At 39.0% G+C, this 72,089-nt stretch overlaps 2 protein-coding genes and 1 long non-coding RNA gene across 4 annotated transcripts; 1 reads left to right on the plus strand and 2 right to left on the minus strand.

The window, feature by feature from the left end:
• Nucleotides 1-15,683: 15,683 nt before the first annotated feature.
• On the plus strand, nucleotides 15,684-19,689 carry LOC107768681 (uncharacterized). The gene is made up of 2 exons (XM_016587824.2): nucleotides 15,684-18,816; nucleotides 19,088-19,689. Exons 1-2 carry the CDS (start codon nucleotides 15,993-15,995, stop codon nucleotides 19,534-19,536), a joined length of 3,273 nt encoding a protein of 1,090 aa, XP_016443310.1. The 5' UTR covers nucleotides 15,684-15,992; the 3' UTR covers nucleotides 19,537-19,689.
• A 2,530-nt stretch (nucleotides 19,690-22,219) lies between these two features.
• LOC142170720 (uncharacterized) lies at nucleotides 22,220-30,951 on the minus strand. The gene is made up of 4 exons (XR_012700127.1): nucleotides 25,931-30,951; nucleotides 24,939-25,096; nucleotides 24,207-24,297; nucleotides 22,220-22,503 (listed from the first exon to the last, which is right to left on the minus strand). It is a non-coding gene; the product is annotated as an uncharacterized LOC142170720 (long non-coding RNA).
• A 5,734-nt stretch (nucleotides 30,952-36,685) lies between these two features.
• On the minus strand, nucleotides 36,686-55,341 carry LOC107768657 (peroxiredoxin Q, chloroplastic). 2 transcript variants are annotated; one of them, XM_075233004.1, is made up of 10 exons: nucleotides 55,056-55,330; nucleotides 54,896-54,961; nucleotides 48,371-48,416; nucleotides 39,171-39,251; nucleotides 38,991-39,044; nucleotides 38,841-38,909; nucleotides 37,905-37,967; nucleotides 37,461-37,543; nucleotides 37,307-37,372; nucleotides 36,686-37,146 (listed from the first exon to the last, which is right to left on the minus strand). In XM_075233004.1, exons 2-10 carry the CDS (start codon nucleotides 54,922-54,924, stop codon nucleotides 37,104-37,106), a joined length of 534 nt encoding a protein of 177 aa, XP_075089105.1. In that variant the 5' UTR covers nucleotides 54,925-54,961; nucleotides 55,056-55,330; the 3' UTR covers nucleotides 36,686-37,103. The 2 variants fall into 2 exon arrangements, with proteins under 2 accessions (XP_075089105.1, XP_016443279.1); XM_016587793.2 differs by lacking the exon at nucleotides 48,371-48,416 and having other exon boundaries at nucleotides 55,056-55,341.
• Between the last annotated feature and the right edge of the window lie 16,748 nt (nucleotides 55,342-72,089).

Genomic DNA, 72,089 nt, shown 5'->3' on the forward strand with positions numbered 1-72,089 from the left:
ATCCCTTTCTCATTTTCATCGCATTCTTCCTTTTTCATTCCATAATTACTAGAACTACATAATTCTGTCTTAATGCCATATCACTTCATATTCTCCCTTTTAGGGGAGTACTAAGAGTTGGAGCCACGACGATCTACCTATAGATGTTTTACCTTTTCACTTTTGGCATCTTTTTACATCATCGATGACCCTTACTCGCCTTGTGGTAATCCTTCTATACCAAGGATAACAAATTTCCTTACTCGCGAGGGTGATACTTAGTGTAACTGGCACATATAGTCCCTTAAGCTTAACATTGCTCATATTGCTTGCTTTAGGGAAGCATCTTCCTGAATAACCATTCTCTGAATTTCTCATGAATCTTCTTCTGTGGTCCATTCTACTATCGCATGAATGCAATATGATGTTCTCATGATGCTGACCATTATCAAATCACTCAGTCCCTAATTCATGTTTAGTTTATCTTTTTCACCAGTCCATACTGATTTCTATTACTTTGGGTCTAACTTTTTCTTCTGGTAATCATGTTAGCATCGCAAACTTATTTCTCTAAATGAGGATATGACTTTAGGGCATATACTCCTTTGTTCTCTCAAGGCCTGTCACCTCTCGTCTTTTCCTTCACTTGACTATAGACTCTGTAATACTGTCATCTTTTTTATCTACCGTTGTCATCCATGTATCACATTTTACTCATAATGCTTCATTAACTCTTTTTTATTTCCCTGCTAACATTTCTGCCTATCACTTTATTCTGAAAACTTTAATAAGACGTTCTTTTGCTTTTTGCTCCCCTTGCTCCATCCACTGGCTCTTCAGATTGCTTAATGTTCTCGCTCTACTAGGGATGGGAGCCACACTTAGGTAATATTTATCCCTTCAAGGCTTCCAGTGCCTATCTTTGTAGTACTCATATCTAGCTATACTATTTTAGAGTACACCATTTGGATGTCTCACAAGGAGATCTATTAGAACTTTTGCAATATCCTTCAGAAATGTCAACTAATACAAGCAATCATTCACCGTTTTGGGTTACTCTAACCCCAGCCAGATCCTGATATCCCGTTCTTTTCTTAAACTACACCAGTTAGCTCCCACAGGGCATAACTGAGATCGGTGTGGCCAATTGTACATACCTCTATCACCGTTGAAGGTAACTCAAAATGCTTATATTTCTATGCTTGAATTGTAAATATTATTAATCTACATTAACTGGGTATGTCGTACCCTTCTTCACCTTACTTCTTTTACTTACTGAAACTTGTGTCTACCTTCCAATTCTCTTATTCCTTTTTTACCGCAAGAGTGGATAAATATTCTTGCCTTAAAGCTACTTATCTAGAACCTTACACCTTTTAGTATACGCATGATCTGCTGAAGACCATACATTTACTCATCATAAGCATCATGAAAAATTGAGTTCCTCTGACTCAACTCTTCCACAGCTATATCTCTTACCAACCGTCTTTCTAGATGTAGGCATCGTCGTATTATGAATAAGATAGAGTTTAGGAAATTGAGTTCTTACAACTGAGCTCTACCACACGATCTAGAGTAAGAAGAAAGAGTGACAGTCCTAAATGCCCTGTAGCCTCCTGCTTATAAGTGTGGTGCATAACACACCCATAAACAAGACTCTACTAGACACGGCTTGTAGACTCCCTAGGACAGAACTGCTCAGATACCACATTTGTTACGACCCAAATCGATGGGCCGCGACGGGCACCTGGTACCTTACTTAACCGAGTACCAACATAACGTATATTTCTTATTACATCATCATATACACGTGACATCATGGGCTAACCAGAATAGACATAGGAGAATACTCAATATATGACGACCCAACCTGATATATAAAAAAATTATACATGTGACATACGGCCTATATGGCCAACATGATCATTTGTAAACTCAAAACATAGGCCAGCAAGGCCATAAATGCATTTGTATACATGACATCTATCTACAAGCCTCTAAGAGTACATACTTATGATAAAGGTTAGGATAGGACCCCGCCATACCAAATAATACGAGTCTAAATCGTACTGACCAAACAAGCAACTCCGGAGCAAATGGAGCGCACCAACATCTTTCGCTGAGCTGATAGCCTACTTGGAGGACTCTCAACCTGTCTATCGGAATCTGCGGGTATGAAATGCAGCATCCCCAAGTAAAAGGGACATTAGTACGAATAATGTACCGAGTATGTAAGGCACATAAATAAGTACATAAAAGACATGAAAGAAATATAGAGTAAATGACTCAACCTGTAAGTCTGGACAACTCTGTAAAACATGAAATACTTATAGTGTCATGCATATGCATATGAATGTCATGCCGTGCATAAGTACATGTGTTCATAATATCATCAAGCCTCTGAGGGCATCCTATCATATCATCTCAGCCACTGTGGGCAAAATCATCAACGTATACCAGTTGATCAGGTGGTGGTGCGTATATAACGCCATAACCTTTTCCCATATCCCATATACATATAATATACGTGTATATAACGCATTTATAAATGAATGCAATGCATGAGAAATACGTCAATAAAATTTCTCAAAACATCATAAGACCATTATACCTCTAATTAATATCATGAAATGAACTTTATCAACTTACGCATTTTCTGAGGCCCATGAACAAACGATAAAATAATAAGACATATGGGAATTCAAGAACATAGGCACCTCTAATACTTCTATGAATAGAGTCATTTATGGAAGTTGTGCATTTACCCATTTCGTTTGTGTCGTATGGATCATGCCAAAAGGAAAAAAGGGATAGCCTTAACATATATGAGTTGATTCTCTTGACAATCCCTCTAACATACGTCAATTACGACAATACGTAACGGCAAGATCGGAGTAGGAAAAAATTTGTATAATATTCTTGAGAAAGAGTGCATCGTACTCCGTTATAATTGTAAAATCTCACTTTGATTTGAATTATTGAAGGTCTGTTGTTTCTTATATGATATATGCAAATGCATATTAAATGACCCAAATAAAGTGATGAGATTCTTTAAGAGCCATAAGACTCTTTAAGTTATAGATAATAACGTGAGTCATAAGACTCTTAAGTTATAGATTTTTTATACATGGATGTTGGGCCCACTTTATGTGGTGGATTAACCACATATCCTTTATCTTTGCCACATAATCTACAAGATTTAAGAGTCATAGGTCTTGGGTGGCTTGCTGCCACGTTAAGGATCTTATCCAATAATTAACAACCAATTATCTTAATTAATTGTTAATCTCCCACTAAAATCAATAATTATATAATTATCCACATAATTAAGAATTATCTCAAATTACTTATAATACTACTCACTTTAAACACACCTTATACGCCTTGTTATCATGGCCATATGGTACCTTGTATGGTACTAGTTCATATATACCGGGTATTTTAGCTCATGCCGTATTTTATCCCAAAATGTCAAACTTCGACGAAATTTATTTTCTTCGATTTTCTTACCTTCTCAACTTCATGAATTTACTCATCACTTGTTTGAAATAGCATAATGCTTATAATCTCAAAATAATCTCATTCCCGAGCTTATATAATTTTACTTATGGCGTACTTTGGCGTACGAAAACATGGGGTGTAACATTAGCGAAAAGGGTTGATGAATACATATAAATTTCGTATTAACTTCATAATATCTTTTTGAGTTTTTTTTTTTTGGAACATTAGGTCATGAAATTCGGCTTCATTGTACTGCCTTGCTGAATCTTCACATCTTTTCCCATTTATTACTAAATGGCATGTAATATACTAGTAAGTAAGAAGTAGAATCGAGCCCAAACGATATTTTTTTATTGAAATCAGTCAAGTAATTCTATTACAGTTAATGGAACTGAATTACAACAATCGAATTAAATGTTTATTGAGTTTGTTGATCAACTGCAATGATGAATGATACCTGAAAGAGAAACTAAGAATTTAGAAAGAAGAAGAAGAAGAATGGCAGAAATGAGAGATGAAGAGAGAGAGAGAGAGAGAGAGAGAGAGAGGAGAAAGAATGAGAATTCGGTTAGGAAAATACTGGCTCAAAACTACTTAGTGGACTGGCCTAACTAACTATTTAGTTGGGATGTTCTTTAATCTCAGCCATCCGATCAACCTATCTCCCTTATAATCTCTATCGTCCCTTTTATTATATCAACTACAATTATTAATCTCCACCTATACTTATCCAACGCTGCTCCTCTTGCCACGTCTCCTTTATTACTTATACTCTTCCTTCCTAATTCATAACCTTATTTCCCTTTCCTGTTCTTTCCTAATTCATACCCTATTTCCAATTTTAGTCGTCGAACAAACTCCAAACCTTACAATACCTCCCTGATCGACACTGACCTTGTCCTCAAGGTCAAGATTGAGCGATAAAGTCAGGAAATTGGCTCTTGATATAGCCCCAGTCTTCCCACGTTGCCTCATCTAGCCCCAAATTAGCCCACTGTACCAAAACCTTCACTTGAACTGAAACCTTGACGATATAACGGTCCAAAATTACAATGAGTTGTACCAGAACTCGACTAATGTCATCACAGCTAGGAGGTTGCTGTTGAGGTACAATAGAAGTTCCCACTCTCTTTTTCATTTAAGAGGCATAAAGACCAGATGGGTTTGGGAGCTTGACAGTAACTCCAAATGGTAAGCCACTAACCCAATCTTTTATAGCACTTTGTATGGCCCATAGTATTTGGCACTCAACTTAAGATTTATCCACACTGCTACTGATGACTATCTATAGGGCTGTAATTTCAAATAAACTAAGTCTCCCACCTCCAAAACTCTGTCAGACCTGTTCCTATCTGCGTAGAATTTCATCCTAGCTTGGGCCTGGACTAAGTTTTCCTTAAGATTCATTAACATCTGTTGCCTCTAAGCCAAGTAAGAATCCACAGGTTGTGTAGAATGAGGTAGTGATCCTAGTGGAACCTGTGGGGGTAGAAATCCATATAGTGCCTGGAATGGCGTAGATTTGAGTGAGCTGTGGTAGTTGGTGTTGTACCATCATTCTGCTAAGGGCAGCCACTTGAACCACTTCCTATGACATGTAAAAACCATAGACCTCAGATAAGTTTTCAAACATCTATTAAGGCATTTAGCTTGACCATCTGACTGAGGGTGATAAGTTGTAGTTATATTAAGCTTGGTTCCCATTGACTTGAAGAGCTGCTGCCAGAATTGGCTGGTGAATACTGAATCCCTATCAGTCACAATTGACTTAGGAAGCCCATGTAGCCTATAGATGTCCTGTAAGAATAACTCAGCTACTTCCTTAGCTGAAAAGGGTGCTTTAATGTCAGGAAGTGTCCATATTTGGCCAGTCTATTAATGACTACCAATGCCACATTTTTGTGCTCTAAAGAAGGTAAACCTTCTATGAAATCCATGGAGATATCCTGCCATGGCATTTCTGGGATGGGAAGAGGCTGTAATAATCGTGGAAGGTGTACATTTTTATTTTTTACTCTTTGACATGTATCACACTCAGCCACCCATTTTGTAAGGCCCCATGAAATTTTACCTAAAACCCGAAATTTTATGGTGCCAAGTTAGATTTATGTGTTGTAATAGTGGAAATTCTTTGCGACGAGCTTCGTACTTTTTGGATCGAACAATACGCTACAGAGTTAAAGGAAAGTGTTTTGCAAAAATGTGTATTTTTGCGGCCCATTATGCGGCCGCATAATCACTCTGCGGGCTGCATTTTAGCCGCAGAGTGAGGTAGTCTTTTTGGCCAATTTTGAGGTCTATTTTCGCGGCCAATTATGCGATCGCATAACCATTCTTGTACTTTTGTGAAGGGAGGTTCTGTGGTGCATTATGCGACTGCAGAACAGGTCTGCAGACCGCATATTGGCCGCAAACTGAGGCAAAAAATTTAGGTCCCTGAGGGCCACTTTTCGCGGTCATTTTGCGGGCTGCATAGCCATTATGCAGTCGCATATGCGACCCCAGATCTGTGTCGGGGCTCCAAATTTCTGAATTTTAAACCTGATCCCATGTCGTTAAAACATATACTAAGTCTCATTTTGAGCCTATTTTTGATGTTTTAGAGTGAGAGAGTGATCCCCAACTAATTTCTTCTCAATTCTTGCTTGAGACCTTGAAGATTGTCAAGTAAAATTCACTAAGTCCTCACCTTAAAGGTAAGAATCTATGCCTTATCTCTTAATTTCGAAATTTCTACTAAAATGGGTAATTAGCAAGATGGTTCATGGGCTTGAGGGTTGTTTGTTTTGCATGCATGGGTGGTGAAAGAATGTAGGAAGATTATGGGCTAAAAATAATAAAAGGTGGGTTGTGGAATGATGGAATCTTACACAAAAAGAGTCTTAAAATATAATGCACGCATAGTGTTTGATAGAATGCTTTAGTGAGCTAGAATTATACATCATTCTCCTAATTTTGGGTTCAATTCTGCTATATCGCAAAAATAGATTGAAGTTGCTAGTTCCAGAAATATCTTAAAGTTTTAAGAGATCAATTGAGGTATGTATGGCTAAACCCTCTTCTTCTTAGAATCGAACCCATGGTGTTGGGGCAATTTGTGTAAGTCCCTAATTTGACAATACTAAAATTGACTACCCTAATGTGTTGTGTTGAAAGATTTGTGTTTAATATTTTCTCGTAATTGTTCTTCATGTTATCATGCCATTTAAGGATGTGTTAAAATGTGAAATATGTGTTAAGAAAGGTTAAGAATTCATGTCAAGAATCGAATAAGGATTGGTATGCCAATTTGTATGAAAGGCCTCTATGTGCTTATGATTTTTCCAAGTCTTCCCTTTATCTGTACAAATGCCTTACATGATAGGTTTTATTGTTGTTGATAATAGTGTTATTGAATGTATAAAAAGGGAAACTTGAATTGTAAAACACAGCCAAGTGCCAAGAATGACTTAATGAATGAGGCCACTTGTGCCAATGTATTGAAAGATGGGAAAGAAATATGAAGTAAGATGATAGAAAGAAAGGATGATGTCTCAAGTGAGATAGCCTAGCCGATCGGGCCATGATCGGACGCCATGCCGCACACATGGTGGTAACTGTGCTGAAAATGATTGATTGAAATTGTGGATATGGGTGATGTCTCAAATAAGATGATATAGCCGATTGGGTCGAGATCAGACTCTATATAGGAACACGATGGTATTATGGATTGTGGCACATGGCACTAAAGATTACCAACCTAATAAAATGGAAATTGACTTGAGAACTTATGTAATCCTTACTTGATGTTTTGGTATTTGTTTGAAGCTCTTATTCTACATCATGACTGATTCCTCTTTGTTTCATTGTTCAATCTATTAAGATTGATGTTTAGCTTTACATACTAGTACTATTCGACAGTACTAATGTCCCTTTTGCCGGGGGCGCTAAATCTTTAAATGGATGTAAGTGGTTCCATAGTAGACAGTGTTGATCGCAGCTAGTGGTGCATCATCATCATCTTCCCAGCAGACTCAGTGAGCCCCATTTCATCTCGGGGTCATGTCATGTACTGTATCTTTTGTTTATATTTTTACCATGTTTTGAGGTATAGCCGGGGCCTTGTTGCCAACATTTTCATAAATGTCTTTTGTATCTTTAGAGGCTTCGTAGATATTTATATGGGTTGTATATGGGCGTTGGAAGGGTCAGTGGATTATGTTGTGTTTTGAACCCTTGTTCCTTCAAATTGTAAATGTATGAAATTTTGAAAACCTACCAATGATGTAACAAATGAATCGATTTGGAAATGTTTACAAAAAAAACCTTCCTATTGTGTAATTAATAATAACTTGTTTTCTTGATCATAATTAGTTGGGTAGAATGTGTCTAATAGGCTTTCTCAATCGGGTTCACTCGGTTAAGCATCGGTTGTGCCTCCCGAGGTTGGGGTTTGACACATTTAGAGATGTCAATCTTCATGTTAGGCCAGTAAAAGCCCATCTTGATCCTCTTATAAGTTCCCAATTGCCCAGAATGTCCCCCAAGAGGAGACTGATGAAGGGCTTCAAAGATCTTAGATCTTAGACCAGCTTTCCTCCCTATCCATACCTTTTGGTCATGTCTGATAATGCCCTGCTGAAGGGTGTAACCAAATTTGCCTGAAGGATCTGTAATTAGCTCAAGCAACAATTGTTGAGCCACAGGATCATGTTAATAACTCAAAATTACTTCTTGCATCCATGTGGGTTCAAAAGTAGTATGGCACATAATATGGGTTCTTCCTCTTCTCTTCTTGAAAGAGCATCGGCAACTCTGTTTTCAGTACCTTTCTTCTCTTGGACTTCATAATTCAATCCAAGGAGTTTGGTGAGGCCTTTTTGCTGAAGAGCAGTGGTAATTTTATGCTCCAGTAAGTACTTGAGACTTTGGTGATCTGTCCTAATTATAAAGTGACCCCCCCCCCTCCATCAAATAATGTCTCCATGTATCCACTGTTGTTAGTACAGCTAGATACTTCTTTTCATAGGTTGACCTATTATTCTAAGATAATGCCTTGATTAAATATGCTAAGGGTCTACCTTCTTGTAGTAAGACTGATCCCATCCTTGTGGAGCAAGCATTAGTCTCTACAATGAATGGTTTGGTGAAATTAGCTAGGGCCAAAACTGAGGCTGATGACATGGCTAACTTAAGTTGCTGAAAGGCTATCTCTGCTTCCTCTAACCACCGGAAGAAGTTCTTCTTAAGGAGATTGGTTAGGGGTCTGCTGATAACCCCCATAAGATCTGACAAACCTCCTATAATAACCTATGAGCCCTAGGAAACCCCTTAAGTGTTTGATAGTTTTTGGTCTAGGCCAGTTAACCATAGCCCTAATTTTTTATGGGTCAGTAGCCAGCCCCTCCCCTGAAATTATGTGACCCAAATATTTCACCTTATTCTGTCCAAATAAACACTTATATAGCTTAGCATAAAGTTGCTCCTTCCTCAAATTTTCTCACACTTTTTGAGGTATAATATGTGAATGTGGTTGTTGGGGCTGTATACTAGAATGTCATCAAAGAAAACCAGTGCAGATTTTTTGAGGAAGGGTTGAAAAATGTGGTTCATGAGACTCTGAAAGGTTGTATGGGCATTAATCAAGCCAAAAAGCATGACTCTAAACTCATAATATCCCAAATGTGTCCTAAAAGCAGTTTTGTATATGTCTTTATCACCCATTTTGATTTGGTGATATCCATCTCTAAGGTCAATTTTAGTATAAATATAAGAACCACTTAATTCATCCATTAAGTCATCTACCAAGGGAATGGAAAATTTATCCTTCACTGTCAGTTTATTAAGTTCCCTATAATCTATACAAAATCTCCAACTATCATCTTTTTTCTTAATTAATAATACTGGAGAAGAGAATGGGCAGTGACATGGTTGTATTATGCCACTAGTCAATATTTCATTAACTTGTTTTTTAATTTCATTCTTCTAAAAATAGTTATACATGTATGGTCTCGGGCTGACTGGGTTTGCATTACTTTTCAGGGTAATGTGATGATCGTGGCCTCTTTTTGGTGGTAAGGATTTGGGCTCAACAAAGACATCTTTGAAGTCCGCAAGTACTTTAGCTTTCTGCAGGTATTTCTTCTGTCATTGGAATTTACTGGGCTGAGAGTGTGAAGATATGTGCCCAAATAGCGTGCCCTTTCTTCAACAGTTGTCTTACTCCAATTGTTGTCATACTTTTTAATTCTCCCTCACTGTAGATGCCCTTAAGCTCCACTCTCTTCCCTTTATGTGTCACCTGAACCTTGTACTCAATGAAATCTAAGAGTACAGGGTTATGTCCCTTCATTCCAATCAGTACAGGGTTATGTCCCTTCATCCAGTCACCACCCAATATCATATCATTTCCCCCCAATCTAACAAGCCTCACAGCATCCTCAAACTCCACCCCTTGTATCTTCTATTTGAATCTAGGACAAGAATGTAGGCTTGTAATATGGTTCCCATTTGCTACAGTCACTCTCATAGGGACTGCCTCAATGATTTGGCACCCCATTCTCTTAGCAGTCTCCAGATCCAAGAAGCTATGGGTGCTCCCTGAATCTAACAAAATAGTAATCTTATTCATTTTTGCTTCTCCTCTCAACTTGATGGTATTTGGGTGCCTGAAAGTGCATTCAGACTAATTTTTTTATCCATAATTTCTTCATCTGGCATCTCCTCCACTTCCCTAACATCACTTTTTATCCCTTTATTCTGCTCCAATTCAGGTAGATCAACTGAAGCAGACATAACATTCAGCTGTTTAGTTTTGTATTGATGCCCAATATGATATTTTTCACCACACTTATAACATATCCCTTGAGCTTTTCTCAATTCAAAGAGTTTGTTACCCTGGCCTCCCACTGAAGAGTTAGCTCCCTTAATCATTATCCCATTAGTCTAATTAGAACCTGTAATATTACTTCTTCCCCGCTGACTTCTCTCCTTTTTATTATGTACTTAGATTAGCCTCTCTTGATGTAGAGCCTTATCCACATCCTGACTTAGGGTAAAAGGATTAAGCATCTTAATCGTGTGCCTTATTTCTTCCTTGAGACTTTCTACAAAGAATTCTAAGAAGAAATCTTTTGGAATGGTGGGGTTCCTTATCAAAACTCAGGCCTTCAATTCTTCAAACTTTTCCAAATATTCATCTATTGTTCCTTTTTGTTCAACTTTTTAAAATTCTCCAATTAAGTTGAATTTACTATTACTAGCTCCTTCAAATCTTTTACAAATTTTTTAGTAAACTTATGCCATTTGATTACACCTTTACTAACATGATATGAGAAAAACCATGCCTCGGCTTTACCTGTTAAGTGTAGGACAGCTACTTCCAACTTCTCATCAGGGTCAAGGATTCAATTGTAGTGAAAGTATCTCTCCCCTTTCCTCAGCCACGAACAAGGATCAACTCCATCAAAAAATGGGAACTCAAACCGGCAATGGTGATTGCTCCTTTGGAATCTAGATTACTTGAATTGGTCACCCATGTGTACCCTGCTTCCAGAAGCATCTAATTGACGACTCGACGCACTTCCCAGAATTCACTCTTGATTGAGACTCAATTTCTCCATTAGAAGATCTATCTTCTTGGCCAAATCTTCTAATCTAGCATCATTAGTCTCCATGTAATTCTGGAGTTGCATGTCTAATTTCTTAATTGATTCTTATGTAACTTTCAATCTTGTTTCTATAATCGTTATTGGGTCAGGAATTGCTCTGATAACAAGTTATAATATACTAGTAAGTAAGAAGTAGAATCGAGCCCAAACGGGTTATTTTTTATTGAAATTAGTCAAGTAATTCTATTACAGTCAATAGAACTAAATTACAACAATCGAATTAAATGCCTATTGAGCTTGTTGATCAGCTGCAATGGTGAATGATACCTGAAAGAGAGATTAAGAATTTAGAAAGAAGAATGGCAGAAATGAGAGATGAAGAGAGACAGAGAGAGAGAAGAGAAAGAGTGAGAATTCGGTTAGGAAAATACCGGCTCGAAACCGCTTAGTCGACTAGCCCAACTAACTATTTAGTTGGGATGTTCTTTAATCTTAGCCGTCCGATCAACCCAGCTCCCTGGTAATCTCCGCCGTCCCTTTTATTATATCAACTACAATTATTAATCTCCACATGTACTTATCCAACGCTGCTCCTCTTGCCACGTGTCCTTTATTACTTATACTCTTCCTTCCTAATTCATAACCCTATTTCCCTTTCCCGTTCTTTCCTAATTCATACCCTATTTCCAATTTCAGCTGCCGACCAAACTCCAAACCTTACATGGCCCTAGCCCATTATGAATTCAGATGTAAGAAATCCGGTTTTAATTTGCGTCTCTTTGTTCCATATAAGGAGGAGGATTTAGATACATCTCTTCTGAAGTCGTGTAAGGCATTGTGTTTGTTAATTTGCTTTGTGAAGACCCTGATCTTTTGAAAAAGGCGAGGAATTAATTAATGTTCAAGTCTAACCTCAATTAATGTCTTCAGTATCCGATCTCTCATTTGAAAAGATTGAAAAATCATTACGAATATCATGATTTTTAACTTTCCATATGTAGGAAAGACAGAAAAGTATAGCTATATCAATGACATCAAAGGAATATATAAAATGAACGGAATTTTGAGATATGGGGATATCGTGAAATAGAGTCACTTTAAGCTTTCCTCCGAGATTATTGAGCTAGACATTGTTGCACTCTTAAGTGGTATAGTGGGAATCAATTATAAGGTACATAGTATGTTGCATGCATGCATATATGTTGATAAAATTCAGGTTGAGCAGTGTATACTGTCCTGGGGTACTCCAAGACAAGTGACTTATGAGGGGATCCAATTCACACGCAATAGCCGAAACGTGAAGCTTGAATGGTAATTCTTTCTTGGTAGTTTGCTTGTATTATCATCCGCCAAAGGTCCCTCTCCCTCATATTAAAATTTTGTTTTACCAAAACTACATATAAATATAAATATCTATGTACAATCGTATAATTACATAATATGCTAACACGCTCTACAAACTCTTCAGTTTTTTTTAGTTATAAATAAGGGAAGGGATGGGAATTGCAAAGTGAGAAAATGAACCCCACCAACAAATTAAAAATTTAGGTAGCTAGTCAACCAATTGAGCTACGAAAATTTCCCTCACAAATTCTTAATTATACAACAAAACATACTATATGAATTATAGTAAAAGAAAGGTTGCCAATGTTCAGGACACGCAATAAGGTTGCCAATCAAGGTGTAACGCATGTACACTCTTTTAGGGTCGGGTAAGGAAAACCAAAGGAAAAAGTACATGGGACAAATTCATATAAACCGAGTACTTATATTCTCCATCCGCCACTGCCAATATGGATGATTAGGGTACAAAGCTGTACTTAATGGTTGCTTTACACCTGAACAATTCTTAAGTAAGTCAGAATTTTGCCGTTTGAATTATTGATTGCACGAATTCCCCTTCTAAACATGAAAATATCTTTTGAATACTCTTATATTTTAAGATTTGCACAAAAATGTTATTGGAGTCAAATGGGAAATAACAAGGATGGTTAACAAAATAAGTTGTAGTATAAAGGACATCTTGTCGTTTACGTGCTCTTCTTACACGGGGAGTTGTTCACATTAAATTTGTATAAATATAACACAAGTATTAAAATATAACTAATTCTGGGTCCATAAAATACCGGTAAATGGCAACCAGATAGTCAATTAGTAGTGTAAAAGTTTATAGAGAACTTATTTCTACTAATAAAAATAATTAAGTCATCCCTCCAGAAATTCATTTGAAATTCCCCGCATTGATTGCTTTCCTTACTGTCTTTTGGAGGGAAACATCTAGGGAGAAATTCAAAAATAGCTAAATTTATAAGTGGTAATTGAAAATAGTCACAATTTCAAAAGTAATCAAAATTTAACCACTTTTCATGTAAAAGATAAATTTGAACAAAAACGCTATTTAAAATCCAGAAAAGAAATTCCAGCATAATATGCTGGAGTTTGAATTTTTTACATGTGAACTTCCAGCATAATATGGTAGCAGTTCATAATATGCTGGAGTTCCAACATAATATGCTGGAAGTTTATACACAGATGCTCCAATCTCCAGTATATTATGCTGGAACTTTCCGTGTTCCGTGTGCTGGAGTTCCAACATAATATGCTGGAAGTCCATACACAGGTGATCCAAAATCTTCAGTATGCTGGAATTTTTCGTGTTGCATCATAGTGCTATTTTTTAATGATTTTACAAATACTGACTATTTTTCAATTATCAGTCCAAAAACTGACTAGCTCGTGTTATTTTGACAAACATCTAAGGTTCCTCGAACAATATGATATCCGGTGCCAAACAATAGAATCTCGTTTAGAGCATCACGATACGTCGTCGTAGGATAGATTTTTTTCCATATCGTGGGGATGCGAAATGCGAAAAGCGAAAAGCGCTGAAAATATTAGATCCAAAGAAATAATTAATCTCAATTATCTATGTAACAGATTGGCTAAAATGGATCTCATTGTTAAAGAATGGTGTAGAAAGGGGAGCAATGAGATGTTGAAAAAAAGTCATGCCTTTGGTTCATATATGGTTTATTGGGAAGGTTCATGAATGGGAAAAAGAATGGGCTTTTACACTTTGTTGAGGGATGGTTGCCCCCAAGATGGTAGGGACAGCTTTTTATAAGAAAAAAGAAAAAAAGATTTAGTGAGCTTCTTATAATTATTGAATTATATACATGTCCATCAATAAGGATATGGCCTGAAATGCATATCTTCATAGTGGTGACGTGTCCTTCTCGGTAGTTTTAGTAATTAGACACTTCAACTCAAGATAAAATCCTGATTATTGGATTCTTAGTCCCTTAATGAAGGATTAGTTGTGCTAAGCACTTGTCTCACCAAAGTGGGGCCTTAAGGAAAAAGACACAAAATACATCTTGAAGTCGGCAAACTTTTATGTTTTCCAATTGAACGTAGATACATTATAACTCTCTCTTCTATGTAATTGAGCATGACATCTCCAATTATGAGAGGTTCCCTCACAAACACTACTTTCGTTTCAAATTTTTGTTTTTGCAACCTCCTAAAAAACTATTTAATAATCTTAGTATTTATCTAAACTACGCTTTATCTCATCTCTCTCAATTAATACTCCACTAATTAAAACAATAGCGGTAGATTTAGCAAAGAGGGTAATACATGACTTGTCTTTCTAAAACGTCAAATATTTGATACAAAATTATTTTGCCGAAACTATTACTCCATATTTTAAGACCGGAGGAAGTAGTCTTGATGTATACAAAAAAAACAAAAAAACAAATTACCAATAAGAAATTGAAATAATAATAAAAGATAAAGTTCCACACTATTAGGCTTTAATAGGGGTGGCAAAAATGGGCGGGTTGGGCTGAATTTGGGCAGGTCAAGATGGATTAGATCAATTAATGAGTCATTGCTCAATGCAGCCCAAAGTGCACTTGGCTGGCTTAAACAATGGGTCATAGCCTAATCTACCCAACTTGACCCATGTTTAGAACCATGCCCATCTTGCATAAACAAAATATTTTGCCTTTTATACATCTATGTATAAAAGGTAAAAAAAATACTATTACTATTTTGAAAATCAAAATATATTTTCTTAAATAACAAATTAGTATTTAAAATTTGTAAGTTGAAAAATATCTTTTATGTTATTTCTAAATAAGTAAATTTCACCACAACTCAATTACAAAAATTATTCATATTTATATTAAAACTTAAATACCTTGATTCTCATTTTTAAACTTAGATACACAAACTAATGATGGGCAACTAAATTTTCCAGACAAGTTGGGTTGAAATATCTTTGTTTTGGGTGAGCCTCATGAGTTGTATTTGGGCTACTTCATGGGTCAGAATAGGTTATAAAAAATGATGGATTAACTTGAGCTCAGCCCAAATAAATCAATGAACTAAAATATTTGTAGCACAACCAATTAATCTCAGAATGGTTTGGATGAGTTTCGGCTCAAATTGCCACCCATTATCAAGGAGATAAGATATTAGTGTATAGAGGAGAGGATGAGGTTCAAAAGCTTGAAGAAATGAAGGGTATAATAGCAAAAAGTAGCCATGTGTGGAGACAACAACTTATCACATTACATATAGACAATAAACAGCAAGAAGGTATATTTGTACAAACAAAATCTTCCAAACCATCACTGCAATAATACTTCTCTATCCCAACCCTGTCCTACACTGTCAAGTGTCAATCTTGACAATGAATCTAGTTGAAGACAGGTATATTTTCAGGAAAACAATTTCTGAAAATTCCATTTCTTTTGCATAATAATTCCTGCAAAATTCTGGTGGCCTTTCCAACACCAGTAACCATGATAAGGAAATCATTGCAGATAAACTTTAATGACTGCATTTGGCAAGAAGAAGTTGACATAGAAGTACAGTAGAGCAGAGTACATACAGACTTTCATCAGCATTATAATCATGTCAACCAAACTAACAATCACCTTATTCTTCTTGTTTCTGAACATATCTTTATTCCCTACTGCCATTTCGGGTTTAAATCAAGAAGGGCTTTCTTTAATGTCATGGCTTTCCACTTTTAACTCTTCTTCTTCTTCTGCTACATCCTTCTCTTCTTGGAATCCAAGCCATGAAAATCCATGCAAATGGGATTATATCCAATGCACCAGCAATGGCTTTGTTTCAGATATCAAGATCAGGTCCATTCATCTTCCCACAACATTTCCAACTCAAGTTCTTTCTTTTCCTTTCCTCAAAGTGCTAGTCCTCTCAAATTGTAACCTCAGTGGTGAAATTCCAACTTCTATTGGAAACTTGTCATCATCTCTGGAAATTTTAGATCTCAGTTTTAATGCTCTAACAGGAAGTATTCCACCTGAAATAGGAAGATTATCACAACTGAAGCAACTTTCATTGAGTTCCAATTTCCTTCAAGGTCATATACCAAAGGAGATAGGAAGTTTCTCAGAATTGCAGCAGCTTGAGCTCTTTGATAACCAGCTTTCCGGAAAGATACCTGAAGAAATCGGTCAGTTAACGACTCTTGAAGTCTTTCGTGCAGGTGGGAACGAGGGAATTCAAGGAGAAATCCCAATGCAGATATCAAACTGCAAAGAGTTGGTCATTTTAGGACTTGCAGATACCGGTGTTTCGGGTCAGATTCCACATAGTATAGGTGAACTCAAGAAGCTGCAGACTCTTGCAGTTTACACAGCAAATCTGACTGGTGTAATCCCTCCACAAATAGGGAACTGCACTGCTTTAGAGGAATTGTTTATCTATGAGAATCAAATCTCAGGAGAAATTCCCAGTGAACTTGGTCAGCTGAAGAATCTTAAGAAGGTTTTGCTTTGGCAGAACAATCTGAGAGGGGAAATTCCAGGAAATCTTGGAAACTGTTCAAGTTTGAAAGTTATTGATTTCTCTTTGAACTATTTATCTGGAGAAATTCCTCCGTCTTTCGAAAACTTAGGCACATTGGAGGAGCTTCTATTATCAGATAACAGCATTTCTGGTGAAATCCCATACTATATTGGCAACTTTTCCAGCTTGAAGCAACTTGAATTGGACAACAATAATTTTTCAGGTGTGATCCCACCTACCATTGGGAATCTGAAGGAACTAAATCTGTTTTTCGCGTGGCAGAATCAACTGCACGAGAGCATTCCAACTGAGCTGGCCGATTGTAGGAAACTTCAGTCTTTGGATCTTTCTCACAATTTCCTTACAGGGTCAATTCCGAAAACTTTATTCAATCTCAGGAACTTAACTAAGCTGCTGCTGATATCAAATGTTCTATCTGGTGGAATTCCACCTGATATTGGAAATTGCACAAGCTTATCCAGATTACGCCTCGGATCAAACAGGCTCGATGGTCAAATTCCTCCAGAAATAGGTCAGCTACCGAGTTTGAGTTTTCTTGAATTGTCCGAAAATCAATTCACTGGATCAATTCCTCCGGCTATTGGCAACTGTAGACAGCTAGAAATGATTGATCTTCATGGAAACAAGCTTCAAGGAACAATTCCTTCCTCTTTTGTGTCTCTCACTGCTCTTAATGTATTAGATCTTTCCATGAACAGAATATCAGGCAACATTCCAGAAGATGTAGGGAAACTCACATCACTGAACAAGCTCATACTGAATGGAAACAACGTAGACGGAACTGTTCCCAAATCACTTGGACTTTGTGAGGATTTGCAGCTGGTGGATTTGAGCAACAACAGACTCACAGGCTTAATCCCTATGGAGATTGGTCACCTGCAAGGACTAGATATTCTATTAAATTTAAGTCGGAATTTTTTGACCGGACCGGTTCCTGAAAGTTTCTCAAATTTTTCCAAGTTAGCCAGCATGGATATCTCTAATAACATGTTGACAGGAAGTCTTAGAGTACTCAGTAACCTTGACAACCTTGTTTCTCTAAATGTTTCTTACAATAACTTCTCTGGGGTTCTTCCTAACACCAAATTCTTTCATGATCTTCCTACCAGTGTTTTTATTGGTAATCAAGCGCTCTGCACGAACAGAGATGCATGTCATTTAAGTGGAAATCATCATGGATTAAAATCCATAAGAAGGATCACCATTGCTATTGTACTCAGCATTTTCATGGCCATGCTAATTTTGACAGCTTGTATTGCCATATTTATCCGAACTCAAGGAGAGATATGCCAGAAAGACGATGAAGAAAATGGTTTGGAGTGGGAATTTATCCCATTCCGAAAGCTTAGCTTCTCTGTAAATGATGTAGTGCCAAGACTTAGTGAATCTAACATTGTTGGAAAGGGTTGCTCCAGTTTTGTTTATCGTGTTGAAACTCCGTCAGGACAGGTGATCGCGGTGAAGAAACTACTGCCTAAGAAGGTTGGCGAGGTTCCACAGAGGGATTTTTTTTCTGCAGAAGTTAGAACACTGGGATCAATCAGGCACAAAAACATAGTGAGGCTTTTGGGATGCTGTAATAATGGCAAAACAAGATTACTCTTGTTTGATTACATTAGTAATGGGAGTTTAGCAGGACTGCTACATGAGAAGAGGGTCTTTCTGGATTGGGATGCTAGGTATAATATCATACTAGGAACAGCTCAGGGTTTAGCTTATCTTCACCATGACTGTATTCCTCCTATAGTCCATCGCGATATCAAGGCCAATAACATTTTGGTTGGTCCACAGTTTGAAGCTTTTCTTGCAGATTTTGGACTTGCAAAGCTCTTAAATACATCATCAGATACTTCAAGAGCTTCCACCATAATAGCTGGTTCCTATGGATATATAGCTCCTGGTAAGTACATTTTCTCAAATTTAAACGGAAAATATATTTAACCTCTTGAAATAGCTCAATATAACTTTACGAAGCACTCAACATTTTGAGTAACATTATGCTAGTACTCTTGAATGTTAGCTTTAAAAAACACTTTAATCTCACTATATTAGTCTTGTACACCCCCCCCCCCCCCCCCGAAATTCTCTGTGCACAGGCATATGGTGGGTATAAATTGGGTATGAGTACTAAATTTGGACAGCATTCTAAATATTTTGGTCCCACATTGCAGAATATGGATATAGTCTCAGAGTAACTGAGAAGAGTGATGTCTATAGCTATGGTATTGTGCTTCTTGAGGTCCTAACAGGGATGGAACCAACCGATTCACGGATACCAGAAGGTGTCCACATTGTTACTTGGGTAAATCAGGAGCTAAGAGTAAAACACAAGGAATTCACAACAATTCTTGATCAGCAATTACTTTTAAGGTCTGGTACACAAACTCAGGAGATGCTACAAGTTCTTGGGGTGGCACTACTTTGTGTTAATCCGTGCCCGGATGAAAGACCAACAATGAAGGATGTAGCGGCAATGCTAACGGAAATTAGGCACGAAAATGAAGATTTCGAGAAGCCTAATCATCTAGGAAAAGGATCGGTATCGAATCCTAAAGCAGCAGTGCAATGTCCTAGTTTCTCTGGTTCATCTGAACCTCTCATCAGATCACCTCCTCAATGACAGTAGTTAACTCGGTCTTTGCGTAGTTCTAGCTAGTTGATTATTTCAAGTAACTAATAAAGATGTATAAATTATTAATGTGCATCAGCATTCATTTAAAAAACAAAAAGAACATTACTTATTTGATCACATTGCAACCTTCTACTCTACAAACTTCTTGTGTTTTGGTTTGAATGAAGAAGGATCATTTATTTTCCTTTCAATTTTTGCAACTGTAGAAAAAGGGTAGACCCGTGTACGAAGTATTCTGCGTTCACGCAGGGTCCAGGGAATGGCCGCACCCCAAAGAGGTGTGTTGTAGGCAATCTACCCTAATGCAAGCATCAATGACTGATTCCACAGCTCGAACTATCATAGAAGAAATCTTTAAGAAGTGGTCCCTGCAACTATTCAATTAAACAAACGAAAGAAAAGAGGGCAACATATCCAGCCCTTAGATCTAACATATATCTTAAGGCTAATTTAGTTTATAATGATTAAGTGAAAATTAAGAGAGTAAAAAGTACAGCAACAATCTTCCTCTGCAATAAATAGTCCTTAGGGGATCCTCATTGAAATGACAAAAATCAATATTAAAGCTTGACGATAAATTACATGAGGCACCAAGTGTGTGGCCGACCATCAATAAAATGGGTGAAAATAATGGTAAATCAGCATTCAAATCCTAGCAGAGACAAAAAAAAAAAAGCTAGGTGGTTTTTCCGCATATGCCCAACGCTTGGTGGACATAGTTACCCGGTACCAGCATTGGTGAGAGGTAGCTAGTACCCTGTGAAATAGCAGAGGTCACAAGCTGGCCCGAACGTCATTGTTATACAGAATAAAAAATTGATTATCTGAGAAGCATAAATATGTGATGATTAAAGATTAGGAAACAGATATCAATGATAGAAGGTACTAAGGTAGCAGCAAGTGCAGTTTCATTTCCAAACTGGGGCCCTGCAGATAAATTGGTAACTCTGAATCCATTTTGTAGTTTGTGTGGGGGTGATATGGGGATGCTAAAAAGGCATGGTTGTGACAAGATCTTGGTTGGCTGTATGTAAAAAGAAACATGTAATTATGGGGAAACGAAGGGACCATCATTCCCTACCAATTCTTTTAAAGTCGTTTTCACAAAAGATGAAGAAGCAATAGCTCACCATGTTCTTGAAAGGTACATTGCTTTTTAGCCATGTGATAGCAAACCTTTTTAGGCCCACAAGTAGGTTTCAAGCTTCAAATTCTGAGGAAACATATATTATGTATCAACTTTCTATAGAACCACTTTGAGAACATAAGGTATTTAATCAAAATGTTCTATTGAAATCAGGATTCTACTTATTCCCAGCATTTGATTAGTAACTACTCGTTGCTGCAATGAAAACAGTTATTTTGAATCACTTCTCTATTATCACTTTCGATAACAGATGAAAATAATCTGACTTGAAGATATTACTGAGTATTGGAATGAAATAGGCTCAAATAGAGCGAAATGGATACTAAGGATTCATATAGCCAACGCCAAATAGAAATTTTGAGTCATTTTTAATAATACAGACCAACAAATGGAACTAGTTAGCTACTCTGTAATAATAGGTAGGTATGAGTCTTGTATATTGATAAGCTTCCAAAACAGAATAGCATTCTGTCCTATGAAAACAAGTACGATATGAGTATTTAGTCAAGATAAAGGTACATTGCGATACAATGAAACTTGTGGATGATAGAAATCACAAGTTTCGAAGATCTGTAAACATGACAATCAGCATAAAGTACTATAGCATCATTTAGGTTTGTGCTTGATGCATGAAAATGATGCATCAACAAAGTATGTAAATTTGGATGATGTAAACCATAGCCTTAGAAAATCCTCTTTAAAAATGACTATCAGCTTAAAGCTTAAAGCTAAATTTCACATTCTGTGGTTTCTTTTGTCTATAATCAGTAAAGCATCTCTCCCTAATATGTTATCCATCTTATCATAGTAAAATTGGAGGGTAGATGATCCAAAAAATTGGCTTTCATTCTCAAGAAAAGTGATCAACCGTACGCCACTTGCTTTCAACCCCAGACTGGCACATAGAAGGCAAGATAGGCACAAGCTACATGTGCACAAAGAGGAAAGGACAAAGGTTGGCAGATATAAGGATCTACAGTGAGCACTAAAAAACAAGTGTGTTAGATGTAGAGGAAGTGCAAAGAATGAAGGAAAGCAAAAAGAATAATTCAAAAATCAGTAACACGAACAACTCTCAAGATAGGCTAGCATTATGCATTCCATCCTCATAGGGAAATCTCAAAGTATCACATCACAAAACTTGGAGCCTGTTGTTTCTTTTACTACCTTAGTGAGAATATTTATTAAGTAAGGATTCAATAATAATTAGTGTTTGTGGGTACAGTACCAGTACTTAGTCACAGCAACATAAAGAAGAACACATTAAGCAAGAGCATCTGCTTCAAACATAACAATCAGCATAAAATAATAAAAGTTAAAGGCTTGGGATAATACATAATGTCACGCCCCAACCTCGGGAGGCGCGACCGGCGCTCAACCGAGTGAATCCGACCTAGCAAGCCTATTAGACACTTTCTACCAACTCATTATGATCAAGAAAACAGGTTATTATTAATTATACAATAGGAAGATTTGTAAACGTTTCCAAATCGATTCATTTGTTACATCATTGGTATGTTTGTAAAATTACATACACTTTACAATTTGAAGGAACAAGGGTCCAAAACACAACACAATCCACTGACCCTTCCAATACCCATATACAACCCACATAGTATCTACGGAGCCTCTAAAGATACAAAAGTGAGTCATAACAACGCCGGCAACAAGGCCCCGGCAGTACCTCAGAACATGGTGAAATATGGACAAAAGATGCATAACCCCAAAATGAAATAGGGCTCACCAATACTGCCGGAAGAGGATGATGTACAGCTAACGCTGGTCAGCAATGCCCGCTACGGAATCACCTGCATTCCATTTAAGACGCAGCGTCCCCGGCAAAAGCGACGTTAGTACCGTTGAATGGTACTAGTATGTATAACTAAATACCATCTCCTTAGAAAGAATAATAATACACGAAGGAAGTAATCATAAACTCAATAAAGGCCTTAAACAACACCACAGCACCAAATTTAAGGATCACATAAGCTTTCAAGTGAATTTTCCATAGCTTTAAATTGGGACATCATTAGTATCTATACCTCATCATTCACAATACCACCGTACTTTTATACGGAGTCCGATCACAACCCGATCGGCTAGGTCGTCTCATTGGAGACATTCACCACAATCACAATTCCAGTTTCAATTTTCAATTTCAGTTTCCAGCACACTACCACCATATATGCGGCATGGCGTCCGATCACGGCCCGATCGGCTAGGCCGTCTCACCCAAGATATTACCATTTTCCATCGATCCTCTCATTTCATATTTCTTTCACATATATCAAGTCATCGGCCCTAGTGACCACAATTGTTATATTATACCTTGGCTCTTGGCGTATTTCATAATGCAAGTTCTTTCCCACATTTCACATTATTATAATTTTCAACAAACAAGCCTTTCAATTTAAGATATTGAGTACACACGAGAGCAATTACAGATCATAGGTATATAGAGGCTTTCACATACTTTGGCATAACAATCTTTATTCAAACTCGACTTGAAGTCTAGGCATTTTAGCACATATTCCATATCTTTAACACATCCTCAAATGACAAGATAGCATAATGGGAGCATTGAAATACATATTGCACATATATTCTTGCAACACAAGCACATTTGGAATAGCAATTTATTCATCAATCAATTTTGGAACTTACACCAATTGCATGGACACCAAGGGGGTTTAATTTCTAAGAAGAGGGGGTTTTAGCTATACATGCCTCAATAGAGCTTTCCTTAAGTTCTACAATAAATTCCCGAACCCTTAGCACCTTCAATCTATTGTAGGAATGTCACAAGTTGATTCAAGAATTAGAAGGATGATCAAGACTCTAGCTCATTTGAGCACATTATCAAGCACTAGGTGCGCATTATGTTTTTAAGACCTTTTTGTGAAAGATTCTATCAACTCACACCCCATCCTTTACCATTTCTAGCTCACATTCTTTCTACATTCTTTTATCACCCATACATGCAAAACAAACAACCCTCAGCCCATGAACCATCTTGCTAATTACCCATTTTAGTAGAAATTTCGAAATTAAGAGCTAGGGCATAAATTCTTACCTTTAAGGTGAAAACTTAGTGAACTTTACTTGACAATCTTCAAGTTTTTGTGCAAGAATTGAGGAATAATGTCACGATCCAAACCGAAGGGCCGTGAAGGGCACCCGGTGCCTAACTCAACCGAGTGCCAACATAACATATCTTTCTTATTACACTATCTTAAGTAAATGAGCCAGAAACCCGTCATGAGATAGCAAGAATAAATCATAAGGGAATACTCAACATATGACGATCCAACATGATATACAAACTTATACATGTGACATACAGGTCTATAAGGACGACATGACCATTTGTAAACTCAACACATAGGCCAATAAGGCCATACACGTATCCATAAACCTGATATCTGTCTATAAACCTCTAAGAGTACATAAAATCATAAAGGTCGGGACAGGGCCCGCCATACCAATCAATACATATCCAAAGCATACTGACCAAATAGGCAACTCTGGAGCAAGTGAAGTGCACCAACACCTCCGCTGAGCTGATAGCCTACTAGGAAGACTGTCAACCTATCAATCGGGACCTGCGGGCATGAAACGCAGTGTCCCAAGCAAAAGGGGACGTCAGTACAAATAAAGTACCGAGTATGTAAGGCAGGAAAGCAAAAACAAGAACATTAATGTAAAGAGAGATAGAGGATATACAACCTGTAACATCTGCGTGCCTCTGGGAGCTACTGACATGAAGTGCATAATACATATATATACATAAACTTTTAAAAACATACGTCTCTGTAGGCATCATCATATCGTACACGGCCTCAAAGAGGACTCGGTAAAAACGTACCCGGCCACGTGGAGCTCGGTAAATCCAACTAATCAGTGGTTGCAAAATAGGTGTCGTACCTGTCCTACTATAGTGCAGCTCGGTAGATCAAAATAGATATTATATATAATGCATGCTAGACTCATGGAATCACGTTCTAAACCTTTCAGAGTGACGTAAGGTCGTTTCACCTTTGATTAGCATTATGGACATCATACCATCAATATGAACTTCACTAGGACTCTAGGATCATACATACCTTCTTAGAATAACTTTGTACGGAAATAACAACATGTACAACCTTATTTGCTAGGAGTAGATTCATTATGAAATAGTGTATCGTTTATGTTCATTTCAATTTAGATCATGCCAAAAGAAAGAAAAAGTGCCTTAACATACCTTAACCATGGTGAGTCCTTAATACCTCCCAAGCTACTCTTCAAACAACTCAACTCAATCCACCATTACATAAGGAGATTCAAAATCAGTGTTGAACAAAGGCTAAATCTGCAACTTAAACTTGTAGCTCGTTTATATAAATTCGGGCAGCATCTCCCCTGTAACAAGAGCCTCCTCCAATATAATATACCCACAAAAATTACCAGAGAAATCCAGAAATACATAATCATCAATAACAAGACACCATAAAACAACAACAAGTCATAACTATTTTACGACGAGCGACAAGCTCCAATTGGAATTCGTATACCCCATATCATCCCTTATAGACTTTTTACTTTAACTTAATAGTATCATTAACATGATAATGAAGTCATTCATCAGTAATTCCAGCCTTATATCATATATCCATAACAAAGAAAATGATCCACAACTCCAATTATTCTTAATTGGAAACTTTATTCACTAGTTCATGTCTAGTTCATCCATTTAACTCAACCGATGTCAATATAACCTTAAGAACTTGTTGGAACACAATATAATTACCTCCTATAGTAGATGCAAGTCGAAATCCATGTTATATTTAACTTACAACAGCCCAACATACCCCAATCAATTCATACCAAAAACAACGACTATAGTAGTGTCCAACACCTCGAAAGTATTATAAAGAATGACTAATCCATTATTTCACCAATATGTGGTGTTTCTCCACACCATTTATCCTCCAAAAACTCCATTAAATAGCAGCAAAATATACAGCTCAAAAGCTACACGAAACAGCCCACAAAACAGTCCATTGCAAATCAAATAACTCGAACTCACGGCTTCCGATCACCGTCCCGTGAGTTCTAAATATTATGAAATGAATTAATCAACCTTACTTGATATTTAAGATCTTGAAACCAGAAATTAGGCATTTTTATTAACTTCAAACTACCTTCCAAAACTCAAACTACAAAGAAAAAGAGAGGTTATATAGCAATACTTACGTCGTGGGGATCGTTGTTGTGTTATTACTTCGTGATTTCGTGCCTCGGATGATAGTATCGTTGAAAATATGGAGGACTTGAGGATGAGTTTAGGGGTGTTATATGGTCGAGCTCTATGGAAAACCAAAGTAAGAGACGAGACAGAGAGATAAACATCCCCTTTTCTAAAAGTCAAAAAGGTGCCACTTGCCACTCTCTCATTGGCCTTTTTTTCAAACGCTTATATCTTTTTATCCGGATGTCGTATAAACAAACGGTTAAGAGCTTTGGAAACTACATTCCAAGACCTTCAATTTGGTATATAATATGTCCCAAAAACATCTCATATAGCACACAAAATATATTACTAAAAAAAACTTCATTACAAGGCAAATCCTTAGTCGGTTTTTCCGCAACTTAAATCCGATTTTTCTCAAACTTTATACTTCATATTCAAACATCATATATAGTCATATCATGTCTTTAAACTCATTTAAATCATGATTAACAAGTCTCATAATCATCTTAACTTGCGTAACACTTCGGCAAACCTTTCTTGTCCTTATAGAAGGATTTCATCCTTTTTGAGTTTACATTAGATAATTATATAATGATAGTAACATCTGAAGTACGGGGTGTAACAACATGTACCCTTATAAACATTTATCCTTGAATACTAACTCTCAAAGGCTTGAAAAAAAATATGGGATGTAACACCATTAAATTACTTTATATACTTTCCAAGAGGATCTCATTTTCGAGCTTACATCAACGGACTTACGACGTACTTTCACGTACAAAAATATGGGTTGTAACATTATTCCCCTCTTTGGAACATTCGTCCTCGAATGTTGACTGATGCGCTTCTCATTCTCATACCATATGGCTCTTATGAATACTTTAACATTGTCCTTTGTCATCTAGGCAATTGTTCTATGAATAAATTTAGAAACTAGGGCATTCCCCCCTTTAGTCCTATTCTCACCTCGCGAATTATGGACGGAGTTCTTCCGATCTCGTAACTTCGACTACCTTCTATGATGTATCCTACAAGACTATGCCCTTTTATGCACGACTTTTCTCACCTTTTTCCTCCAGCTTTTTGCCAATCTGTTGGCTTCACTTTGTGAATACAAATATTGAACTATGACAAGATGTCCCTCTGGGCATATATAGGTATACTTAAGCTCTTCTCTTGGTACTTTGCTGAATGTACGACTATTGCTATATTTCGTTTTATAGCCTTGGTATTATTATCGAGGTGTGCTACACAACTCTAGGTTACTTTCTAATTGCTTGTCCCATAACCTGCTGGCGCAACCCTGCCACATTAGGAACATATAATCGACCTCGATATCTAAGGACTCTATCTTCTGTAATCTCAAGTAGTGTCTTCTCCTTTTGAAGGGTTGTATCTCTATAATGATCTAGCACATGATCTTCATACTGGCATTCCTTCACTTCAGTTACTAAAGAGGAGATTTTCATGTCCTAAGTAGTAACTCTGGTACCACATGCATCTAGTAATCGAATTCCAAGATTAGCTAGCAGATGAATCTCGTAAGCTATCTCACTCTTCTATGCCTGTAAATATGATAGGCTAAACATAGATCTACGATTGAGGGTGTTGACTAATACATTCGCCTTCCCTGGATGATATAAAGTATAAACGTCATAGTCCTTCACTAACTCCAACCATCGCCTCGGATGTAATACATTGTCACTAAGGCTCACGTCTCATTGGGGAACATCTGAAGTGATTTTCTTGATGCACCTAGGGACGATACTATACTTCAATAACTGCATTTTCATAACATCCTAACGTATTCATCTTATGGGGGCATTCTAATACAGTGCCATCCATGAAATCTCTTTTCTTTAAATCATTACTTAATCGAAGGCCCAAACGTCATTCTCTTAACTATCACAATTACACCCTTATTCTACTACCAGGGCAGTATTCCATCTTTTCTAATTGCTCATGTTCTTATACTCCTCTGAGTTCATTCAAAGTGTACCGAGCTTTCTATAGCTCATGGAAATCATTAAACCTCTTGTTTTGACGGGTTTAGTCTTGAGACCTTGCCTATTATTGTCACCTTCTCACTCATGTTTACCATACTTACCTTTAAATCTCGCATCATATCTTCTATCAATTTAATAACCTCCCTTCTACATTAGTGGAATTCACATCCATACCTTAAAGCTCTACTATAATACTTGCAACCCTGGTGCATACACAATCTGGTAGGAGCTTCGTATTAACGTCTTATGAGGCTAGTACTCTTCTAATTGCTTTATCGTAGATCTTTTATAGAATATGGTTGTTGTACTATCCCTCTTATACCTCTGCTATTAAAAGTGCTCATGTTATGGTTTGAGTCACGATTTCTATAATCATCTGGGTCTAACAATCGGACTCGTGATGTAACTTTCGAGCTTCCTCTACCTTATCAGCCTTTAATTAAGCTTAGGCTATCTTCCAATCTTCAGCTTAGGGTATTAGCTATTACATTAGCCTTTCATGGACTCTATGTAGCATCTATGATATAATCTTCTAACAATTCAAGTCTTTGTCGGTGACGTGGACTTAATTCTTTCTTTTACTTATACTAGAGTCTCTTATAGCTGTATGAATGTCATGGATATAAATCTGAAATCTTAAAGTGCGTTCACAACGTAACCAACTCTGGGTCATTGATTGAATAATTCCTTTCGTGCCTTCTCAGCGTTCTTTAAATCTAAGCAATCACTTTTCCTGGTCGTAATGCCACTTGTTGCGTGAATACTTGGCTTATCTTATTGCCCACCAATACTTGAATTTCCTATAACTCATATGATCTCAAATATCACTTCTGACTTCCCGTTCATTAATCACGATAGGTGCCACTTTCTTATGGAGTGTATACCATATTGTAGTGAGACTGTTGTTACAAGACCATTTCTTCTTTAGATCGGTTATGCTTAAGTTGAAGTCTTCTTCCTTATTTCCTCAGCTAGTCTTTCTTTGTAGTACTTAAGGAGACCTTCTGGATCTTGTAAAGTTATGATCTTGTTATACTGTATACCCGAAGGAATTTTTGATATTCTTACTCGCCTACAAACATCCTTAGTTACATACCTTCGTGCCCTTGTGCTCGTAGGGTTACTTCTAAACTCAAATTTTGATTGTCTCCTTAGTGGAACTCTCCATTATTTCCGTAACACTTATACGGTACCTTTAGTAATCCAACTCTTATCTGAATACTTCTCAAGGTTACGACGTCATATCTGCGAGACTGAATTTACTAGATTAGGATTCACGACGTTTATCTTGCATGATTTGCTTATAACCTTTTGTCTAGCCATAACTTGGCTTTTCCTGAATCAACTACAAACTATTCATTGGTCCATTCTCATATCTATATTCCTCGTAATCTCTCTTTGGTTATTTACTTTGTCTTAAGTTACCTCCCATGCTCACTCCTTATGTAGCAAGTATTCATTTTCACTTATTTATCAACATCATCGGGTGTGCAACACTTAAAGCTTCTCTCCGGTGTCATACTTGCATAATGTTCTGGAGTCATATCATATCTATAGGATCTGAATAGATTCTGTCCCATTCCTTTCACCCTTTTACCTCAATCCTCCTTTACTATTCCATAGTTACCTCTTCATCTTGCCATTTTTTCACATCTTCACTAACATCTTACTCGCCTTGCGGTAACCCCTCTATATCGGGGATAATCGAATTTATTACGCATAAGGGCGACACTTAGTGTAACTGGCACACTTAGTTCCCTAAGCTTAACTCTGCTCCACGTGCTTGCTTTAGGGAAGCATCTTCCTAAACGAACCTTAAAGGTTATTCTTTTGTTGTCCATTCTATTATTGTCGGAATGTCATCTCTGAAATTCTCATGATATCAACCATTATAAAATCCTTCAGTCCCTAATTCATGTTCAGATTATCTTGTTCACCAGCACATACTGATTTTTATTACTCTGGGGTCTAACCTTTCCTCCTGGTAATCACGTTGAAGGCACCAACTCATTTCTCGAAATAAGGATATAACTTTATGGCTTATACTCTTTTATTGCGTCAAGGCCTGTCACCTCTTGTATTTTCCTTCACTTGACTATGGACTCTATCATTGTGTCATATTTTGATTTACCGTTATCATCCATTTATCACATCTTACTCATGATACTTTATTTACTCCCTTCTTATTCTCCGGATAATATCTTTATCTCACTTTATTCTGAAAACTCTGACAAAATGTTCTTTCCCTTTTAGCTCTCCTTTCTTCATCTCACTGGCTCTTCGGAATGCCTAACATTCTCTTTTTTCTTTACTCGGGGCTGGAGTCATACTAAGGTAAATATTTGCCTATTCTAGGATATCACCGCCTATCTTCTGAAATTTTTGAATATTCTAGTATTCATATCTGATTATACTATTCTAAAGTTCACCATCTAGGTGTCTCACAAGAAGATATATTACCACATTTGCGCTATCGTTCGGCAATATTAATTAATGATAACAATCCATCCATAATTTTGAGTTACTCTAACCCGAGTTGAATCTTGATATCACCTTCTTCTTTTAAACTATATTTGTTAGCTCCCATAGGGCAAAACTGAGATGAGTGTCGTCAATTGTATATATCACCGTTAATATTGAAGGTAACACTCATACTTACATTTCTCTGCCTGAATTGTAAATACTGATAATCTTCATTAACTAGGTACCTCATACCCTTCATCATCTTGCTTGTTTTACTTGCTGAAACTTGTGTCTACTTTCCGATTCACTTATTCCTTTTTACCATACGAGTGGATAGATATTCTTGCCTTAGGGATCCTTATCAAGAAGCTTTCACATCTTAGAACACACATGATCTGTTGAAGACCCCACATTTGCTCATCATAAGCATGATGCAAAATCGAGTTCCTCTGACTCAACTCTTGCACAACCACATTCAATCTCATACCATCTATTTATTTGGATGAGGTATCGTTGTATTACGAACACAATAGAATTTAGAAGTTTGAATTTTTACAATTGAGCTCTACAACACGATCTAGAGTAAGAAGAAAGAGTGATAGACCTAAATGCCCCGTAGCCTCCTGCTTATAAGTGTGGTGCACAACACACCCATAAACAAGACTCTACTAGACACGGCTTGTAGACTCCCTAGCACAGAACTGCTCTGATACCACTTTTGTCACGACCCAAACTGAAGAGCCGTGAAGGGCACCCGGTGCCTTACTCAATCGAGTACCAACATAACATATCTTTCTTATTATACTACCTTAAGTAAATGAGCCAGAAACCCGTCATGAGATAGCAAGAATAAATCATAAGGGAATACTCAACATATGACGATCCAATATGATATACAAACTTATACATGTGACATACAGGCCTATAAGGCCGACATGACCATTTGTAAACTCAACACATAGGCCAATAAGGCCATACACGTATCCATAAACCTGATATCTGTCTACAAGCCTCTAAGAGTACATAAAATCATAAAGGTCGGGACAGGGTCTGCCATACCAATCAATACATATCCAAAGCATACTGACCAAATAGGCAACTCCGGAGCAAGTGGAGTACACCAACACCTCCACTGAGCTGATAGCCTACTAGGAAGACTGTCAACCTATCAATAGGGACCTGCGGGCATGAAACGCAGCGTCCCCAGGCAAAAGGGACGTCAGTACAAATAAAGTACCGAGTATGTAAGGCAGGAAAGCATAAACAAGAACATTAATGTAAAGAGAGATAGAGGATATACAACCTGTAACATCTGCGTGCCTCTGGGAGCTACTGACATGAAGTGCATAATACATATATATACATAAACTTTTAAAAACATACGTCTCTGTAAGCATCATCATCATCATCATATTGTACCCGACCTCAAAGAGGACTCGATAAAAACGTACCCGCCCATCATAAGGCTCGGTAGAATCGTACCCGGCCACGTGGAGCTCGGTAAATCCAACTAATTAGTGGTTGCACAATAGGTGTCGTACCCGACCTACTATAGTGCGGCTCGGTAGATCAAAATAGATATTATATATAATGCATGCTAGACTCATGGAATCACGTTCTAAACCTTTCAGAGTGACGTAAGGTCGTTTCACCTTTGATTAGCATTATGGACATCATACCATCAATATGAACTTCACTAGGACTCAAGGATCATACATACTTTCTTAGAATAACTTTGTACGGAAATAACAACATGTACAACCTTATTTGCTAGGAGTAGATTCATTATGAAATAGTGTATCGTTTATGTTCATTTCAATTTAGATCATGCCAAAAGAAAGAAGAAAGTGCCTTAACATACCTTAACCATGGTGAGTCCTTAATACCTCCCAAGCTACTCTTCATACAACTCAACTCAATCCACCATTACATAAGGAGATTCAAAATCAGTGTTGAATAAAGGCTAAATCTGCAACTTAAACTTGTAGCTCGTTTATATAAATTCGGGCAGCATCTCCCCTGTAACAAGAGCCTCCTCCAATATAATATACCCACAAAAATTACCAGAGAAATCCAGCAATACATAATCATCAATAACAAGAAACCATAAAACAACAACAAGTCATAACTATTTTACGACGAGCGACAAGCTCCAATTGGAATTCGTATACCCCATATCATCCCTTATAGACTTTTTACTTTAACTTAATAGTATCATTAACATGATAATGAAGTCATTCATCAATAATTCCAGCCTTATACCATATATCCATAACAAAGAAAATGATCCACAACTCCAATTATTCTTAATTGGCAACTTTATTCACTAGTTCATGTCTAGTTCATCCATTTAACTCAACCGATGTCAATATAACCTTAAGAACTTGTTGGAACACAATATAATTACCTCCTACAGTAGATGCAAGTCGAAATCCATGTTATATTTAGCTTACAACAGCCCAACATACCCCAATCAATTCATACCAGAAACAACGACTATAGTAGTGTCCAACACCCCGAAAGTATTATAAAGAATGACTAATCCACTATTTCACCAATATGTGGTGTTTCTCCACACCATTTACCCTCCAAAAATTCCATTAAATAGCAGCTCAAAAGCTACACGAAACAGCCCACAAAACAGTCCATTACAAATCAAATAACTCGAACTCACGGCTTCCGATCACCGTCCCGTGAGTTCTAAATATTATGAAATGAATTAATCAACCTTACTTGATATTTAAGATCTTGAAACCAGAAATTAGGCATTTTTATTAACTTCAAACTACAAAGAAAAAGAGAGGTTATATAGCAATACTTACGTCGTGGGGATCGCTCTTGTGTTATTGCTTCGTGATTTCGTGCCTCGGATGATAGTATCGTTGAAAATCCTTATGGAGGACTTGAGGATGAGTTTAGGGGTGTTATATGGTCGAGCTCTCTGGAAAACCAAAGTAAGAGACGAGACAGAGAGATAAACATCCCCTTTTCTAAAAGTCAAAAAGGTGCCACGTGCCACTCTCTCATTGGCCTTTTTTTCAAACGCTTATATCTTTTTATCCGGATGTCGTATAAACAAACGGTTAAGAGCGTTGGAAACTACATTCCAGACCTTCAATTTGGTATATAATATGTCCCAAAAACATCTCATATAGCACACGAAATATATTACTAAAAAAAACTTCATTACAAGGCAAATCCTTAGTCGGTTTTTCCGCAACTTAAATCCGATTTTTCTCAAACTTTATACTTCATATTCAAACATCATATATAGTCATATCATGTCTTTAAACTCATTTAAATCATGATTAACAAGTCTCATATTCATCTTAACTTGTGTAACACTTCGGCAAACCTTTCTTGTCCTTATAGAAGGATTTCATCCTTTTTGAGTTTACATTAGATAATCCTATAATGATAGTAACATCTGAAGTACGGGGTGTAACAACATGTACCCTTATAAATATTTATCCTTGAATATTAACTCTCAAAGGCTTGAAAAAAAATATGGGATGTAACACCATTAAATTACTTTATATACTTTCCAAGAGGATCTCATTTTCGAGCTTACATCAACGGACTTACGACGTACTTTCACGTACAAAAATATGGGTTGTAACAAATAATTAGATGGAGATCACTCTCTCACTCTAGGACTCTTTTCTCTCACTCTAAAGCATCAGAAATATGCTCAAAATGAACCATAACATATGTTTTAACGACATGGGACCGGGTTTAAAATTTAGAAATTTGGAGCCCCGACACGGATCAACGGTTGCATGCTTCTGGCCCTTAGGTTGGAAATTTTTCTGCTTCGGTCTGCGATCCGCGGACCTGTTCTGTGGTCGCATAATACACTGCAGAACACCCCTCTGAGAATTTGAATGGGGTTTCGTGATGGATTATGCGGTACGCATAGTAATTATGCGACCGCATAATGGACCGCACATTTGGTCCAAAATCAACTCAAATCCCTGCTTCACTAAGCGGCGGTTCTGTGGTTTGCATATTAGATCTGCAGTCACAGATTTGGCCGCACAATTGCCCTGAATTTTCCAAACATTTTCTTCAACTCACCAACACACTGCTTAGCCCAACAAGTCCAAACCGCGGCGAGCTTGCGAACCGCGGAGGATCTCAATAATCTTTAACACATGAACCTAATTTGGCACCACGAAATTCCAAGTTTTAGGAATTTTTTTTTTTACGGGTCCATACACATAATTACCCCATTGGGGTTGTACCAAAGTTCCAATTGCACCCCTTAAAAATACGGGTGTCCTATAACTCCCTATATTTTTTCAAAATATAAAAAGTTTCACCTTTTAAACTGATGTGGCATAGAGAGTGATACATACTCTCTTGAGGAGAGTTGGAGACAAAAAATACAGGTTAAAAATTTAATTTTGCCACCCTTTTTTTAAAATGTATTCCCCTACTTTTCTTATTATATTTTTTTCTAAGTTTTCCTTTTCTTTTTCCTTCTTCTTCACTTGCTCTTCACCTGAAACAATGGAGATTAATATGATAAAAGCTCACTTCAATCTCATAAATTAAAATTCTAAAAGATTAAACAATTATAAGAAACTCTATCAGATTTTAAACCGATGAACAATGGTACCAAATTTGGGGGGGTTTCGCTCTAAGTCCAAAATTGCGAGTTCGAACTCGATTGGGTGTGGTCTAATCTTGCTGGAGACATAAATCGTAGCTGAACCCACAATTGGGAGTTGATTGGAACTGATTTGAGGTAGTTTTAGTCAGAAATTTCAAACTAATTTGCGGTGAAGACGAGGAAATGGGTTTCTTCGATTTTGCGAGTATTTGTTCAAATTCATATTTGGGTGTTGATTCTCTGTTGGTGAGTTCGTAGTTCATATTTGAGCTCCATTGCGAAGGTATTGACTGAGTTTTGGGTTGTGTATTGACTGAGTTTTGCGAAGGATGAGTCTCTAATGGGTTTGTTTTGGGAAGAAGAGAAGATGTGGGAAAGTGGGTTGGGTTTAATGGAGTTCTGCCGGTAGAAATCTCCGGCGAGGCTGAGCTCGTCGGAGAAGAAGGTCCCAAAAAATGAAGAAGCAAAAATATAAAAAGATAAAATTAAAATAATATAAAAATAAAAATAATGAAAAAGAAATGACGTGGCACAAGCTGATTGGTGCTTGTAATCCACTGATTTTCTTGAAACTGGTGGTTATCTCAAAAGGTGGTATTTATTACAGTTCAAATAAAACCAAGGGGGTCATAGGACACCCGTATTTTTAAGGAGTGCAACAGGAACTTTGGTACAACCCCAATGGGTAATTATGTATTATCCCTTAAAGGCTTTGTGCTAGATGTTTGATATTCTGGCATCAACTCAACTGGAAATTGGATGATAGAAACCATAGTTTGAAGTTCTACTTTAAACATGACAATCAGCATAAAGTATCAAAGCAATATTTAGGGATTGTTTGCTAGGGTGTATAAGAATAGTAGTGAATAGGGCGTATTAGTAATACGGGGATTAGGAATGTAGAGATTAGTTATGCTGGTATTAATTAAGCTGAGATTATTTCTTATGACTGTTTGGTGTAATACATTTAAAATGACATGTATTCTATAATTTCTGAAAGAATTATTTGTCTACAATAATACCCTCCACATTCTTTAGCTTTGAGGGACTTCAAGGGTAATTTTGTCTTTAATCATGCGTATGCATGTATTAATAGTCTTGGTATTTCTAATACCATGGTTTGTTATGCATTAGCTATACATAGGATAATACCAAATAGGGTGTATAACTAATACTTGTATTAGTTACTAGTTATACATTGATTGAAAAAGTGTATCAAACAAAGGATTAATCATACCAAAGCTAACACATGCATTATTTTTCCTAATACATCCTACCAAACGACTCCTTAATGCTTTGTAGTTTCTGTCAAGTTTCAGTGATAGATTGCTAACAACCACGTGTCCCTTCATATTGTGGTGAAACTTGAAAGTAAGTTGGCCACACACTCGGCTCACAACACAATAGAAAGAAGAACGGAAAAGCTAAACAAAAGTAATCAAATCTAGCAGAGCTTGCTTTAGACAAACCCCAGACAAGTGCACGGAGGGATAGACACAGACAAATATGTCAAAAGAACAGAGGATAAAGGTGTGCGAATACAAGGGTCTACCAGAAAATTAGAGCATTACAACCAGAGAAAGTGAAATTAGTGAAGCAATGAAATACATAAAACGATTTACAAAACACTTGGAGGAACATAACTCCAGATTACAGTAACAAGAGGACCAAAGTTAGTAATTTGCTCATATTTTAGGCAATCGGCTACTAGCATGTGGTAGCATATTACTCCATTTGGTAACAAGTATTATTTTCGGCTCCTTTACGGTACATATGCCAGGATCCAGCATTACATCTTATAAATCAGTATTTCAACCTTTACCAAAGTAAGGACAGCTTATGCAATGTAAGAAAAAGGGGCTTTGCTAGGAAGTACCGAGGAAACAATATATACATGAGTGTGACAATTGGCATATATTGATCAGTTCTCCTTATTAAAGCTTTGATCTTGAAGCTCAACTCACAATGCTAGAAGAGGCATGGAAAAAGTAACACAAATGTGCCAGCACTTCAATGCTCATCATCGGCTACATGGATAATCTGGCGCACTTAAATGTGTTGCTGAAAACTTATAGACAGTGGAGATGATGCTTACTGCTTTGCCCCTGGATGCCATTTTATGCTGCATCCAATGCTAGTAGCAAGTACAAAAACCGAGATCAGTACATAACCTAAGAGCATAAATCCTAACCTCAACCATTCCCATTAGGCTTTTCAAGGGAAGAAAACCACAAATGCTTGTAAAACCAGAAAAAACAGACAATAAGGGGGCATATAAACGGAAATAAGAGTACCTGGGTTTTTGATTGGATGAAACTGGCTGGCCACTAAGCACGCAATCTATTGCTAGGCTCAAGTCCCTAGGAGATGTGTCATAACAACTATATTAGGAATTTGCAATAGTACACTAGATTCCTGAGAGAAAATTGAATAGACAATGTTACTAACCTTCCTGTGACAGGTGCATTGTTACTTGGCCTTGAATCATCAAATTGACCATGATACACTAGCTCAAAGGGCCTTCTGCCATCCTGTCACAAAATGAAATTCTTTAACTCTGCAAATAATTCCCAAAACAATAAAAGCAACATTGCTTTACAACTCTTGTGAGAATACTTATTTAGAGGCTTCGAGAATATGTTAGTAGTATTAACTTGGGATGAAAGAAATGAGAGGAAACACTACAATACTCTCAGTAAGAACTGGGATAGAAAGCCATGAACTGTGGTTGAGAGGATTTCAAACAAGGGGGTAAAATACATCTATAAGGGAGATAATGCATATATTTAAGAAAGAAACAAGGGACAGAAAAGCATTTTAAAATTTCAAAACAGGGGTATGGTGTGTCATGCTAACTTTGAAGCTTTCAGATATAACTCGAGTAGTCATTACCTTTTTGAACAGGAAAAATTCTGGTGTACAAACAGCCCCAAAGTCTTTTGCAACTTCTTGTGACTGCAAGAAAAACATCAAGCTGAAGAAGTTCGAACAAGTTCGATGCGAAACAGATTGTAAATATTTTCAAATAAAAACATAAGAAACAGACAGCAGTGGATACATGTCAAGTAGTGTTTTGCACACCTCATCTTTGTACAATAGTTAATGAGCACAAAGTATCAGTGCAATTTAGAAGATTTCTTGCCAACTGTGATAACTCCATAATTGTACTTCCACAACTTAGTTTAGACAATTGCAGCCTCAAGGGAGAACAACAAGTTGAAAGAGGTAGAGTCAGAGGCGTAAGCAGCCTACGATCACTGGGTCCAACTGAACCCAAATGACCTCCTGTTCTTGTGTCATGGTTAACCTAACTAAACTTCTGGAAGGTATAGTTAAAATGAAAGTACTTAAGAGGCTCCAGGTCAGATATATAACAGCAGCAACTTCATTCAAACTTTTTTAGTTGCTCAATCCCTAAAAGATAATGTAAGTTTCAGTGAAAAGGGTTAAATATTTTTGGGCATTGCCCCAACTCCTAAGCCTCATCAGGGCTCCGCAGCAACGTGGAAAATAGTAAGCTTCCAGACATGCTAAGTCTCAGCAACCAATTTGGACAGCGGGAGTAGAACCAGTATGAATAGTAACTAGAGCTGTTGATATTCTCAACAGAACTGAACCAGTGTTGTAGAAAAATATAGTGGTGAAATAAGGGGTAATAGCAGACTGGCCTGGTGAGCATGTGAATCTTGCCAAACATTGATATCCAGCAACAAATATATTTCCATAAAAAATGAAAAAAAGAAATGGGATGATAACTGAAAGTGATATATATACAATACAAGCAATTATATTGAAAACTATCATCAGGAACTCGTTATAGAAGCACACCTCATCATAAAGATAAGGGAAAGGATATTTGAAGAGCTTAGCGTCTTCTGCCATGAATTCAGGTCCATCCTGTGAAAGATGGAGAAACTCACAACAATTCCATAATGGTCTCACAAAACCAAGAGATCATAGGTTATATAGCATCTGAACCTGTGGATGTGTAACTACAGAGTTTGAAGATATTCCTACCACCGCAAGCCCTTTCTGCAGCAAAGATGAACTTCTTGATGTTATTCTGCTCGTTTCAACTACTGAGCTGACAGAAAGCAGAGAGTGCATGTAATACGTGAAGTTAAAAAGGAAGGGAAACCGAATCAGATTACCACCTACCTTCATGTAGAAATTTGAAAGTTTAACAATATCCTTCTTCAAATGTATGACAAATGGACAATGGTTGCAGATGAACATAACCTGCGAAATTACATTATTAGAGTTGAATCACAGTTAAAACAAGTTAATATAAGAGGGAAAGGATATTCATTGCTCTTTAATTCTTTTTTCAACCTTCAGCTCTTATAAAAACAAAAAACTTCTAATTTTAAGTTAAACCCATGTGCTGGCAGAAGTATATATTGTATGGCTAACAGAAGTATTTATTTAGTTAAGGACTAATGAGAACATGTTTTATGGCCTACAGAATTCAGTTCATTTTACAGTTTGACCACATGAAATTAATGACAATATGGATGAAGGTCAAGAAGACAAGCTCACTCAGATGGACATTATTAGTAAAGTCAATAACTCGAGAACACCCAATAAATTCACCACACTAAAGTCAATGGAGTAGCCATCAATAAATGTGCAGCATGTATATCGCACACGAAAACCTGGAGTAAACTCGTTATTGGGTTTACTCAATTGCGGACCTACAATGTAGCTATTGGGTGCTCAAGCACCCCATTGTACTTTACCCAGATACTATATTTTTAGGCAAAATACATATTTTACCCATCGACCTTGTCCCCAAATACATCTTACACACAGGGGCGGCTCGTCCATAAAGCAGGTAAAGCAATTGCTTTAGGCCCCATATTTGTTGAGGCTCCATTTTTCTCCCCGCCTTATAGGCTGGCTATATATAAAAAAATTTAAAATAGTTATGTGAAGTGAAAAAGTTTGATTTCTTTATTTAACAAATAAATAGATGAAGAATTTGCAACTGCTTTGATTTCTGTCAAGCAAATTGCATTTGAAATTAATATCGAACCCGAATTTCATAAGAAACGTGTAATATATGGGAAGAAACAATGTTAATAGTGAAATCTCAAAATCTCTCGATGAGTCATTTAAAGTTGATTACTTACTTTTTATACATATTTCCTCTGGTCCATAATAAATGACTTTTTAACCTTTGTTGTACCCCTTAAAAAAATATTGTCTCCTAGATCAAAAATATATTTTGACTGAATTATCCTAAATTAAAATTTATATGTTATTAACTTGATACATTGAGATATGTAAATAAGGGCAAAATTTGGAAAAATAAAGTTAATTCCTTCTCGATTATATAAAAGTATACTTATTTTGGACCAAAATAAAAGCCAAAAAAGTCACTTATTATGGACCGAAGAGAATAGTAGATGAGGTTTTTTTTTTTACTTTAAAATAGATTTAAACAATTAGAGGCATATGAAAATATTTTCAATTTTCTATTTGGCGGTAAAAACTGAGATCACTAGATGATGGAAATTTGAAAAGATATTGCCTTCATCTTGAATGCTCCTTAAATCACAATAATCAACCCGATACTGATAGTTTAGATTTATTTTCTGAATTAAAAATATTAAGGAAAATATTATAATTAGCGATAACAATTTAATTGATATACTCAATCAAATAAAAAGATTTGATTAATTTCCAAATGCCTATATTACTTATAGAATAATGTTAATAACTCCTATTACCGTTGCTTCATCAGAAAAAAGTATTTCAAAATTAAAATTGATAAAACCTTACCTAAGATCAACAATGTCTCAAAGATATTAAACGAATTAGCTATATATCGTCAATTGAGAAGACTTAATAGGAGAAAGGCCCCTCATAAAGTTTGGCTTTAGGCCACGAAATTGGTCGGGCTGCCTCTGCTTACACACCTGCTAAATACGGGAATAATATTAAACACTAAAACTTTTAAAAGTGTATCTATTACACACCTCTTTTGTCATGTGTCACACGCGTGTATTACACATAAAAGAGGTGCGTGAAAGCTAAAAAATTCATCTAAAATTAAGTTTCTTTCCTTCTATTTTTCCCTTTTTAAAACTATTTTCTTTTCAAATTAAAGAAAAAAAATGTAACTCATGTCTTCTTCCCAAACCCCAATATTTTCTCCCCCCCCCCCATTTCGTCTTCTTCCCTAGCCCCCACCCTAGTTTTGTCTATCCCGTCCTGTTTCGTCTCCCAACCCCCATGACTAAGAAGAAAAATAATAAGAAGAAGAACAGGGGAGCTATTGGGTCTTGTAAAAATCACCATTATTGATCTTTTGGAAAAGCTTGAAAATTTAATCAGGTCTTGTTGATTTTGGTGTTCCATGACCTAGAAAATTAGTTTGAATTAGTGATATTATTGAGTTAAAATTTACTTAAAACATGCTGAAAATTTGGTGATTCATTTTGATAAAATTCAAAAAACACCATTAACAAGCTTGAAGCTTTGGGTTTGAGCTTGAATCTAAAAGGCAGAATACATAAAATGACACCTGAACTTGTACTCAAATCCCTGTTACACACCTGTTGACCACGGGAATATTTTCAAACACTCAACCTTTCAAAATTGTATCTATTACACACCACTTTGCCTACATGGCACGCACGTCCTTTACACACAAATAACGCGAGTGAACTAAAAAGTTTTGTATCTGAAGCCTCATGAAAACGCCACATGTCCAACTTTTTCCCATTTCTTTTTTTTTATTCATCTCCTTCATTTTTCTTCCTCCATTAATGCTCACAGAACCTCTTTCTAGTTTGTTTGTTTTTTTTGTTACTTTCCAAACTTTTTTTTTCTTCGTTTTTTCAACTAGTAAATAAAGCATTTTCGGATTATCAAGAGATTGGTGTGAAATTGTTAGCTCGGAAAGTGCGGTTTCAATTAGACCCAAAAAATTTCGATTCAAAAAGTGCAATTATTAGCCCGAAAAATCAAGAGAACAGTACTAAAATTGTTTATGTGAAATTATTTTTTTACTAAAATTGATATTTGGATACTTAATTAGTTGTTGATTAGAAGCTCCATTTCAAGTTGGAACTCATTTGGAGATGAATTGAGAGTTGGATTGAAACTTGTTGAAGAATGCCAAAGAACAATGTTTTGAATTAAGTGTTGGATATTAGACTTGAAGAAGTCTAAGCTTGATTTTAAAAATTTTGGTAGCTGAAATTAAGATGAAAGTAGGCACAGCCATGGTGGTTGGTCTTGTGAAGAAGATGAGTTCCCTTTTCTTTTTTCTTTTTTTGCCTGGGTTCCTTTTAAAAAAAAAATTGCTGGAGACCTTTTTTGATTTTTTAACTTAATAACACATGTCACGATGATATTGGTGCGTGACATACACCTATTTAAACGAAGTGGTCAAATATCAAAGTGGTGTGTAATAGATACAATTTTGAAAGGTTGAGTGTTTAAAAATATTCCCGTGGTCAACAGGTGTGTAACAGGGATTTGGGGTACAAGTTCAGGTGTCATTTTATGTATTCTGCCAATCTAAAATTCGTTATAAGGATCTTGTTAAAGCTTTGGGTTTGAGCTTGAATCTAAAATTTGTTATAAGGATTTGTGATGGATGTTGTTAAAACTTGTTAAAAATCGACAAGGAGTTAAATCTATAGTTAGAGAAGAAGGTGCTTATGGTGGAAAGGTTGGTGGGGAAGATGATGGGGTTGGGAAGATGAAGAGGGGGCGCAGGGTTTTTTCTTTTCTAGGTTTTTTTCTTTGGGAAGATGACCGGGGGAAGTTTTTTTTCCAGTTTTTCTTCTTTTTTTTTCTCGATTTATGATACGTGTCAAATGCTGATTGGCGCGTGTAATAGCAATCTTTAAGCAGATGTGGTCAAACACCAAAGTAGTGTGTAATAAACACACTTTTAAAAGTTTTGGTGTGTAATATTATTCTCGTGTTTAACAGGTGTGTAAGAGGGATTAGGGGACAAGGTCGATGGGTAAAATATGTATTTCGCCTATATTTTTATAACTACTAGTAACATATAAAGATTTTAGCTGCACATCCAATCTCAAAGTAGCACTTCAAGATTTAAGGCAGTTGAGCACCCCCGACTTAGAAATCCCGGGTCCGCCACTGGGATACTAAAAGTAAACCTGGATGAAACTCAAAAAGCTTCTCTTATATGGAAATTAAAGAATGGTAGAAAATACTATGTGAAATCATGTTGCGACTACTTATTTAAAAAGGGGGCAACAAAAACTGTAGATTAACAACAAAAAATGATCTTGAGAATAAAATCCCCAACTAGAGTGGCATGCTATGGATGGACAGAGCTATAAGAGGAATGCTTGATAGGTGACAACTAAAAAAATAAGAGATTTATAGGTAGCAGGTGTTAGGACCGAAAAATCAGGTGTCATGCGGAAGCTAGTAAAGAAAACTTTAAATGACAAGAAATCAGACAACAAAAGAGAAATCTACCAAAAGAGACACAAACATTTAACGTGGTTCGGTCAATTTTACCTACATCCACGGGCGAAGATGAGAAATTCACTATATAAAAGAGAGTACAAAATATCGAGAGAACAACCTCACGAAGAGGCAAACACAGGTGACACGCTAACACTTGTCCCGTAAAGTTTTTCCCCTAAACACGACTCTCAAACCCCATATGGCTACATTGTGGATGCTACTGAATGAGAAGGAAGGATCCTTAATTTATAGAAGTTCAAACCTCTTCCTATAAGAAAAGGAACTAGCCAAATATGAGAGATTTAAAATTTCCTTCTATAAGAAGGAAAACCCTATTATGATAAATATGTTGTCCTTTCCTTCAAGAGATAGGAAACCAAATATGATAAGAAAATCAAAACAAACACCTAACAATTCTCCCCCTTGGCCTGAATTTTATGACAAAATAAACTTGATCCACCCTCTTCACATAATATTCAACAGGTCGTATCTCCAAATCTCCAACAGAAAGTTTGTCTCACGTGAGTAGTACTCCAGTCAAATTTCTTAGGTAAAAAGCATAATTACCGTCAAATAAGTCGCGGCTAGAACTAAACCCGCTAAGATGAACTTGTCTTGAATCTCGCTCGATACCACTTGTTAGGACCGAAAAATCAGGTGTCATGTGGAAGCTAGTAAGAAAAACTTGAATGACGATAAATCAGACAACAAAAGAGAAATCTATCAAAAGAGACACAAACATTTAACGTGGTTCGGTCAATTTGACCTACATCCACGGGCGAAGATGAGCAATCCATTATCTAAAAGAGAGTACAAATTATCAAGAGAACAACCTCACAAAGAGACAAACACAAGTGACACACTAACACTTGTCCCGTAAAGTTCTTCCCCTAAACACGACTCTCAAACCCCATATGGCTACATTATGGATGCTACTGAATGATAAGGAAGGATCAAGATGTTTTAGAAGGCTTCATCATTCTGTGAGAGCAAGTCTGATGATAGGTGATTCTACATATTTACATCTACCAAGACTCTTCATTTGAGAACAAATTCAAAGAAAGAACGGGCAGCCTAGATAGAAGCTTTGATATCAACAAGAAATCTTTTTCAGTTGAGACCTTTGAATGATAATTTCAACCTTTTGCAAAATGATGTATCTATATCTACTGAAAGGTTGAAAAAATGGTTGCTTGACGAGGGTATTGGTGAGGGACTTGTCAATGACTGTGCGCAGATCATGTTGTCCAAGTTTCAGAAATAAGAGGACAACTTAAAAGTCTTTGTAACGAGCGCTCTAATCTGCTGGACACATTAAGACAGTTGGAGGCAGCTAATATCGAAGCTGAAGCTTCCGGGGTTCATGATGGTGAATTCCAACTTATGAAGCAACTCTCCAGTTTAGGGCGTGGCAAGTACACTGAATGGAGTACGACTGAATCGTCCGATGATATTGAGAAAAAAGAGCTTGATGAAGAGGAAGCCATTTATCTTGACGCAAATAAATGTTTCTTTGAACTTAATTTATCTGGTGGGTCAGTAGTTGTGGACCACATGGCAAGCGATTCCATTGATGATTTGCACAAGTTACACGCAGAACGAAGTTGCCGGATCCAATTGAAAAAGAGAATAGAATTAGGTCATTGGGCCTTTGGCTGGACAACATGGGCATGAGCCCAACAAACTCCCCCTCCAGCCAAGGGGCCAAATATGTTTCAAGTAAAGGAACTATTGATAAGCTTCATGCCTGCCAATTTTCTACAAAACGCATGCTTATATGCAAGCTTAACTACGCAGTCCCCAGGCTCTCCCATGTCAGTCAAAAGTACATACTCATCAAAAGGATAGCGCATGGAGTTTTGTTTTTCCCTTGTAGATCTTCTTAGAGAGGTTTCAGGAGTGTGAGAAGGCACGGGAGAAAATATGATATATTGATATTGTGTGTGATGCAATACAAGAGGTGCTATTTATAGTTACTCTATACAAAGGGGATACCACTCCTATTCCAATGTGGGACAATTACATAGCTATCTCTAACACTCCCCTCAAGCCGGAGCATATAAATCATATGTACCGAGCTTGTTACATATATAATCAATGCGAGGACTAGTGAGGGACTTGGTGAAAATATCTGCAAGTTGATCATTCGATCTCACAAACTTCGTAGTAATATCTCCTGAGAGTATCTTTTCTCTGACGAAGTGACAATCAATCTCAATGTGTTTAGTTCTCTCATGAAACACCGGATTTGATGCAATATGAAGTGCAGCTTGATTATCGCACACAAGTTTCATCCGACTGATTTCACCAAATTTCAACTCCTTGAGCAATTGTTTGGTCCAGACTAGTTCACATGTTGCCATAGCCATTGCTCGGTATTCTGCTTCTGCACTAGACCGAGCAACTACATTTTGTTTCTTACTTTTCCAGGACACCAAATTTCCTCCTACTAAAACACAATATCCAGACGTAGAACGTCTATCAGAAGGTGATCCTGCCCAATCAGCATCCGAGTACCCAATGATCTGCTCATGACCTCGATCCTCAAACAGTAATCCTTTACCTGGAGCCGATTTTATATACCGGATAATGCGGACAACTGCATCCCAATGACTATCACAGGGAGAATTCATAAACTGACTTACAACACTCACAGGATAAGAAATGTCGGGCCTAGTCACTGTGAGATAATTTAATTTACCAACCAGCCGCCTATAGCTTGCAGGATCGCTAAGTGGCTCCCCCTGTCCAGGAGAAGTTTAGAATTCGAATCCATCGGCGTGTCAACAGGTCTGCAACCTGTCATCCCTGTTTCCTCAAGAATGTCTAACACATATTTCCTTTGAGAAATAACAATACCTGAGCTAGATTGAGCAACCTCAATACCTAGAAAGTACTTCAATCTGCCTAGATCCTTAGTTTGAAAGTGCTGGAAGAGATGTTGCTTCAGATTAGTAATACTATCCTGATCATTGCCCGTAATAACAATATCATCAACATAGACTACCAGATAAATACATAGACTTGAAGCAGAGTGGCAATAAAACACAGAGTGATCAGCTTCACTACGAGTCATGCCAAACTCCTGGATAACCGTGCTGAACTTACCAAACCAGGCTCGAGGAGACTGCTTTAGACCATAAAGTGACCGACGCAAGCGACATACAAGGCCACGAGACTCCCCTGAGCAATAAAACCAGGTGGTTGCTCCATATAAACCTCATCCTCAAGATCACCATGAAGAAAGGCATTCTTAATGTCCAACTGATAGAGGGGCCAATGACGAACTGCAGCCATGGATAGAAAAAGGCGAACTGATGCCACTTTAGCCACTGGAGAGAAGGTATCACTATAATCTAGCCCAAATATTTGAGTGTATCCTTTGGCAACAAGACGTGCCTTAAGTCGATCAATCTGGCCATCGGGACCAACTTTGACTGCATAAACCCAACGACAACCAACGGTAGATTTACCTGAAGGAAGAGGAACAAGCTCCCATGTACCACTTGTATGTAAAGCAGACATCTCGTCACTCATAGTCTGTCACCATCCTGGATGAGACAATGCTTCACCTGTAGACTTAGGGATGGAAACCGAGGACAATGAAGATATAAAAGCATAATGGGGAGATGACAGACGATGATAACTCAAACCAACATAATGAGGATTAGGGTTTAGTGTGGTCCGTATACCTTTTCGAAGTGCAATCGGTGTACTAGGAGCAGGATCCGCAGTAGGAGCCGTGTCAGGTGCAGGACGAGAACCAGATGGGCCTGATGTAGGGCGCGAACGACGATGATAAGTCAAGAGTGGTGTTCCTGTGGCTGGGGAACTAGGAGGGATAACACTGGACTCCTCAAAAGTTGGTATGGGTGAAACCTCTGTGGTTGAAGGTGGAGGAGGATTACTAAACTCCTCAAAAGTCGGTATAGGTAAGACCTCAGATATGTCATGGTGGTCAGCAGAAGTGACATCAGTTGTGAAGAAAGGTTTAGACTCGAAAAATGTGACGTCAGCTGACATAAGGTACCTATGAAGATCAGGTGAATAACAACGATATCCCTTCTGAACACGAGAATAACCAAGGAAGACACACTTGAGAGCACGAGGAGCTAACTTATCTTTCCCCGGGGCTAAGTTATGAACAAAACATGTGCTCCCAAAAACCCGAGGTGGAAGAGGGTATAAGGCTGACTGGGGAAACAATATTGAATGTGGAATCTGACCCTTGATGGGAGATGAAGGCATCCTATTAATCAAATAACAAGTTGTGAGAACTGCATCGCCCCAAAAACGCAGCGGAACACGAGACTCAATTAGAAGTGTGCGAGCAGTCTCAATAAGGTGCCTATTCTTTCTTTCTGCAACCCCATTTTGCTGAGGGGTATAAGGACAAGATGTCTGATGAATAATTCCATGAGAAGACATAAACTGCTGAAACTGAGAAGATACATATTCTAAGGCATTATCACTGCGAAAAATGCGGATAGAGACACCAAATTGGTTTTTGATTTCAGCACAAAAACTCTGGAATATAGAGAATAACTCAGAACGATCTTTCATTAAGAAAAGTCAAGTACATCTTGAGTAATCATCAATAAAGCTAACAAAATAACGAAATCCCAAGGTTGAACTGACTCTACTAGGACCCCATATATCAGAATGAACCAAGGAGAAAACACACTCTGTATGACTCTCAACACTACGCGTAAAGGAAGCTCGGGTTTGTTTCCCAAGTTGACACGACTCACAATCTAATCTAGACAAACTGGATAAACTAGGCACCATCTTTTGAAGTTTGGATAAACTCGGATGTCCTAAACGTCTGTGGATTAGATCTGGAGGATCTGTAACTAGACATGTTGTGGAAGGACTGAGCGAGTTAAGGTAGTAAAGACCTTCTGATTCACGACCTGTACCAATTGTCCGTCCCGTACTGCGGTCCTGCATAATAAAAGAATCATCAATAAAATATATACCACAATTGAGGGCACGAGTCAAACGACTAACAGATGCAAGACTAAAAGGACAACCAGGAACATAAAGAACGGAATCTAGGGTGATAGAAGACAATGGGTTGGCTTGTCCAACTCCTTGTGCCTTAGTTTGACATCCATTGGCTAAAGTAACAGTAGGAAGAGACTATGAATATACAATATTCGACAAAAGTGATTTATTACCAGAGATATGATCAGAAGCGCCTGAGTCCATGACCCATGGTCCAAGAGTACTAGACTGGGAAACACAAGCAAAAGAATTACCAGCAATAGGAGTGTCAGTCTGGGCAACTGAGGCTACTTGTGGAGATGTTTGCTTACTTGCTCGATACTGAAGGAGCTCATTATATTCTTCTTTAGATACAGAAAAGCCCTGGTTACCTGTAGTCTCGCTCTGAGCAACGTAGGCATTTTTGGGTGGACGGCCATTTAAGGAATAACACATTTCGCGAGTGTGTCCAAGTTTGTGACAATAAGAACACTTGGGTCTAGATCTCCCAAAACGACCGCCTCCTCGTCTATTCTCCATAGCTTGAGATGCCCGAACATCCACTGTCTGGGATGCAAGAACAGAGGAATCAAGTATATGTGATGAAATCACTGGGTGACTTGGTGCTGCAGCAAGGCGAAGTAATCGAGATAATAATTCATCAACTGTAGGAATAGTCGGACTCGCCAAAATCTGGTCTCGTACTGAATCAAGATCATGAGGAAGTCCAGCGAGTGTAAGAACTAGAAACATTTTATGTCGCTGCTCTTGTTGTTTTGACACACTAGCAGAAACTGGCATCAATGTCTCAAATTCCTCCATGACTGCCTGTACCTGACCCAAGTAAGTAGACATATCTAATTCTTGCTTCTTTAAGTTTGTCATCCGTGATATCACATCATAGAAGCGAGATATATCATTAGTGTATAACGTACGAGCCTTTGCCCAAACCAAATAACATGTCTGGAATGGCCGAAACAAAGGCATCAACTTAGAATCAATAGAACGCCACAAGATGCTACATAATTGAGCATCAATTTTTGCCCAAAGCGCTATCGCCTTTTCATCTCCTTCGCTAGACTGTTTAATCAAATGATCTTGCACACCTTGACCTTTACACCACAACTCGACAGATGAAGCCCAAGCTAAGTAGTTTGAACCTCCCATTAAAGGTTCCGAGGTAATCATAACATTAGAGTTTCCAGAACTCATGCTTTTAGACCCAAAAACATCAATTCCCAAAGACATCTTGTAAATTATTACCAAATAAGAGAAATAATCAACTGTAATACACTGAAAATAGAGTAAGGAACACTGAACCAGAATAGTAAACTACTGTAGCAGTTGGAAAGTTACTGTTGCAGCCGGAAAATATTCAAAGTGGTCGGAATGAAATAAAAACAGTAGGGGTAGGATCGGAATTACCAGAAGACCTAACTGTTCTGAAGGAACTTTTTCAAAAAATGGCCGGAAGTCAACTTTTTGAAATCACTATTCACGCCGGAAAAATAAAAAAATGGTCGGAATTTGGTGTAACCTGGATGGGTAGGCTCGGAATTGCAAGAGAAACAATCTGTCATGAAGAGTCGTCGCCAAAAAATGGCCGGAAGGTGGCCCACGCAACGTTGGAACTTAGCCGGAAAATTTTCTTTAGACAGCTATAGTACCGCCAGAGATTTTCACTGGGATTTGGTCGCCGGACAGTGACTACTCTTGTGGTAGTGTTGGATTTTGTGCACAACACTGACCGAGACAAAGCATACGCAAAACAACTTTGAAAGTCGCCGAAAAAAAAGGGCTCCGGTGACTGATTTTACTTCCCGGAATCGCTGGAATTTATGCACAGCGATAAATCTCTCACGATAGCTCTGATACCATGTGAGAAGGCACGGGAGAAAATATGATATATTGATATTGTGTGTGATGCAATACAAGAGGTGCTATTTATAGCTATTCTATACAAAGGGGATACTACTCCTATTCCAATGTGGGACAATTACATAGCTATCTCTAACAAGGAGCATTCGAATTAGTTACCTGAGTAGGAATTGGTTGCTATCAACCATAACTTCATCAACTGGAGCATCCATAACATCTACACCCTGATGATTATTTTGATCTTGATCACTATCTTCATTAGCAATAGAAACTGGATCAATATCAACTAAGCTCTCATTACTCTGAGAATCTATCTTCTCATCTTTGTCAATATCTTCAATAATTTGGTCTTCAAAGAATATTACATCACGATTTCTAATAAGTTTATTGTCAACTAGATCATAAAAACGATACTCAAACTCATCTTAACCATAATCGATAAAGATGCACTGCTTAGTTTTGACATCAAGTTTCGATCTTTCGTCTTTAGGAACATGCACACAAGCTTTACACCCAAAAACTCTCAGGTGATCATAAGAAACATCTTTGGCAAACCAAACTTTGTCAGGGACATCACCATCTAAAGCAGCAGCAGGAGACATGATAACATAGGCAACAGTGTTAAGTGCTTCCGCCCAAAATGTATTTGGAAGTTTAGCATCTCAAAGCAAGCATCTAACTCTCTCAACTAGAGTTCTATTCATCCTCTCTGCCAAACCATTCAATTGAGGAGTCTTGGGCGGAGTATTCTGGTGACGAATTCCTTGTTCCTTGCAATAGTTATCAAATGGATCACAATATTCACAACCATTGTCAGTGCGAATGTATTTTAATTTTTTTCCCCATCTGTCTCTCAGCTAAGGCCTGAAATTCCTCAAACGCGCCGAGTGTTTGATCGATACACCCAGAGCTTACAAGAATGATCATCAATTAAGGTCATAAAGTAATGTGCACCACCTTTTGACTTTACTTTAAAAGGACCACACAAATCAGAGTGTACTAACTCCAATAATTCAGGCTTTTTTGAATGAGGATGGCTATGAAAGGAAACCCTTTTCTGTTTGCCAGCTAAACAATGGATGCACCTTTTCAGCTTTGCTTGTTTCACTCCAGAAAGCAAACTTTTCTTAGCCAAACACGTAATCCTCTCACTCACATGACTCAATCTTCTGTGCCACAATTCTGATAAAGTATCAGTTTCCATCAGATTTACGGAGTCATTAAGAATAGAGCCCTGTGTCACATATAACTAACAAGACTTGACTCTTCGAGCCACTACTAGTGAACCCTTGGCGAGCTTTCATTGGCCATTAAAGAGGGTATTATGGTAACCTTCATCGTCTAATCTTCCTGCGGAGATCAAATTGAAAGGAAAGTCTAGAGCATGTTGACATCTTGACTAACTAACGTTGAACCATTATTAGTTTTCAAACAAACTGTGCCAACACCAAACACCTTAACTTCACTGGAATTGCCCATTTTTAACACTCTAGAATCAATAGGAGTATAACATGAGAAAAAGTCTTTTCTTGGTGTAACATGTGAGGTAGCTCCAGAATCTACTATCCAGCTCGTCTCATCGGATACCAAATTGATGACGTTTTCATCAAAAGCAAAATGAAGGTCATCTCGAACAATAGCAACAATATTGTTCTCGTTATTTTCAACTTTCTTTCCTTCTCTAATGTCTTGCTTCAACTTGTGGCAAAACCTTTTGATATGTCCTTTCTTGACAAAGTGGTTGCATGTAATATTATGGTATTTAGACCTTGACTTACTTCTACTTTTACCTCTATTCCTCGAACCTCTTGCTTTATCTCTCCCCCGGTTTTCTGTAACCAAGATATCTGCTTGTGAGAACGAATCCTAAGATTTTCTCCTTACTTCCTCGTTCAACACACCACTCTTGGCATATTCCATGGTTACCTTACCTCCAGGAGCTGAATTTGTCAAAGAAACACGAAGAATTTCCCAAGAGTCTGCTAAAGTATTAAGAAGCCAAACTCCTTGTATTTCATCATCAAAATTAACTCACATTCCAGACAGCTGAACAAGGACGTCCTGAAAATCATTTATGTGATCAAGGATAGGGTTGCTAGGAATAACTTGTTCATAATATGGTTAAAGTTGTTCCTAGTTTTTGAATCATAAAGAGTTTCTAGCTTTTCCCACAATGATCTCGCATGTGTCTCATTCACAATATGGTTGCGAATATTATCTTCAACCCATTGTCGTATATATCCACATACTTGTTGGTGCTCGAAATCTCAATCTTCATCAGATATACTCTCGGATTTATAAGATGCAAAAACGGGTAGATGCATCTTTTTCACGAACCACAAGTCTTTCATCTTGCTTCTCCAAATATTATAATTGCTCCTATTTAAACATACCATCCTTCTCATATTCGCCTCCATTCCGTAAAAACCTGGATAAATAACCAAGACTCTAATACTACTGTTATGTCGAGGAAGATGCAAATCCGGAAATAAAGAAGATAAAGACACCAAATTTTAACTTGGAAAACCCTTCAAAACGAAGGTAAAAACCACGGGATCACAAAGATCCAAAAAACTCCACTATAACAATAAGAGGGTTACAAAAGTTCTCCAAGTTGGCTACACAACAAGTGCCAAACACGGAGCCACAATAACAACAAGAGCAACAACAAATCAATTGAACAAGGAAGAGAAGTCACAAAATTGGAGCTGTTGTTCAGGGCTCGAAATCAGATGCTAAGGCCTCCAAATCCGATCTCCACTGTTCAAATCAAAGACCAAGGATAAGATTGTAGATACTTGTCGTGACCTTGCTCCACTGGAAGATCTTCCCATCGTTGAATTCTAAGGTAAGAGTTCCAACAGGATCAAGTTGAATTGATCTTCCCCAAAATTTTGACTTAAGATTACTGTCAGCCCAGAATTTCCATCCTCTACCTTCACATTGATAGGCAATAAGTGTTGGGTGGTGACTAACCTTCTCAGAGAAAAAGCGGATTCCTTTCTCAAGAAAATCAGCTTCATAAGTTTCTCCAGGCAAAGGATTGAAAGGTTTACAGTTCCGGCCTTCGGTTGAAGCATAACCAGAGACAGCAAAAGCAGCAACATTTAGAATTCTTAAAAGGCTATTCCCCGATTTTCCATGTTCCTATGCTCTATCTAAGAGATATAAGTACTCTAAATCTTCGAAGCACTTTTGCAGGGACGACAATGGCTCATTGAAATACACTGGCAGGCAAACTCGTGTCAGATCTTTCCCGACATTGTCTTTGATCCGAATAGGAATGGAAACCAAAAGAGAATAAGATAAGGCCATTGGGCCTTTGGCTGGACAACATGGGCATGAGCCCAACAGAAGGGACTTGTTTTCCCGGGAAGAAGCAGAATCAGTTAGACACACTATACTATACTGTAAATACATTTGGCTGACATGGTGGACTTTTTGAGCCTGTGTGGTATGCATTAGGTAAATCATGGGAAAGAAGCAATATGTGCCCAATTGGTAGGGCAGAAAAAGCATAAACAACTCTGGAAGATCATTTCTCTGTGTATAATTTGGATAATATGGATGGAAAGAACTAATAGGTGTTCTGAGGGGAAAGCATAAATTCTGTATATTGATAACTTTAGATGCATTCGAAATTGAAATTTTTTGGAGCAAGTCTTGCTTTTTGATGACACTGATATATCTGTATTTCTTGAACTCATTACATGCATAATGAATCTAAGTATAGCAAATTCTTTTGCACACACACCGTACCTCCTTTACTACTGCAGTTTAGTGAAAAAATCATCATTTATGTATCAAAAAGAACTCTCACTTAGCACATTAAATTCAAAATTCACAATCGAACACATTCTTCCAAAGTCTGTAAACAAAATACACTCATTTATGCAAACAATTCTAAACAAGAAAAGAATTATAATAATACTTTCTGTATCTCAATTTTACTGTCTTGAGTATTTACATTCAATTATTAGAAAATTGAATTATCATTAATCTATTTAGCCTTTTGGATTCAATTATTACTTTTTTTATAGCCGAGAAATTCCCTAGGGCTAGCGGCGCACAGTTTGAAACTCGATGATAATGGGCTCACCCTCTACCCTTCTCCATTTAAATATCATCCTTTTGTCTGCAGTAGGGTTTGAACCCATGATGCGCACCTAACCCACAGAACGCTCTTACCAATAAACTAAAGCCCTGGGGGCTTGTAGATTCAATTATTTTAATATGTCTCCATCCCATTTTAACAAACACCTACAATTATTTCTCTTGGACTTTGAAGAATTGGGGTCACTATCACTTTAGAAATTTCTAAATTTATCAGTAAAATCGAATTAATCCACATAAATTGAGACAGAAGGAGCAGCTATAGATGGCGATCTAGCCCTTCATTGTGCATTTAACCGAACCTACTACAGTACTACTCTCTACTCGCACCATGTACATTTCTAGAAAAAGTTTAGACTATGTATGTCTATAATAGATCGCATAATAATAACAGTACAATTTTATCATTTCAGGAAAATAATAGCAATAATATTGTTTTCTATTACCAGCAATGCAGGATATGGTTCAAAATCATCAAGCTTCCAAACTTTTCCAGTGAGAGGCTCCGTAAGCTGAAACATTACTCCCATTAAAGCAAAATTCTTTGTTTTCATACATTAATAAGCAACCAACTGCCAACATCACTTAATAAAAATAAAAAATTACCTCAAAATTGGGAGCTCTGAAACCAAGAGAGACGCCTTTGGACTCTGTCCTTGCAGCTCGTATCACTAGCTTCCTCGCCGGCAGAATTCTCCTGCGTTGCAGAGGATAATAGCCCTGCTTCAAGTAGCAGAGCGAGGACAGAGAAGAAGAAGCAGTTGTAGCGGTGGTGGATAACATGCGCCGGAGCGATAGTAAACGTGCGCCGGTTGATGTCACGGTGACTGTTGGAATAACCGCCATAGTTTCCCTGCTAATAAAAAATCTCTGCTTCACACGAAACCGCTATCCGGAGGTCAATATGGGTAGTTGAAATTATTCTGGGCCAGGAGGCTAAATCTATTGGGCCACTATTTTTATTGGGCTGACCTTAGTAATGAAGTGCACCCGTAGCCACTTTTAAACATGCTATTTAAATTATATTCACAATTTACAATATATTTAAAGATTAACCTATTCATACCAACTTCACGACTAAATATCCTGAATTTTTGTATCGTGAATTTTTGAGCTGCTAATTTGAATTTCAAGACTTAATGTCCCAAATTTTTTAGCTGATAATTTCTAAACTACTAATTCCGGACACATAATATTCGAATTTTTGGATACAATTTTCGAACTTTAGGACACAATGTCCTGAAGTTTGAATTTTGAGGTTTCCTGAAGTTTGAGTGAATTAGCTCATCATTAAATACAGTGTAAAGTGTGAATATATTTTAAACAGCATGTGTATGGGTCCAAATTTGACCGACCACGACCAACGACGAGTACGGTAAACGACAGGGTCTCTTTGAGTCGATGTCCCGAGTGAGATGACCTTAAAGCAAAGAAGAAACTGTACAACCCTTGTAATAGTGTAAGTCCATTAGGGGATATTAGGAATATTCCATCGAATATTCCTTGTATTTTGTCTTTTACAATTTAGAAGAGTTTCTCTCTTAGTATAAAAGGGGGACAATAACCTTGTAACGGAGGGGGGAACTCTGGAGAGATTATGATTCTTGAATGAAAAGAAACTTAACGATCATCTTCTCTTTGTCTATTATCTTTCTAGAGATTATTATATTCAGTTAAGATTTACCCCTTCATCTTTGATTGATTTGTTCAAAAAGGTTTTAATATCTTTTGAGTCAAACAATTTGGCGCCGTCTGTGGGGATTTCTATAGCTGAAATCGTAGTTTTCATCTAGGTTCTTGAAGGAAATAATCACCTTTCTCCAGCTCCATAAAAGCCAACGATGGAAGGAAAGGAAGAAGCAAGGCTAAAAGCAATAGAGGGTGTCACAAATAACCTCATGAATTCCCTCAGCGAGGCCAGTGGAGAAGACAATGAAAATGCAACACCAAATGTTACACCTGAGGGTGAGATTTCACCTCCTCTACACGGGGATCTAATGACCTTGCGTGAGAGAGGAACCTCAACATCCTCAGTAGGAGAAGCGCCACCAACAGTCAAAAGGCTACTAGAAGAATGGTTAACGAGTGCCTTGAGAAACATGCTCGAGAAACCCATTCAGGGAGGTCTCGAAGACGCGCCACCCACAGAAATCGCAGCTGCTACCGATGAGCCAAGCGTTACACGAATAGGTAACGCCCGCACTATTACTGATGCAGGTGATGATGCACTTATGGTAATCTTAAGGAAAATGGAAGAGATGGAAAATGAGAACAAAACACTCCACGGCCAGATGAATGAACATCAGGAAAGGGTAGATAAAATACCAGGTGCTCCGAAGTTGTTACCAAAACACGATATGGGCCGATTTGTCAAGAAAACGTATAGCAAAGGAGCAGCTCCCCATTCCATTCCAAAGACCTTCGAAATGCCGCCATATTTGAAAATATATGATGGCACTACGGACCTGGAAGTTCACCTAATCCATTACGTTACCGCAGTAAAGGGTAACGATTTGTCAAAAGAACAGGTGATGTCTGTACTGCTGAAAAAGTTCGGCGAAGCTCTGACAGGGGGAGCGCTGACGTGGTATTCCCAACTACCAGCACGATCAATATCCACGTTCAAAGAAATGGCAGACAAGTTCATCACCGCGACGCGGGAGAGAAAAAGGCAGAAGCTAGAGTCAATGATATCTTTCCCGTCAGGCAAACGACGGGCGAGGGACTTCGGGATTTCCTATCCCGATTCAACAGAGTAAGGATAAGCCTACCAAACATGTCAATAGGGATGATAGTAGCAGCCTTTCAAAACAAGCTAAAAAGAAACGGGTCAAAAGCAACCAAAAAGCTACTCAATAGACTCATGAAGTACCCTCCCACCACGTGGGAAGAGATCCACAATGCTTATTACGCCGAAGTAAAGGCAGACGAGGATGACCTGAATGGCCCGCTTCAGCGATTAACACCAGTCCAGATCAAGACAAGAAGAGATCGCCACCATGATAGGCGAAGGGATCAACTACTACGCTTCAATCGAGAAAGACACCAGCCTTACATCCGAACATCCAATCCTCCACCTCCACGACATGCAAACGTCGCGCCTCGATATACTGCACCCTCCCGAAGAGAAAGAGGTATGCCTCCACTGCTATCTGCTCATAATTTTTGTGTTTCCTCCTCAGAAATAGTGTACGCACTGGAGAAGTTCGGTACGAAGGTGCAGTGGCCGCAAAAGATGAAGTCAAACCCAAGCACAAGGAGGTCAAATGTCCTGTGTGAGTTCCACTAGGAAAGAGGACACAAGACCGAGGACTGCATAGGTCTGCGACAGGAAGTAGTAAGAATGTTAAATCAGGGATACCTGAAAGAACTGTTGAGCGACAGAGGACGAGCCAACTTCGCTCGAGGATGCGATCAACCTCAAGGACCTCCAAAGCCACCATTACCCGCTCGTACCATACAAATGATCATTGGCGGCGGCTACGACATGGTAATCAACCATGTGAAATTCACCACCACACATAAACTTAAACGGATAGTCGCCCACGAACGGTATGATTACCTCGAAGATAGTATCTTCGACAAGTCAGATACCAATGGTTTGTCTTCCCCTCACTATGATGCTTTGGTTATAACATTACGCATCACATATACCTATGTAAAAAAGAATAATGGTGGATGACGGAAGCGGCGTGTGTATTGTTCACCCACGAGTTCTCATACAAATGAGGCTCGAGGACAAAATAATACCGCGTTGCATAACACTAACGGGTTTTAATAATGCAGTAGAGCAGACATCTAGAGAAATAGTGCTACCTGTCCTAGCAGGAAAGGTTACGCTGGAAACGACATTCCACATCATGAACCAGGAAATGACCTACAACGCCATAATAGGATGACCATGGATACACTCCATGCGAGTCGTCCCTTCAAGCTTCTATCAACTAATTAAATATCCCACCCCATAGGGGATATTCAGCATCCGAGGTGAGCCACGTACCGCCCAAGAATGCTACCGGATCGCCCAAGATTGCACATATACCAAACAAATAAATGGGGCAAGTGCGGAAGCATAGCAATCAGCCATGTCGGGAACAGAACACGACGTACAAGTAGAGGCCATCAAAGACCCGGACATCGTAGAAGCTTGCAAGGCAACCATAGAAGATCTCGATCTCGTCCAATTGGATAACACCGATAGCGCGAAAAAGGCTTATGTTGGACACAACCACTCGGAGCGAGGTAAGTATCGTGAGTTTTTAACTAACAACGCCGATTTGTTTGCGTTTTCCCACTCAGATATGCCAGGAATCCCAAGGGATATCGCCACACACAGGCTGAATGCCGATCTACTTTTTCCGCCGGTATGGCAAATGAGGAGAAAGTTTAATGCCGTAATTAATGAGGCGGTCAGCGAGGAGGTTGATAAATTACTCACCAACGGCTCCAAAGAATCAAAATACCCCCAGTAGGTCGCCAATGTGCTCATGGTCAAAAAGAAGAATGGGAAATGGCGAATGTGTGTTGACTTCACCGATCTAAATAAAGCATGCCCGAAGGACTCTTTTCCATTACCTCACATCAACCAATTTATCGATACAACAGCGGGGCACGAACTGCTGAGCTTTTTGGATGCCTACTCCGGTTATAACCAAATTCTAATGGCTGAAGAAGATCAAGAAAGACCACTTTCATCACTCATCAAGGAACGTACTGCAATAAGGGGATGTCGTTCGGGCTCAAGAACGCAGGGCCACGTATCAAAAGTTAGTCACCAAAATGTTCAAAGAACAACTCGGTAAGACCATGGAGGTTTACATCGATGATATGCTAGTGAAGTCGACAAAGAAAGAGGATCACATTGGTCATTTTAAGGAAGCCTTCGAGATACTAAGGCATTACGGGATGAAACTGAACCCCGAAAAGTGCGCCTTCGGCGTAACTTCAGGAAAGTTCCTTGGTTTCCTAGTGTCACAAAGGGGAATCAAGGTCAACCTGAATCAAATCAGGGCCATCAATGCAATACCGGAGATACTGACTAGTAAAAAGCAGGTACGGAAATTAACAGGGCAAATAGCTGCCCTATCAAGGTTCATTTCACGATCCTCAGATAGATGCCACAAATTCTTCAATGTGATAAGGAAAGACCACGGGCTGCAATGGAACAAAGAATGCATCGACGCCCTGAGAAAATTGAAAATGTATCTATCCTCGCCACCACTACTCATCAAAGCATGCCCGGGCGAATGTCTTGTGTATCTAGCAGTTTCTGTAGTTGCGGTAAGCGCAGTCTTAGTCCGTGAAGATAAAGGTATGCAATCTCCGATTTACTATATCAGCAAAACCTTAATCGAAGCCGAAACAAAGTACCCTCACCTTGAAAAACTAGCTCTGGCATTGGTCGTAGCTTCACAGAAGCTTAGACCGTACTTTCAATGTCACCCCATAAAGATGGTGACAACCTTCCCCCTAAGAGGTATCCTACACAAACCCGAACTCTCGAGTATACTAGCCAAGTGGGTCATAGAACTAAGCGAGAACGACATAACGTACCAACCGCGAACTACCATTAAGTCGTAGGTGCTCGCCGACTTCGTTGCTGATTTCAGCACGGAAATATTGCACAAGGTAGAACAAGAGCACTCCGCACTTCCACACATATCGACCTCTAGGTCCTCTACACCAATGGTGCCTCTAATGCTTCGGGATCGGGACTAGGACTCGTCCTCGAAGTCCCTATAGGCGAAGTGATTCGCCAGTCCATACGATGCCCCGAGATGACTAAAAACGAGGCTGAGTATGAAGCTGCGATTGCAGGTTTGAAGTTAGCCCTCAAATACGGCGCTCGACGACTCGTCCTCCATTGTGACTCTCCACTCATGGTGAATCAAGTCACCAGGACTTTCCAAATCAAAGAACTGAGACTACAAAAGTACCGGTCGAAAATCCACAAACTACTGCCAGAATTCGATGAATGCCGCCTCAACCAAATACCCAGCACACAAAATATCGAAGCATATGGCCTCGCCAAACTAGTTGCGGCCACCAAAAATATCAACAAGGAAAATGTGGTCACCCTCCTCCATTCCACAATAGACCACATCGAGGTACATTCTATAAACTTAACTTGGGACTGGTGTAACTGCCTCGCAGCATATTTGTAGGATGTAACGCTCCCACAAGATAAAAAAGAAGCCAAAAAACTCCGGGTACAAGCAGCCCGATACAGCCTCGTAAACGGTGATCTCTACAAAAGAACATTCGGCGGCGCCCTAGCCAAATGTCTTGGGCCAAATCAAACAAGGCGAGTACTGGAAGAAGTACACAAAGGGCACTGCGGCGCCCACATAGGAAACCGCGCCCTCGTCTGATGCCTCATCTACGCCGGGTACTACTGGCCCACCATGAAAAAAGAAGTCGCGGATTATGTCAGGAGATGTGAAAAATGTCAAAAGTATGCCCCTATGATACATCAAGCAGGGGAACTCCTTCATTCCGTCATTTCGCTATGGCCATTCATAAAGTGGGGGATGGACATAGTCGGTCTCCTCCCGGCAGGACGAGGTAAGGTACGCTTCCTTTTGGTATTAACTGATTACTTTTCTAAATGGGTGGAAGCAGGCGCATACACTCAGATACGTGAGCAGGAGGTCATCACATTCATATGGGAAAACATAATATGCCATTTTGGTATCCCCAAAGAAATCAGCTGCGACAACGGAGCTCAGTTCATCGAAAAGAGAACGACTGAGTTTTTCGAAAAATGGCACATCAAACGAATACTCTCCACGCCGGATCACCCTGCTGCCAATGGTCAAGCCGAATCCTCCAATAAAGTAATACTAAATATATTGAAAAAGAAGCTTGAGGATACTAAAGGGCTATCGCCTGAACTACTACCGGAAGTATTATGGGCATACCGCACTATGCCAAAAACCAGCACAGGAGAAACATCATATTCGCTGGTCTATGGGACTAACGCAGTTATACCCGTCGAGGTCGGAGAACCCAGTTTGAGATACTCCAACGAGAGTAGACCAAGCAACGACGAAAGTAGGCTACAAGATCTAGACGAAGTCGAAGAACGGAGAGACATGGCCCACATAAAAATGGTAGCCCAAAAGCAACAAGTAGAAAGATACTACAACAAAAGATCCAAGGTGCGACTGCTCAAAGTCGGAGACTACGTCCTCAAGGCTAAAACACAAGCATCGAAAGACCCTAATGAGGGAAAACTGGGGACGAACTGGGACGGACCATACAAAATCATAGCTGCAGCGAATAAAAGAGCATTCCAGTTAGAGACAATGGAGGGAAAACCACTCCAAAACAACTGGAATATCGCCCATCTCAAGTACTTCCACTTCTAAAAGAAGGTGTCACCTCTGTCATACTCTTTTTCCCTCACCCGGGTTTTGTCCCTTTTGGGTTTTCCCGGGGAGGTTTTTAACGAGGCGACAAGGGAAACACCTCAAGGATCAAAGTGTTGTTCATTACCTTGACCCGTCGACATGATCTACAGAGCAAATAATGAAGGGACTGGACATATATAATTGAATCTCCATTGTATGTGTAGAGTCGACATGTGATTCTCACAAGAATTTAATCGAATCTCCATTGTATATGCAGAGTCGACATGTGATTCTCACAAGAATTTAATCACATCTCCATTGTATGTGCAGAGTTGACATGTGATCCTTACAAGTATATAATTAAACCTCCATTGCTTGAACAAAGTCGACATGTCTTCCTACGGGAATATGATCAAATCTCCAACAAGAAATGGCTAAGGCCATCGACGATAACAAGAGTTCGACCTCGTTCGAACCACGGCGGGATCCTACTTCGACGACAGGTCGAAGCAACATCCTAATGGCCAAGGCCATCGACAATAACATGAGTTCGACCTCGTTTGAACCACGACGGGGTCCTACTTTGACGACAGTTTGAAGCAACATCCCAATGGCCAAGGCCATCGATGATAACATGAGTTTGACCTTGTTCGAACCATGACGGGATCTTACTTCGACGACAGGTCGAAGCAACATCCCAATGGCCAAGGCCATCGATGATAACATGAGTTTGACCTTTTTTGAACCACAACGGGATCCTACTTCGATGATAGTTCGAAGCAACATCCCATGGCCAAGGCCATCGACGATAACATGAGTTCGACCTCGTTCGAACCACGACGGGATCCTACTTCGACAACAGTTTAAAGCAACACCCCAATGGCCAAGGCCATCGATAATAACATGAGTTTGACCTCGTTCTAACCACGACAGGATTCTACTTAGACAACAGCTCAAAGCAACATCCCAATGGCCAAGGCCATCAATGATAACATGGGTTCGATAAATGCAAGAAAGAACAAATCGACGGAATAAGTTTTACATTACATCAAAATATTATTTACACTTTCCCTTACAAATGGACTCAAGTGGCACCCCCGCAAAAACCCCAAAACAAAGGCAAGTACAAACAAAGACTTCACATCATCCCCGGTGGGTAAGCATCTTCGTACCACGAATCTGAAGCAAGGCAGTTCACATCATCAGAGTTGATGTCATCCCCGTCAGGTGTGAGGGGGTCGTACCCGTATGCCTCACGAGCTGCACGAGCTTCGGCATGCACAACTTGAAGTTTTGCCTCAGTATATCTTCCCTCAGCGTGAAAAGCCTTATACACATCAATCCAAGCCTCCGCGAGGACCCACAGCTCATATAAACGATGGGGCACGACCGGATCAACTAAGGCACAAGACGTAGAAGGCTGAGAACATCGACTTGCATCTTCCGCCCTCACCAAGGCCATTTATCCATTTAACGCGGCCAGCTCCGCCTCTAGTTCTTTGATATGCCCCCCCCCCCCCCCGAGCCCTGTAACCATATGACTAGAGGCCTCCTTTTCTTCAGCCAGCTCTGACCTACAAACGCGGAGGGCATTCTCCAAAGATGCGGTTCCAGAAATAGCTGCCGCCAACTTATCAGTGCCAACGCCCAGCTCGCCCTTAAGCCCCTCTGCCTCTGCTGCCTTCGTATTCAACTCAGCGGTCAAACCGACCGCCTTTGCCTGCAAGTCAGCATTTTTGGCCATCACCCCTACTCAACTCAAGTTCGTCATCCTTCACCTTAAGGGAAGCCTCGAGCTCACTATTACGAGCAACAGCCTTTTGAGCTCCTCATCCTGCTCCTTGAACTCTTCGATCTTACGCTCCAGTTGGTCCTCCCACTGTTTGAGCCCCTCACAAAACAATTGAAAGTTAGGGTCCTAATGATAAATGTCGGCCATCACACGATGCTTAGCACGATACTATTGATATTTGGACGAAATTTTCTCATAAAGGCCCATCCTTCTTCTCTCCCTACGCTCTCGCTCAATCTCTATGATGAGGGTTTGACAAAAAAAAGGGAGAAGTTAGGAATAAAATGCAGAACGATGATCACCACACAAACCCAATGACGAAAAGGGGAGGAAAGGCACCTACCTGCAAAGCCATATCGGTGACCTTCTAAGACAAATCCACGTCGCTCATCGCCCTAAGCACCTCGTTCTCAGGGGCAGCACATAGAGGAGCTAGAGTAGACGCCACTTGCTCGTAGTTTAGCAGCAAGTTATAGTCCCTCGGAACGACTATGTGACTATCAGACCCTTCCGTTCTAATCTCCACATGAGTATGGCGACCCACGAACTCATTGACATCCTCTGGGTCGACATCTGAGCCTGAGCTGTCACCTTCAACACGATGACCTCCAACATTGGATGATGCACTGCCCTTAGCTGATCGCACCGAGCCGACTCCTGGGTAAGCTCCTTCCATTTGGGGAGACCTCCCCGACAAGATGGCATTAGCCATAAAAGTGGGCACGGATGCCGTTTGCGACGTCCTGCTTCTATCAGTATCTACGGCCACGACCTTCCCAAACTCCATCCTTCTCCTTTTTCTCGATAGTGGCTCGTCCCCGTTAGAGGACTCGTCCAAAGGATGTGAAGCAGGTACTAAAGAAGCCTCCTCCCTCACGACCACGACTCGAGAGGGTCCTTCTAATTGAATAGGTTGAGGACGGCCCTCTTGAACAGACTCACTCAGAACAAATTGCACGTCTGCGATAGCAACGGACTGTCAAAATGTAGGGACTGGCGCCCTCTGCCTGGAAGCTCTACGACCTGTCATCATGAAGGGTTGTATTAATAAACAAGGTCGACGAAGTGGTAAGGAAAATATTTACTAGAAGAGACTCTAGGGCCGTAATGCTTCACGAAGGTAGACTAATCATGAGTCTCTGCTTCATAAGGCAACAGTCAGGCTACCCAACCCTTGATATTCGCAATATGGAGAGTCGGACGTCCCAGAGCTGTGAACAGGATACAAACAAACTTTAAAATGAATACAGACGAAGGAAGAGTAAAACGAGTGGTGGCACTTACGAGTCTCATTCCATCGCTCTAGGAACCTGGCGGAATCAGAAACGACATGTTCGGTCTTGACAAAGAAGTACTTGTGCCAAAACTTGCGGCTTGCCCGGTCATCTATCCCGACCACTAGCCCTTTCGTGCCACGAAGCCTTAAATGCACCATGGTACCCTGTGGAAGCAGGGCGTAAATAGGTGCAAAAGGTGGCGGACAGAAATGTTACACTCTGCCAAATTTGCATACTTGGTCAGCAGCAGAAGTACCTTGAGCGTATATGGCAAACGCTGTGCTGGACAAACTTGATAGAACTTACAGAATTCTTCCGCTAAGGGGAAGAGAGGAAGAGTATAACCGATTAAGGGTACTTATAGAAAGCGCAGTAACATCTGTGGACATCCACGTAATCTCTTCCCGCCGGAACCATTTCTACATGAGCGGGAATGCCATACTTTACACGAAGAGCATCGATATGAACTTGCTTCATCTCAGAAAATACAGGGTCCGGAGTAGGAGGGGGTCTTTTAGGAAGTCACTCCGGGATAAGGGATGCCTCGGTAGTAACTCTTCCACCATAGGAAGGTTGTCACCCTCTTCTACCACTGTATCTTTGCCGCCAGAAGGGGGCGCTGTGGACAACAGGGTGGCTTCAGGAACCTCTTCACGAGAACGACGAGACCTCGGCATAATATCGTTCAAAGGAATATCAACACAAAAGGAAGAAGGAAGAAGAAGCTTCGAATGAAGAACGTAAGAAGAAACAGAAGGATATGAGAGCAAATTAGGAAGAGTGAAAGAAGTTATCAAGAGTGAAGTGGCTAAAGTTTTTCGAAAAATCAAACCTTTCACCTATTTATAGGGTTGTGTGGTGCCAGAATCGAGGCGGCAGGTCACAAAGCAGCACAAGAATCGAAGCATCAAGCCGTCAATTCCTGCCTCAAAAACCTGTGTGATGATGACGCACATGAAGCTGGCATCATTTCCCGGTAAAGTGTATCACTCGATGTCTTGCTGAACACATTGACCGTCCCTCGTTATCCACGTCATAACGTTTTAATGGATCAAATTTCTCCATAAGAACGTATAAAGTCCGTTCATCGAGGACGCACCCGGTTGCAACCTCAACAAGTGGAGGGAGTAACTGTATGGGTCCAAATTTGACCGACCACGACCAACGATGAGTACGGTAAACGACAGGGTCTCTTTAAGTCGATGTCTCGAGGGAGACAACCTTAAGGCAAAGAAGAAACTGTACGACCCTTGTAATAGTGCAAGCCCATTAGGGGACATTAGGAATATTCCGTCGAATATTCCTTGTATTTTGTCTTTTACAATTTAGAAGAGTTTCTCTCTTTGTATTAAAAGGGGACAATAACCTTGTAACGGAGGAGGGGGGAACTCTAGAGAGATTATGATTCTTGAATGAAAAGAAACTTAACGACCATCTTCTCTTTGCCTATATTCTTTCTAGAGATTATTATATTCAGCTAAGATTTACCCCTTCATCTTTGATTGATTTGTTCAAAAAGGTTTTAATATCTTTTGAGTCAAATAGTATGCTTAAAACTGGTTACCCGGTGTCATTTCCACGGTCATAAAATGGGGGAAGTTCACGGTTAGCCACTAATAACACATGTATTTACTTTTAGGCCAATGTTTAAAATATCTTTAGTTTTTAGCCACTACTTTAATAAATTTTACCTGCCCGGACGAAAATACCCTTCTGCTCATAAAGTTCAGGACTACATGTCCTTAACTTTTGAACTTGCAACTCCAAGTTCAGGACTTCAGGACTACATGTCCTTAACTTTTGAACTTTCAACTCTAAGTTTAGGGCTTCAGGACTATATGTCCTTAACTTTTGAACTTGGAACTCAAAGTTTAGGACCAGTTGTCCTTAATTTATGTGCTTGTAAATCTAAGTTAAGGACTACTTTTGAACTTGTAAGTCTAAGTTCAGGACCTATTGTTCTTAGCTTTTGGGCTACTTAGCCTAACTTCAGGACCTATTGTCCTTAACTTTTGAGTTTGTTAGTCTAAGTTCAGGACTTCAGGACCTATTGTTCTTAACTTTTGAACTTATAACTGTAAGTTCAGGACCTATTATCCTTAACTTTTGAGCTTGTTAGTCTAAATTTAGGACCAAGTGTCCTTAACTTTTGAACTTGTAATTCTAAGTTCAGGACCAAGTGTCCTTAACTTTTGAACTTGAAACTCGAAGTTCAGGACCAAGTGTCCTTAACTTTTGAACTTGTAACTGTGAGTTTAGGATCCAAATGTAGAGGTACACACTTGTATCTGTAGGTCAATCTATAGATACAAAAATGGTGTATGTATAAGTTGCAGTTGAAATGTGCGTATTTTAGCATTTCTACTTCACAAATGTACATGTACACTGATTGACTGAAGAGTGTGAAATTTAGCGTTTCTCTCTCCAAAAATGTTGTATACATATATACATTTTACTGTGAGGAGAAAATGACATGAGGAGAGCAGAAGTGGCATATTTTAGCATTTCGTTAGTTTATGTAATTTGTCAGTTCGTGCAACTACGTAACCCATTGCCGTGTGGATGCTAAGATGCACCGTGGGTGTTGGTGATAGAGTCAGTGAAACGTTGAGATTTGGGTAGGGAAAGTGCACGGTTAGCCATGGCAGTCGCCGCCTCAGAGACAGCAGCACAGTTTTTCTCCTTAACATGAAAGAGATAGAAGAAAGGGTAACACAATCTTTTTATATTAATTTTAATAGACTAGTGGCTACTATTGCTAAGCATTAAAAATGCTGGATAAAAAGTAAATACCACTTTAAAAAGTGACTACCCCACACAATTTTTACTCATAAAACATCCATAGTGCTTCAGCTCTTAACTGGGTTAAAGCCTATTCTAAGTTAACGACCTACCTGTCTCTTCATACTATTCATCTTATTTTTGTTTTTCTGGTCTCAACCATTTGAGTGTTGCTTTGCAAGCATAAGCAAAAAGGTTTTAAAAATGAAAAGATATATTTTCTTACACATTAGCTCACAACTCACGTGTTAGTCTTAAATTAGACAATTTTCATCTAGACCTGAGGTTCTGAAATGTAGAACTTTGTCCGCACTTAAGTTCGAAAAGAGATTGATAGATGCATGTTCGAAAATTGAGATATTTAATGTACTATTTTTGCCCTTCAAAGTTGTCTGTTAAGATAATGGATAGTTGTAGGAAATAACACAAAAGTTATGATACATGTCGCATTCTCTTAATTAAGAAAGGTAAACAAACCCATCAATTCCCCAAAGTTTGTGAAGCTAGCTGGATGCCGATTTTCTTTCGAAAAGATTTAGCTAGCTCAAGATATATTTGGCACGACTCAAGTTCATGGCACATATTGTGCCCTTTGACCTAACAGATCTCTTGGATTTGTTCCTTGGGGTAGTAATCATCGAGCCCATGAGCGTGTGTATCATCTAAACTATTGTTCTAAGCCTTACAAAGTTTTTTACTTAATTTCCTCTCTTATTATAATGTGAGATTTTCCTAAGGTGACATGTGTACCTCTTTCTTCGGAAGTTTCTCTAACATCATACGATATTACTTTCTTTGTCTTTTATGAAGAAAGAATGCATTTACAACCTTCCAATAATTAAGGGATTTAAGTATATTTTCCTTGAATGAGATATAAAAGCATAAGTTTTAAGTTTATCCATGGCCATGGAGGGGTATAGCGCGGGAGTTAAAATATCCTTGCAACTTTAATTAAACTTTTAGAGTTTGATATGATGAGCCACCATGTCATCATACCACATAGGCGTCATTTGGCATATATTAATGCCATGTAGAAGCTTATATAAGAAGAAGGCTAGCATTTGTGAGAAGAATCTAGAGAAGTATGGACATTTCCTTAGGAAGAATCTAGATCCTTATGGATTTGCTAGGAAAATCCTTGGAATCTTCTAGGCTAGTAGAGAATTCTAGAGAAAGCCCTTATCTTATAAATATCAAGGACTTGTATAATAATTAATATTTACACACTAGCCCCTAGGAGACTAGTATATAAAGGGGTCATTCATTTGTAATTCACCAAGCAAACAATTCACGTCTCTCTAATATAAAACTTCCTTTAACAATTCTCTTATGTTCTTTCTTCCATTCTCTTAGCGATCTTGAGTGTAGTAAGACTGACTTGGCATGGCAAGAACGTGAGCAAGTTGTGCAAGATCGTGAGCAAGTTGTCAAGTGCCACACGTGTACTTAGTTAACAACTAAGGACATGACAATGTGGTATCAGAGCGAAGGTTTCAACTAAGGGAATGGCGAACGACGGAGAAATTAATGCTGCCAACACCCAAGCCAACGTCATCCAAGATGCTGCTGGCAAGAGCAGCCGTAGCAAAAAGAGGAATGCCACCAGTAAGAGCCAGGAGGTGCCACTTGAGGTTGTGTCAAACGAAGGGCTTACATCCCAAGAACCATCTGCCACTGAGGCAAGCGAGGATGAAGTGGAGATCCTTCCAGAGGACGTCTCACTCGGTAAAGAGTGGGTGATGAAGATGAACGCGGGGATGAACGCCGAGGAGATCTTTGGGCAACGCTTGGGGAAGGTGGAAGGCACCCTTAGCGTTCTTGAGGGACACGCTCTTGAAGAGATTGAGAGTATCCGAAATGACTTGGAGGGACTTACACAGACTGAGATGGAACTAAGACAAACCACCACTGCCTTAGAGTGCAGACTCATGGAGGCTTTGAGTACTATCGATGCTATGAAGGCAAAGATAGAGTCACTCGAGGAGCATGTCAATGCTGGCGTGATCGAGGCAGCCAACAATGTTGTGGTGATGAGGGAGGCCAAGATCGAGGCTCCCAAACCCCCTGTGTTCAAAGGTGTTCGTGATGCACAAGAAGTGGAAAACTTCCTTTGGCACTTGGAGAACTACTTCAGGCATGACAAAGTGAGGGACGACGAGGCCAAGATCAACATTACGATACTGTAACTCTCAAAGACTTCCATGCTATGGTGGAGAAGGAAGATGGCCAACGTGGATAAAGGTCTATGTACTATTAGCACATGGGATCAGTTCAAAGCGGAGTTCAAGCGACAGTTCTTTCCAAACAATGTCTTGTACGAGGCAAGGGGAAAGTTTAGGGAATTGAAGCAAATAGGGAGCATACATAACTATGTCAAGGAGTTCACTACCCTTATGCTACAAATCCCCAACCTGACCAATGATGACTTGTTGCTCCACTTCATGGACGGGTTGTAAAATTGGGCTAAGCATGAGTTGCAACACCGACAAGTCACTGATATAGACCAAGCCATAGTGGAGGCCAAATCATTGATGGATTTTAGGCATGACAAGCACGGCAAAGGCAATGGTAAGGAGTCAAAGGTTAACAATGTCAAAGGTGGGGGAGACTGTGGCAAAGGCAAGGAGATACAACAACAATACTCCAAGACTCAAGATCCCAAAAAGTCAAGTGGTCATCAGGGTTACGCCGAGAAGAAGGCACAGGCTGAGAAAAGGGATGCTACATATGCGAAGGGCCGCACGACTTTAGGAATTGTCCCAACCTCAAGAGCCTCAGTGCCATGGTCCGTGAACGGAAGGAGCAGCCGCAAGGAGAGAGTTCAGGAATCGCACAGTTGGGTATGATCGAATTATGTGATGTTGTCACAAAGCAAGCTATCCAACCTACATAGAACGACAATCAGTACGTGGATCTCACCATCAACAACAAGCCCGCTCGTACAATGGTGGATACTGGAGAAACTCATAATTTCGTGACTGCGGCTGCCGCAAAGAGACTAGAATTAAAGCTTTCTCCAACCAACTCTCGCGTCAAGATCGTGAATGCCGAGGTACAAAATGCTCGTGGGGTAGCTCATGGAGTTTGTGTCAAATTGGGAACTTGGAAAGGTATGACAAACTTTACCGTAACCATTATGGATATCTTTGACATCATACTGGGGTAAGAGTTCTTTAGACCTTGTCATACTTTGATCTACCCCTACCTTCAACATCTCTTAGTTATGGAGAGGGAAAGAGCTTGCATGGTACCTACAGTGACTATGTCACACGGACAGATCCAAGCACAACTCTCAGCTATGCAGGTAGTCAAAGGGATCAAGAAGGGGGAGCCAACGTTCGTGGCAACCATTGCAACTCTAGAGGAAGATAAGAATTTTCAAGAGATAGTGCCTCCTTGCATAGAGAAGTTTCTTGAGGAAAACAAAGATATCATGCCCGAGGAGTTGCCTAAGCACTTGCAGCCTAGGCGAGAGGTGGATCACAAGATTGAGTTGGAGCCAAGGGCTAAGCCACCCGCATTTGCCCCATATCGTATGGCATCGCCCTAGCTAGAGGAGCTCAAGAAACAATTGAAAGAGTTGTTGGATGTTGGCCACATTCGCCCATCAAAGGCACATTTCAGCGCACCGGTATTATTCTAGAAGAAGAAAGATGGATCGTTGCGTTTGTGCATAGACTACCGAGTGCTTGTACCCGATCCCGCTTATTGCTGACTTGTTTGATAGACTTGGGCAAGCCAAGTACTTTACCGAGGTGGATCTTCGAAAAGGATACTACCAAGTTCGCATTGCGGAAGGGGATGAGCCAAAGATAGCATGTATGACGAGATATGGTGCCTTTGAGTGGTTGGTGATGCCCTTCAGCTTAACCAATGCACCGGCCACATTCTGCACCCTTATGAACAAGATTTTTTATCCCTACCTTGATCAGTTCGTGGTAGTCTACCTAGATGACATAGTTATCTATACAAACACCTTAGAGGAACACATGGAGCACTTAAAGAAGGTTTTCCAAGTCTTGAGAGAACGAGTTATACATCAAAAGGGAGAAGTGTGAGTTTGCCTAATCAAAGGTGCACTTCTTGGGCCATGTTGTTAGCAATGGCGAGCTACGCATGGACAAGGCTAAGGTACGTGCTATCCAGGAGTGGGGGGCACCTATAAAGGTAACTGAGTTGATATTCTTCCTTGGCCTTGTTAACTAATATCATCGGTTCATCAGTGAATACTCAGCAAAGGTCGCACCATTGACTGAGTTGCTAAAGAAGAACAAGCCATAGGTTTGGACGGAGCATTGTCAAAAGGCGTTTGAATGCCTTAAGGCAGCTATAACAGATGAGCCAGTCTTGGCGTTACCTGACTTTGCCAAGACATTTGAGGTGCACACAGATGCCTCAGATTTTTCCATTGGGGGTGTCCTGACGCAGGATAAGCATC

The sequence above is a fragment of the Nicotiana tabacum genome, chromosome 16, assembly GCF_000715075.1.
Source record: "Nicotiana tabacum cultivar K326 chromosome 16, ASM71507v2, whole genome shotgun sequence".
Taxonomy (NCBI): Eukaryota; Viridiplantae; Streptophyta; class Magnoliopsida; order Solanales; family Solanaceae; genus Nicotiana; species Nicotiana tabacum.

Excerpts from the sequence above, each read along its gene's own strand:
- LOC107768681 (XM_016587824.2), top strand. The coding sequence starts at position 15,993 with ATGTCAACCAAACTAACAATCACCTTATTCTTCTTGTTTCTGAACATA. Across the intron at positions 18,817-19,087 it reads CTATGGATATATAGCTCCTG|AATATGGATATAGTCTCAGA; the intron begins GTAAGTACATTT and ends CCCACATTGCAG.
- LOC107768657 (XM_016587793.2), bottom strand. The coding sequence starts at position 55,295 with ATGGCGGTTATTCCAACAGTCACCGTGACATCAACCGGCGCACGTTTA. Across the intron at positions 39,045-39,170 it reads TTTCAAATTTCTACATGAAG|AAAGGGCTTGCGGTGGTAGG; the intron begins GTAGGTGGTAAT and ends TCTTTGCTGCAG. Across the intron at positions 37,544-37,904 it reads AATTTTTCCTGTTCAAAAAG|GATGGCAGAAGGCCCTTTGA; the intron begins GTAATGACTACT and ends ATTTTGTGACAG.